The sequence below is a fragment of the Perca fluviatilis genome, chromosome 7 (assembly GCF_010015445.1).
Source record: "Perca fluviatilis chromosome 7, GENO_Pfluv_1.0, whole genome shotgun sequence".
Taxonomy (NCBI): Eukaryota; Metazoa; Chordata; class Actinopteri; order Perciformes; family Percidae; genus Perca; species Perca fluviatilis.
Window position 1 is genome coordinate 4,061,771 of NC_053118.1, and position 71,677 is coordinate 4,133,447.

The following is a 71,677-nucleotide window of genomic DNA, read 5'->3' on the forward strand; positions in this document are numbered from 1 at the left end:
GTCTCATTCACTGGTAATCAGACACCTAATATTATCATACCGAATGTTTAAAACAAACATGACTACTGTTAGCAATGCGGCGACGACACGCATTGAGCTCAGGCTCATACACAGGAGGGGTAGAGTACGTGCAGCGGGGCAAGAAGGATCTTTGTCACTCCTTTTTCATAGCTCATAAGTTATTTATCGCTGTTTGGGTGTAAAGACCATTTCAAACAATATATGTGTATTGGAAATAGTTACCAACTCTGCCTTTAAGGTTTATGCTTTCAAGTTAAAAAAATTAGTCAAAAGTAGGAGTTGTGTTTCTGTCTGTGCTTCACAGATAGTAATTACAACCATCCATCCTCCTTTAAATTTCCAAACATCACACAATAGACTCCACCACAACTGACTGTGTGAAGTCAGATTAGCTCAAATTTCCTCAGATGTTACACAACATCAGCAAAAACAAAGTCATCAAAATGGGGATTTACCGCCTCCTTCCAGTCAACAGCCCCCTTGAGAGCTTTCCTGAATGAATCCCAGACTGCTAGGTAGCTCAGCTATCTTGCTGACCTGTTGTGCCACTAGCTACTTCAACCTGGAGCCTACACACTCCCGCTATACAGCCACATCCTGCTAATAAATCACTGTGGAGTGTGAACTTCTCTGGAATGCTTGTCGAGTTTCCAAACGATTTTTTGTAAGTCCAAGCAAGGTCCAAACCTTATCAGTGTTCAACACATCTCAATGTTATCAGAGATGAAGCTGAGATAAAAGTGACTGCCTCAGAATAGATTCCTATAGGCAATATGTCCAGTGATAGAACACGAAAAGATGCAAGGGAGGTGTACTAAGCTGATGATTATGCAGCGTGTATACTGTAACCTGCGTTTCAGCTACAACAGCTTCAAGTGTGCACATTAAAGACATCAACAGAATACATTTTGTGCATTTAAATCAACACCAGGAAACACAGGAAGTGTGGTGTCCACAAGTGACATCAGCACTTGAAGAAATGCACACTTCTCAGAGCTAAATTTCTTTTTACCCCAGATTTGGGATGGAAATTGTGAAAAAATATTATTGCAGTCATTTCAGCCGAGGGCACTTGCTTGCTGCAATTAAGGCAAACGTTTTGATTTGCCAATCTTTCCGTGCCAATGAGATTTCTCACCCGTGTCCACATCTTACTTCACATCAACAGGCCAAATCTACATCATCGTAAAGAATATGAGACATTTAGAGAGTTTCAGTCCCACTTTGAGATGTATAGTCTGAATCATCGACTGTATTTTGACATGCAAATCTGGCCTTGAGCAAGTTTTCAGTTGACCCGATCGGAGACTTGGGTGGGCTCCCGAAATACCTCCCTTAATTTGAAATGACCTGATTTGGAGGATATCAATGTTATTACTCCTCTTGGACGTGTGGACTCACATGCAAGGCGTGAGGTTGAGGGAGGTCTTCCCGGAGCTGTTATGAGAGCTGATGTGAGACAACAGTGGACCCTGCCTGGAGCAAAAGAGAGGTAGAAGGTGGGGAAGAAAAAAACAGCTTTAGAAGAGAAAATGAGGTGAATAACATGAGTGACAGAAAGGAGTGAAAGGGGAAACAAAAAGTGATGTAGGGAATGCGGATCCAAGCTATAAAGGCCCAATGTGGAGCATAAGAGTTATCCAGAAGTGTCAGTTCAACATCCCGCTACATCTCCTCTCCTCTCTCTGTCTTACTCTGGCCCTCCCAAGCCATCTAACCACTGTTGTGTTGGAAGTCCTTGAGTTTTGACAGCTGTGCTTGGAGTGCTGTGACGGCAGTCCAGAGGGAAGGGTGTGTATGTCTGGCTGTGTGTTGTCTGATGGTTTGTAGTGAATGTGGACACTTTGGACTTTGGTGTGCTGCGTCTTGGTATGAAAATATTGATGTGTGTGTGTGTGTGTGTGTGTTTGTGTGTTTGTGTGTGTGTGCATGTGTGTGTGTGTGTGTGTGTGTGTGAATGAGTGACTCTAGATGTTCAACCTTTAGCGTGAGTATGTGTGTGACAATAAAACATAATACATTTCATTTATGCAGCACCTTGTGGACCTATAATGCAACTCAATGTACTTCATTAGCAGCAATTTGTCATGTAATGTGGCTACAAAGAAACAACACATGATAAGAAACAAGATCCCCCAAACATAAGAGTGGCCCTGGCTGTATGAGGACCGCAGTAGGGATTTCTGGCACAACTTCACTTACTTCCAAGGTAGTCTGAAGAGGTACAAGCTGGAGTTGACCTCTTCACACTGTATTAGGCACAGCGATGCTTTGAGCTAAATGCTAACATGAGCATGGTAACATGCTTATGTTTAGTAGTTACCATGTTAATTATCTTAGTTTAGCATGTTAGCATGCTAAAATTTGCTGATTAGCACTAAACACAAAGTACAGCTGATGCTGATGGGAATGTAAGTAAACAAGTATTTGCTAATAAGCATGGGAACCATGCATACAAATTAGAATAAGAGTAGAATGGACAATCCCATTCAAATCGACAGCAGGATAGTCAGAGCGGCGGCCAATTTTATGGAACGTTGCCATTGCAAAGAACTAACCCTAACTTCCTTATAAACTGACTTGCAGCACTAACAATTAACAACAATCACTATTTTCTCTTAAGCTAGTCAAATGACAATGGCAAACAGTTCATTGTCTGTTCTACTCTCATTCTATTTCCAAGGAACAATGAATGTATGTACAAAATGTGTGCCAACTCATCCAGTGGATGTTGCAGATATTTCACCAGATAAGTAAAAACTTTGACTGGCTGGTGGTGCTGAATAAAATGTCAGATGATAACTAAAGTCATTAGGGTTCATCATCTGGGGACTATAGAAATCCCTACCAAATTTAATGGCAATTCAATTCAATTTTATTTATAGTATCAAATCATAACAAGAGTTATCTCGAGACACTTTACAGATAGAGTAGGTCTAGACCACACTCTATAGTTTCCAGTAGTTGTTGAGACATTTCATCGAATAAACAGATGTTAACCTCATGGTGTCAAGGGATCACCAAAGTCAGTAGCATTCATCCTGAAAATTTCACAGCAATCCATTGGAAAGTTGTTAAAGTGCTCATGTTATGCTCATTTTCTGGTTCATAATTGTATTTAGAGGTTATATCAGACAGACACCATATTTTTGTTGAACTGCACATTGCTGCAGTTCCTCTTTTCACCCTGTGTGTTGAGCTCTCTGTTTTAGCTACAGAGTGAGACATCTCACTTCTGTTCCATCTTTGCTGGGAGTCGCACGTGCGCAGTACCTAGGTAAGGACTACTAGCCAGTCAGAAGCAGAGTATGAGGGCGTGCCCTGACAGTACCTAGGTAAGGACTACTAGCCAGTCAGAAGCAGAGTATGAGGGCGTGCCACGCTAGCAGCTAGGTGAGCATTATAACATGTGTTCCAAAGTGACCCACGTTTGTCTCTGAATGAGTATGAGGGCGTGCCCTGACAGTAGCTAGGTAAGGACTACTAGCCAGTCAGAAGCAGAGTATGAGGGCGTGCCACGCTAGCAGCTAGGCGAGCATTATAACATGTGTTCCAAAGTGACCCACGTTTGTCTCTGAAGTAAAGGCTGGACTACAACAGAGCTGTTTGGAGCAGTTTGCGAACAGTGTCTTCTGTTGGAGATGGTAAGTCCCTTTGGGGGGGACTTTGGGGTTTTTCACTTTGTAAACCAATAACATGCACAAAAAAGGTATATAACACAATAGAGGAAAGGGGAAAAGCCAAAAAGCATAATATGAGTACTTTAAATATATCAGGACCAAAGTGGTAGACAGACCAATACTGCTATCCATACACTGTGGCTACAAAATAAGTGTGAGTGCTTTACACCTCTGCAGAAGCTTACTGTACATGCTCAATAAATGTGTGTTTTTGCATGTCTGGATTCTATGTGCACGTCTATGGTTCATGTGCATGTTTATGTTTCTGTCTGCACATACAATCAATACCGTGCCTTGAAAAAATCCCATTCACTTAATGATGTTGCAGCTGGTATACATTTTGTCCTGACTGGTGTAGCTGAGGGAGGCGAGCTTGGGAATAAAGCAGGAATGTGTAGTGGGTGCTAGGCAGCTGGTGGCTGAGCCCCACTGGGTCGCAGGGAGCAAGGCTAGGCCAGCCACATGAGCCTCAGCTGATTCACAAACCCAATGCCATGCACACACACAACCCAACCTGCTCGCCCTACTGTACGATCAGAGGGCCAAAACAGTGGTGCTGGATGATAACCATTACAAAGCACAGCGCTCCAACAGGAGTGTCTATAATAGCTTGATGCTTATTAAAATAGACATGTTGTTAATCATCCTTAAGCCTGATAGCTTGTTTGCCTGGTAAGTGAGTTGCACACTCCTCTGAAAAAGTATCCATAATCACAAGGGTCAACAGAGTTCTCCCTGTTTCCTCCCAAAAGCAACTGTAGACCACAAGTTAATGTAGCTGGCTCTCAACTTAAAACTAATAAGGCAATTGCAGAGCAGAGTTCTTTCCAGCAAAGCAAGACGTTATTATTTCTTACTGTAACTGACTCAACACTAATTAGCATCAAAATGACCAGCTGTATAACAGTAAATGACATGGCAATCACTCAAGTTTAGACTTATCAGTCTGCCCATAGCTGTGTCACACCATAAAATACTTACACGTCCAAGGGCCACAGAGCATTTATAGCAGGTACTTTTCCTCCTGTTTGCTCTCCAAACATGGAACCTTATCAGCTGATGAGGGGAATGCAGGAATATTTCACATCCGCGCCTCCACTTCTTCCTCATCACTTCTTGTTAAATACGGGGGTTACATAACTACCATGCTGGATTCAGATGAGTGTAAATGTGTACCTAAAGGAGCTAAACTTCATGCATGTCATGCAACTTAGAGCCTATAGCGACATCCTCGGGACCAGGCTGACCTGCAGTGACCCTCGCAGATGAAAGGCAGGGTAAAGTCTGTGTTTTAGGGCCCTGGCATTGTAGTTTTTTTGGGGTCATTCCCTGTTGTTTCTGGGACAGAGAGAACATGTGGTGAGTTGATCTCACATGCTTGAATCAGGAAACATTTTTCTCCCCCCTGCCCAAGCTTGTCTAAGAAGCTCATAAAAGCACAGGACTTCCTGTGGTCATTTAATGACATGGCATGCATTGTCATCAGCTGAGTCACATAAACACTCCCTGACATGCCAGCTAAAGTCTGTATGCTTGTTTTATCATTAGTATTTAATTCCTTATGAATAAAATGTTTTTATGCACCTCAAAATAGAAAATAGAAATCATATGTACGGGCAGCGAGGAAAATCAGAGTCTGGATTATTCAAAGGACATAAAACATATAGTTAAAGCTACATTTTTCGCAAACATATTTACAATGGGAAATTTGCAAAATGGTACAAGCAGTCAGCGGTTTGAATGACCTAGTGTATATATTCCCCTCTGTCATCTGTTCTGTGACGCCCTCAACTGGTTACAAGCAGAACCTCCTGCTCTGCAAACCACAACTTCCTGCAGCTTTTACTGGCATTCATGCTGAAATAGAAACACAACAAATAAATCATTCTTTGTGTTCATTATAATTTAAACAAAGACAAAATATACAATTTGTTTTGCATAAGGCACGGGAGGTAGTGCAAGAAACATTTTAACAAGAGCAAGAAATTAGACCAGAACATGTGAGTCACAAATTACAAATGACTGGGGATTTAACCAGCTGAAAGAAATTTCCCTATAAAAGCAGAAAGGTCACCATGTTGTTTTCTGATAGTCTGCTTCTCGTTGAGGAATGTTTACAGTAATTGCTGGTTTATAATTGGTGGAATGATTATGTTATGTTACTTAAAGCAATAAAATAATCCATTAAAATGCCATACTTGGGTATTATGAGCTGGCGTATTAAGAGTTAGCATGTACATGGATGCAATTAAAATAAGGAAACATTAAAGTGCAGCATTAGAGAGACTTAGAGACACCTCGGCTGTGTTCACACCACCATGTATTGGGTTATTAATAGTTGCTATGATACCCACATCCTCTCTCCCTCTCACTTCTTTGTCAGAGCCTCCTGTGATTTAGGGCACTATATAAACCCTACTGGGCCAGCCCTCTGTCCTTTTCTGGTTGCTGTTATTGTTGCGGAGCACAGGCCACGGTGTTTGGCTGCTCCAGCTGAGAAGAGAGCACCTACTGGGCTTTTCCCATGATGATGAGAGCCGCTCTGCTTGGCCCAGTCAGCAGGCAGTGGATAAGGGCCCCGAGCTGCTCCCACCTCCACTCTCTCCCCTTCGATGAGGCCCCCCGAGCCTCCCCGCTTCCTCCCTCCCTCCCTCCCTCCCTCCTCCTCCTTTAAGTTCCCTTAAGTCATGATCCGGCCCGTAAATTAGTACTGGGAGAAAAATAGGTTCTGTAAGATGAAACTGGGTTTCTGTGTGTATCAGCACACGACTCAGGGGAGACAAGAGAGAAGAAGCAGACAGTAAATCCATTGGAGTCCACTGATAGCGCCTGTTTGCACAGCCACTGCCGCTTCCTTTGATCAAATGGCTGGGGGAGCGGGGGGTCGTGTGGCGCTGCCGAAGGTCAGCTATATATTACACTCCTAAAAGTGATTACTGAAATTCTTAAGTGAAACCATTCTGCTGCCAGGGTGTGCTCTAATCCCCTGCAGCGTTGTCTGAGCTGGGTCTGGGGCCGGGGCCTCTCTGTGGATCTGTGCGCCCAGCACTCCTTTTCCCCTTCCCCACTTGTGTTTTCTATCATCAGAGCAGGCCTAAAAAGAGCCCCTACATGGAAACATGGCCTATCCAGTTGCAATATCAACTGCTGGGGCTCTGAGGAAAGATAGATAGAGAGAGAGAGAGAGAGAGAGGAAAGGTAGTGTCAGGAAACAGAAATGTGCACACACTTCAAAGGCTGGGACAGCAAATTAAGGGTTAGGCATTGGACACGACAGTAAGTGGCCTTTACATCAGAAACAGAGTAAACAATGTCTGGATTGTGTTTCACTTCTTTCCTCTGTGTTGTTGTATAGAGACCCCCCGGCTCCCCATCTGCACGTTGGCTGTGCTGTAGGTAGAGCACTAAAACAGCTCAATGATGTTTTTTTTTAACATCGAGCAAATGATTTTCATCAATTGAGCCACGATTATATGTTTCATATCTGTGCCACCGATGTGTGTAAATGAGCGGAAAATCTGACACAATTTTGTGAGTATGTAATATAAAAAAGCCTAAAATTCCACAATTTAGCTTTAAAGGTAGCTAATCCTTGCCACAATGCTACACTGTATTAAATCAATTACAAGCACTTACAAAACAGAAGTGCAGCTTTTAATCGTGATACAAACAAGCTTCAGGAGAGAAAACTGTGTGTGTGTGTGTGTGAATGCAGGGTTTCTACAGCAGCGGCATCACAGTTGACATTGAGCCAGCCAACATGATCTAAACAAGAATTATGTGAAGTCATGCTCTATGAAACTTTATACACATTTGCTGATCATTACCTAAGATTGCTTTGTGTTAACATTGGCAGGCCCGCTCCTGGCTCTCGGATTGAAAAAGGGATGATGTATTTCCTGTTATTTATTATTTGCGCTGGGCTACTGAGAGGGAAAGGGAGGGAAAAAAAGAGTGTGAGTGGTATGCCTGCGACTGGTGCAGCGATGCCAGGAATAACAGAGTGAAACTTGCTCCTCAGTCTCATTAGTGTGTAGGAAACAGTTCCCAGGAGACACAACAGAGTGTAAGTACATTTAAATCTCTTTACACTGCAGGATGCTACATGCCAACTTCTCCCTATTTCTAATATATATATATTTTTTTTCTCCTTAAAATGAGAATGTAAACGGCATTGAGTGCTGCAAGTGTGTAGGCTTCAAAAGAGTTGCAACCCCATGTTGCACGTCTCATAAATTCTAGTGAGGGAATTCAAAGAGAAATTTATCGAGCATGGCATTCACACATGTTGACAGTAAAGAGGGCCAACTGCACACCGGGTCTTGGGAATTTGTAGCAGCACATGGCCCCTACTTTTGCTTTGAAACACCCTCTTTGACCCTTTGTCTGCTTATGCAAGGTCTTTGCCCTTTCCATTATGAAAGAAAAATAAAATTTATAGGAGACACAAAAGCCCATAGCAGTGTTCTATACATTAGAAATGTCAGATATACTGTTGTAAACATGGAGGGCTTGAGATGCAGTATTTCATGGACACTTCTTAAACAATTACCCCATGAAGCAGGTGCACTGTTATCCCAAATAAGGCAGTGTGCTATAAAATCATCATTGCCCAACATTTGTTTACAATATGAACACGCCCCTGCCATCTGTTTCCACCCAGGGCTGCCTTTTCTTCAGTTGTTTGTACAGTAAGAGAGGTGTTTATGATCTTTGGATGTTGCCAATTTCACTAGAAAGAGGGCCGCAGAGCACCTATTGGACTCGGCATACAGGACCACACTTTTGGCTCCTTTGCCTGTTGACACAGCTGCTATCATGCTGAAATGATCCGATTCCAGGGGTGGTGAATATGTCTACGCACACTTACCTACTCGCACAGAAAAATCACATGGAGACACACATCAAATTTCCTTTTAAATGTCATTGAGCACTGCTCAGACACAGCTTGATATTGGCTTGGTGGAATAAGGGTGCTCTTGCCCTTTGTTGTTGCTTGATTTATGGTAGTTATGGTGGCTTCCTCGCTATCAGCTGCTGCTGGGATCCCCAGAACAGGTCTTATTTAAATCTCTGTCGGCCACATCCAAGATGTACAACCCTGTGCCAATGAATAGGAGCATGGGATTTTTTAAATCATGTTTTCCTTTTATTTGGACAACTCTACTTTTCTAGTTTTTTTTTATTTTTTTATGATGTGCAGTCATCTGGTTACTGTACAGCTCTTTGGCAGGGCTGTGTAGGTCCTGAGTGATGGAGAAAAGCTGAGAACAGAGAGTGAGAAAGTAAATAAAAATCTGTATGATAATAAATTGCATCACTGGAAATTCTATCCAGTGCCGCTCTACAGTGTGCAAAACCCCCTTTATATGCTTCAGCCCAGGGAGATTTGCTGATAACATGGGGACTGATGTAGGCCATTAAAGGAGTGTGTGTGCTGGGCTGGAGAGGTGCGTTACATTTGGCCCCCACAACAGCACTGTACATCAGCATGTTGTCACCTGGGCTGATGTCACAGCAGGTCCTTTGGCTAAGAAAACACTCTGTCTTGGGTGGGTGACCAGTGCAGACTCACTCACTACCCACTAATGTGCTACTCGTGCCGAGCGGTGTGTTGTTTTGGGTTCATGGCCTTTCCGAATGCAATCCATAACCAATTAGGCATTGTGCGTGTGTAACTAGAGACCTTTCAACTAAACAAAATGATGCGATTCAGCATGTGGACGGAAAAGAATTGTACAAATGCGGCTTCAGGACCAAACATTCCTGCAATAGTCCTGTTTTTATTGACTTGACGGGGAGGTTATTAAGTTGCACGACAACATCAAACAAAAAAAACACGAAAAAAAGTTTTATTTAGACAATCAGGACATTGTGGCCTGGCTTTTTCTACCTCATCATGGCGTGAGTTTGAGTAACGTGTGTTTTTTTGCACTCAGCCTAGTGACTCTCACTGGAACTCTTTGATTGCAGTTGATCATTTCATACACCACGCACCAAGGACCTTGAAACAATCAGACAACCAGTTTCAGTAAAGGCAATTTGTCGCCTGGTGCATCTCTTCCTGTGAACAGGGTCACTCCTGTTTATCTTTTCATGATCTCTTTCTTGGCACCGCCCTCTCCCCCCTCTGTTGGAAACATTGTGTTATTCTGGGGAAGTGATTACAGGATAATGGTTCTCTGGATTTAAGTCCATTTTGTCAAAGGACAATGTTAATTTACAGCACCAGCTGGGTGTCATTTATGGGGAATATGGTAAATAAGTTTTTTCTTCTACATCTAATTCCATCTTTGAAGTACCAGGTGAAAGGCTACATGCAGTGTTGATACCTGGGAAAACACACTGTACATACAACTGGTTCCTCATTTAGATGCAGTGCAATGGAAAAGGACTTGGCCCATTTAATAGTATGCCCTGAGAAGATTGTATACTCAATTGCATTACAGTCTGCGATGTAGCTGAAGAGAGACTATCATATGGAACAAAAGGTTATAATTCAGTGTAAATTAAACTACACTGACTGTTTTATACCCCATATGAATACTTTTTGTGGTGAGAATAACCTATATTTGCATTTGAAATGACTTTCATATAATGTCTTATATTACTTTTTTGTGATGTTTGAGCAAATGGAGATAACATGGTCTCTGACATTATAATGAACACTTAAATAATTTGTGGTATTAATATTTGTAAGCATTTTTTTCCGTGGGTTGCATAATCATGGTACAAAACACAGTAAGCAACTATGTATCCACCCAATACCACCTTAACAATGCAATAAAATGCCCAAACACAAACGGCTACAAATGTTTTAATTAATAGAATGACTTAAAAAGTCAGTAAAAAGCTCCAATTCAAATACATTGTTATTATTATTATTCCATTGTTATATATTGATTTTTTATCATTAATGACTATTACTATGACTGTTTTATTATTGTTGAAGTGACTTTTGACAAAACAAAAAACTTTATTATACAGCATATCTCTTATACAAAGGAAAACTAAATGTGCAAGGCAAGTGCATTAACAAATACGTGGTACATCACAGAATTAGTAAAGCCACACAACCAAATAGCAAAGTGTGTGTCAGTATGTCTCTGAAAACTCAAGATAACAAAAAAATCTTCATGATTCAAGTCCAAAAACAATTATGAAAAATATCTACACTCACCTAAAGGATTATTAGGAACACCTGTTAAATTTCTCTTTAATGCGATTATCTAATCAACCAATCACATGGCAGCTGCTTCAATGCATTTAGGGGTGTGGTCCTGGTCAAGACAATATCCTGAACTCCAAACTGAATGTCAGAATGGGAAAGAAAGGTGATCTAAGCAACTTTGAGCGTGGCATGGTTGTTGGTGCCAGACGGGCCGGTCTGAGTATTTCACAATCTGCCCAGTTACTGGGATTCTCACGCACAACCATTTCTAGAGATTACAAAGGATGGGCTGAAAAAGGAAAAACATCCAGTATGCTGCAGTCCTGGGGGGCGAAAATGCCTTGTTGATGCTAGAGGTCAGAGGAGAATGGGCCGACTGATTCCAGCTGATAGAAGATCAACTTTGACTCAAATAACCCCTCGTTACAACCGAGGTATGCAGCAAAGCATTTGTGAAGCTACAAGACGCACAACCTTGAGGCGGATGTGCTACACCAGCAGAAGACCCCACTGGGTACCACTCATCTCCACTAAAAATAGGAAAATGAGGCTACAATTTGCACGAGCTCACCAAAATTGGACAGTTGAAGACTGGAAAAATGTTGCCTGGTCTGATGAGTCTCGATTTCTGTTGAGACATTCAGATGGTAGAGTCAGAATTTGGTGTAAACAGAATGAGAACATGGATCCGTCATGCCTTGTTACCACTGTGCAGGCTGGTGGGGGTGGTGGGGGTGTAGTGGTGTGGGGGATCCCTTTTGCCTTCAGAACTGCCTTCATTCTTTGTGTCATTGATTCAAAAAGGCGCTGGAAGCATTCTGTAGAAATGTTGGCCCATATTGATAGGATAGGGTCAAACACGGTATTAGTATGGTGTTCCTAATAATCCTTTAGGTGAGTGTATATCACAGGCAAGTGGTCTAAGGAAATGTTAAAAATCTAAATTATGTGGCATGCTGAGCTAAGAAGGCTCTTATTCTGTGGAGAAGCTCTTTCTTGACACTGTCTGGCACCAAGGCTGCAAAAGAGAGAGAGATATCCATGACTATGACTTAACATTTTTAATACAGACAAAATGGTTTAGCAAAACTTGTGTTAATGCTCACACCCACTTCCATTACTGGAAAGGGGAAACATAACATCCCGTGACTGCACCGCCTACTGAGGCTACTGTCGTTTAAGTAACTGGCATCTCAGCGTCCTCTATGATGGGTTCAAAATGGTTGCGGTCTTTGAGGGAGTGACTCTACAGCAGGGGTTACTACTGGTAGCTCACGAACAAATAGTTTGTTAATAGGTTGACAAACTGAGACACAAAACTACCACAATATTAAAAGTGAGGTAGCTATCTTTGTGGGCCATAGATGTGTAAAGTGGGAATATTTTCAGTGATGTAGCTATAACTATGTGGGCTAAAGAAGTGTAAAATAGTCATGAATCTTGATGTGAAGTTACAAGTTTTCATAAGCATTGGGTATTGCAATTTCAGCAAACAGTAGCTTCATTCAGCTTATGTGTGTTATGTAAATAAATGTAAGCGATGTGGTGCAAGTAGCTCATGGCCATTTTTGTTATTTTAAAGTAACCCTCAGATGAAGAAAGGTTGGAGACCCCTGCTCTAAAGCCTAAGTGTTTTGTTTGACTCAACTGTACACTAAACAAAATGCAATGGAAGTATAATACTAAGATGCATTTTAAAGTGTTGTCTTTTAAGGTTGATTTGTAGAAAGCAGTGTGGCTAGCAGGATGAATTAGAAGAGCCCAGCCATAAAAGCTGCACAAATCTTTTTGACACCGTGTATGTTACACCATCAATTCCAATAGTCAAGTTAAGATACCTCTTCCTTTAGGAGTGATCTCTACCACCAGGTCCTCCACAGTGACATGCTCCAAGCCTTTTTCTTTGATTACTTCTGCAAAAATAAATACAGATATTTTAACAAAAATTGCTCGAAGCAGCCTGTGCAGCATAATACGAGTTCCATAGCGAAACCCTTGCACTTTAGTTCCAACTGTCAAATATGTATGTACTTTATCATGACCTAAACTGTGTCCATTCTTAAAGCGTGTGGACAGTTTATTGCTATTTGGAGGATGTGTTTTGCCCACTGCAGGTGTAGAGCTGATTAATGCCTTTATAGCAGAACAAAGTAAAGAATATACACATCAGTTATGGGATTAATTTAAATTTACATTTTGGACACAACGCACAACAAGCCCTTTTCACATGAAAGATTTTGATATGTTTACTGTAGGAAAAGCACAGGTGTAAATAATCAAATGAATGATGGCTGAATTCCATTTAGCTGCTTCAGTTTCAGGCTCCTTGTGTTGTGCATGCTGGCTCACACTGTCATGGCTTATTGGGACACTTGAATACAACAGAGCCATTGTTAATGTTATTAGTAACACCTGTGTTTTTCCTACTATGACGAGTCTAAATATCTGATGTGAAAAAGGTCCATTGTACTTACATTTTTTTTAAAGTATCATTATAGTACACTGTTATCCCGAATTAGTTGACTTTACTAGAAATTTGTGTGGAAACCCGTTGCCTTAAACCGTTTAAGTTTTTACACAAGGTGAAATTTAACAGGTCAAGTTGTATTAACACAGAGCAGTAGACAAATCAAGTTTACATTAGTAATCATTACTAAAATGTATTAGTAAACAAATATAAAACATTAGGCTACTTATCAATATTAGAGAAATAATTTGTTTAAATAAATATGTTTTTTTTCCTTTATGTCAGTATGATTTTAAGAATATACTTCAATACATTTATTCTAAAGAAACAGAAAGGAAATCTGATCTACTGATTTCCAATCTGTGTATATGCCACTGACCACTTTCTCACTGGCCAGACCCTATCAGTCCCCCCCCCCCCCACCTCTCGGGTCTCGGTCATGGTGCAACAATAAATGTACATAAACACTAAATAATCCATACAAAACTAAAACCCAGACAACATAAATGCACACCCAAAACATTAACAGAACATTATTAAAACACACTTTAACTAGGACAGACACCGTTCAGAACATATCATTTTTTCCCCATGAGCCTTTGCACCGCAGAACAGTTCAAACAAGAAACTAAACATCCTTAGTTATCTCTGCTTAATAAGATGTGTACTGTGCACTGCATACTTAAGCTGATTATTACAAACAACTAATGTAATTTAGTAATGAATATGTTTTTTAACAAAACATGAAAGAATAAGTAGTGACCACTAAAAAGTTTAATTACAACTAAATCTGGGTTTACAGTGTATAAGGAATGTAAACAAAACTATAGCCTGGCATTTTGATTGATCAATATATTTGTTAACTACGTTAAGCCAGTAATAAGTTCTGATGCTGTTAACGGTTTGTGTACATTATGGTTTGTAAATAGAGGCGTTTTGTTGTGGTAAAGCATACATCTACAGGCTATAATTTAAGCTCTCTAAATGTCTAATATAACTCACAGTTAGGTAACCAATGAAACTGGGCCTTTATAATGTATAAGTGTGCATATAAGATTCACAAGAGAGTACGCAGATGTTGGCATCTTTCAGTTCTTTGGCACTCAATCAATGACTATCAATGCTATGTTTTAACAACAGCGTTGTCATTTCTACCTTTGCAGTGAGCTTTCATTTGGTCCTTCCATCCACACTCAGTGAGTTTAGCCCTCAGCAACTCCTTCAGTCTGTCAATAAGATGCAAGCACATGTTAATGTATAGCAGGCACGATTCTGCCTTATGCTAATTAAGTTATTAATAACAGCTGGCAACTTCCTCATCTTGATTACAACATTGGTTATTTTGGCCCTGATGTGCCATTATCTCTGTTGTGTTGACATTATTACTATGTATTATTCATATTACACAGACTGATGCTTCTCTGTTTGCCAGAAAAAATGAATATGTGGTGGAGCTGCCATCTTCTTCGAAGCTTGAGGAACCAGTCTAGTTCAGTATTCATGGCATATGTTAGTTCCATGCCTGTTGAACATATTACAGGCATGTTTCTGCCTTATAACAGCTGCTGACAACCTGGGTCTTAACTCATATTTTAAAAATATCAAGCCATACATGTACATTATTGAGATGTTGACAAGTGAGAGCAGAATTTAAGACAGCTCCTAGTTTAGAGCAGCTATGCTCTATTCATGCAATATGCCATTAGTTATGTCTTCGCTTAACAAAAATGACAGTAACAAATAAAGTAATTGTTAGTAACCCTGAACACACAATACTACAGAGGTGTGTGATTGTTAAATAGCACGTTTAGCCAACATTTGGTGAAGCACAGAGTCAAATAGAGTAAGTTATGCTACGATAGACACACCCAATATGAAGTTACAGAAAACGCATAGCTAAAAAAACAACAACCGATGTCTTTACTTTCAGTGCAAATAGCCACAACGTTGACACTGACTGACGCGGGATGTAAGGGGGGTAAACATACTTTATAATAACCGTAACAGCTATTTAACCAACGCTGTTAAATAATATAAATACAGTTTGTAATATTTGATCTCACCTCTCTCGTTCCCCCATCTCTGTTAGCTTCTGGTTTACTGTTGCCCTCATTCTGGACTCTTTACTCATAGTCTTTCACCTACAGGGGTAAAAGAAATAACACAGCATACAGTATTCTATTCCTGTATTAATGCATCGATGTAAATTCAAGCTGGTGCCGCAAAGTGTAACGTTAACACCGCGTAACGTTTGCGTAACATTTGCTACGTTACGTTAAACTTGCTAAACCACTCTAAACAATGTTTACCATTCTGAGCAGCTAACGTTAACTCAACAAGCTAGCTAGCTAGCTCCACAGGCTCCGTTGGTAGAGGATGTTATCAATGTGTAGAGAAGGACAAATACAAGGTTTCACCATTCAGTTGTACCACAACCTTGCCAGACTATGTTGCGTAACATTATATGAAAAAAGTTCAGATTAAATAGCTAGCTAGCGTTAACTGGCGATGAAAACAGCAGACATATTAAAAAACAAACATCTCACAATCAGACAGCCCCTATGCGCTAAACTATGAAGTTTTATTTGATATGTCGCTAAGGAAAATAGAGTCTTACCATCAGATATTACACTCCGAGCAGAAACACTTATCTCTACAATGGTTCCTACGCCTTTATTAAATGCAATACTCTGTTACACCACACAGCGGCAATGTTGACTAATACATTTTAGTATCCTTTATTTAGAGAGTGTGGCCAACTAGGGAATCGAATGTTCTGAGCATACCGTTCTGCGATTGGTTCCGAGGTGGTCACGTGTTTCGTGGACTCCATGTTTGATACCAACATTCATCTGATTCCCATTGATATAGTGCAGGGAATAGTGGAAAAATATAATAAATTATTTTAACCCTTGTGTTGTCCTTCGGGTCCCAGTGACCCGAAGGACAACACAAGGATTATGTACTTCCGTTTACTTTGTTGAGAATTGCTCTCTAAACCCTGTTTCTTGTAAAGTAAGTAAGTAAAGTTTATTTCTAGAACACATTTAAACACAGTTTAAGCTGACCAAAATGCTGTACAAACCCTTGTTTAGAGAGCAATTCTCAACAAAGTAAACGGAAGTACATAATCCTTGTGTTGTCCTTCGGGTCACTGGGACCCGAAGGACAACACAAGGGTTAAAAATGACATTAATCACTGAAAAAATGCCCAACTGTTGTGCGTTTGGCTGCAATGAAAGACAGGGAAGCAGCATCAGATTTCACAAGTCCCCCTGTGAAGCAAAAAGGCAAAAAGTATGGGAGCTGTTCATTATTGTGTGAGGTAAATGTCAACTTCTCTCTTCGATATGATAACCAGTGTTGTAATGTAACGGAGTACAAATACTTCGTTACTGTACTTAAGTAGAAATTTCACGTATCTGTACTTTACTTCGCTATTTAAATTTATGTCAACTTTCACTTTTACTCCACTACATTTCCTAGATAAAATGTATACTTTTACTCCGTTATATTTCCACTAAGCATCTTCGTTACTCGTTACTAAAAAATAAAATTATAAGAAATGTGTGCGACTGCAATAAGGGAGGTTTGGCGAATCACTGCTCCTAGATTGCATTACGCACGCCGCGCGCTCTATTTCAGCGCTTGTTTGTTGCAAACCGCCATGGAAGCATGAGCACCTACTGGAGGACCTACTGGAGGACCTCCCGTTATCGTAGACCACCAGGCTCGACATAAGCAATTTTTAGGGGTTTGCTTACTAATGTAAAAAATATAGCATTAATTTAGTAAGAAAGTGAAAATATCAAGATGACAAGATGATGCGTATTAGGTATAATTTTATTTTCTTTATTTGAATGTAGTTGATGACCCCTGGTCTAGCTTTGCTGCTAATGGCACAACATCCAGTGGCAGTGGCTAGCTTTTTTCCTGCTTTTTTGTCCTTTTCCAATATCACCTATGATATTTCTTTCAGGGCCAGTAAAAATGTAGAAGGGGCCAGCAAAACTCTGATCTACTGGCCCCTGGGGCCAGTGGGGATTTTTTTTTATGTTGAGCCCTGCGACCACCCCAATAGTGGTGAACTCGGTGAACAGGGTAGTGGTGAAGATAACGTCATACACCCGTGTTGCAAGAAATGTTTCTGTACATTGATGTCAGCTCTAAACATATGCTGTTTGTTCTTTGAACTTAAGAGAATTGTGCCTGAAAAGTCCCTGAATATGCTTTATGCTTTACTATAAGAAAGCCACAATAAAAGTTCTAACCGCTTGCTTTTAAAAAAAACAACTTTTACTTTTGATACTTAAGTACATTAAATATCAGAAAATTACTTTTGATACTTAAGTACAGTATATATCAGATACTTTAAGACTTTTACTTAAGTAATATTCTAAAAGGTAACTTTCACTTCTACCGAAGTCTTTTTCTAGTACGATACTTGTACTTTTACTCAAGTATTACTTACTAGTACTTTATACAACACTGATGATAACAAATTACATAGGACAAATATAGTAATTCCATCGTTAATGTGTACATTGCTAAAAAAAAGTTCTAACACTGCTTTAGAAATGAATGAAGTTTGAAGTTAGCCTTATGCTAGCGTTAGCTTTTTCGCTAGCACTCCATGTACCTAAATGCTTGTGATCCGGCCACAGTCATATGGCTTTTGGTCTCGACCGAGTCCAGGTGTCTTTATTGTCTTCATAATTAGTGGTGTCAACCAGTGGTTAAATTGGCTTTTGTAGGGAGGGGGAGCCCTTATTTACGGGGAATGGTCGTCATTCAAAATCGCGCCATAAAATGACTTAATGTGTTTTTACACCAAAGGGGCTCTTTTTCCAGTATTAATGTGTAAGGTAGGGTTGATTAGTTCAAACAAAGAGAAATACTGTACAATTCACTTACTTTATTATTATTTCTTACCTTTTATAGGCTAATGTTAACAGGCAGGCAACGGATTTCACCCTTGGAAAATGTATGAAATTGAACACGTTTGAAAATATTGGTTGGCAAATATGTAAACATCTTTTTAAACAAGAAAATTATGTTGATTTAAGAGAATCAGAAACCACTATTATAGCCTTTTTAACAGTGATTGGCTTGCCCAGCTTGTTAATAGCCAGTGTATGTTAATTTTAGCTTCCAGTTTGTTAGATGGCACCAACATTTGGTCTAATCATAACTGGCCTGGCAACCCAAAGGCCAAGGTTTTGCTTCCAGATTTGTGTGCTGACTTATGATGTAGGGGTTTGGGGGTCCTTTTTTAGCATTAAACACTATTTCCTGCATTTTGGTGAATTTGTATGCACCTACTTCTACCTTTTTCTGAATAAATATGCCTGAAATATCTTTATGTAAAGGGAAACATTACAATCCAAATATAAAAACATAATGGAAAATATTGCAGTAAGGCTGTCAGGCATTCTGTATTGCATTCATCTATTTATTCTCCTTTAGATTGACTTTTCTAATTATATCTGAGTCAGCACACATGTAGCTTAGGCCTAATTTATTCTTCCCTCTTTTGCATCTTTTGTTGGGGAATTAACCTCTGTAAATGTGCATATGACAATTATTCACCTAAGTGATACATTATTAATTTAATAAATCCCTGGACTGTAATATTTCAGATGTTTGAGCAAGATTTCTGCTCATGTCCAAAACTTTGTGCACATTCAAAATATAACTCATCCCACCTGTGCTCTCTGAGATTTGGAGGAGTTGTGATATTTTGTGAAAAATAAAGTTATATAGGCTATTAGCCTACAAGAAGTCACTATATTTCAGAAAATAATCTACCTGCACCGTAGTCTGCTGCGCATTACGTGATTGGTCTGCTGATACGGTAGATCTCAGACCGTCTGACAGACACAGAGCGCCGTTTGAGACGTTTAGGGAAGTGGCTGTACGCTGCTCTACATCGGAGGTGGAAACCCGAAACTTATGGCAGAAATGCACGGAGCACAAACGCGACACATTTGCCGCAGCATGTCGCCAGCAGAGCGCATCCATAAACCTGAAGCTGCCCAGCTTTTTACAGCGAGAATGGGCACAAAGCGACGTCCAGTTTCATATTTGTCAGTCAACTTTTCAAAATACATTTGGGGCTGAAGGAGACGGAGCTGAGCTCCGGCAGGGTGTGTAGTGGACCTGAGGAGGCGGAGCTGCGCTCTGGTGCGCTCCGGCCCAATTTAACCTCTGGTGTCAACAATAATCGATTCGGCGATGCATTGCAATGCGGGGTATGCACGATTCAGCATCAATGCGGCAAAGTGCCATAATCAATTATGTCACTGTTTATTTTCTGGCCTTGAGTGGACAATAAAGTTGTAAAGTTTCAATTACTTCTGTATCAAAGATACAGGAGAGTGATAATACACACATAGCAGCCAATAAAATCTGTTGTTCAATATCCTCTCAAGGATCACTGTCCCGTTGATGGGACACTGCGTTGCTGTAACCTCGATAAAACTTCCACTCATGAGCGTTTTTATAACTTTAAAGCATTAAATCTTCCAAATATACACACCAATTGAAAGCTTAGCCTCTAAAACAATTCAGCCATAATCTGCGCAGCTGTCGAGAGTGCATCCATACCTGTTTTCGTTGTCCTTTCAGCAACAAAGTGGTATGTTGCCCAAAACTTGATATTCATAAATCCCCAAGAGTCCAAGGAAATGTAATATCCAAGCTTTATATTCCAAAACGATCTGTTCGCCTCACAATGTTGAAGTTTCTGGCCGAATCACAAGGGAAAAACGCGAAACAATTTTCCATTTCCGCACTTGTTATCGCCGCTTGCTTCTCTGCCCAGCTTGCTACATGCTCAAAGTGGGCGTCATCGAATTCCCTAGCTTCTAAGCTTTTGATAGACATCTCATATGAGCCAATCCGTTCAGGTTTGCCTCTGATATGGCCAATGAAAGCGGACAAGCCAATGACAGCAAAAAGGACAGACATTTCTGTAGAAAAATCAATTTTTGAGTCTTTTGGCATCTCGATTTTTTCTATAATAACCTGAGACATGTTGCTATGGCCTGGGTGTATCTGTATATCACCAGATGTGTTTACAGTATTTTATTTTGATCATTTTACAGATGTATGACTTGGACGGAAATAAAAAACCTCCATTCTAGCCTCTGTAACTCTGTGTCAGTAAGGCCTAGAATCCCCCTGACACTTGTAACAAAAAAATTGAGAGTGTTTCCTTTCCAATGATGTCAGGCACACCCCAGAGTGTCAAAGTATGTGGGAGCTGTACCACTTTTAATTTGGGTATGTTGTTTAGACCAAAAAGCATGAAATTTCAGCCGAATCTTAAGGATAGGATATTATATTATATATATTAGGTATATATAATAGGATATATATTAGGATATCTGACTGATTGCCTCATGACTGATGAAAAATTTGCCTTGTTGTGTGCAGTAGAATTTTGATGCATCGCAATGCATCGTAGAATCGAATTGAATCGAATCGTTACCTGGTGAATCGTAATCGAATTGAATTGTGAGGGCAGTGCCAATGCACACCCCTATTCATAATAATACTGGAGGGAAAGTGAAACACAGCTTAGACGGGGATGCTGTTCGGCTTTTCACAAGTTTAGACAGCTACGCCAACGTTTGCTAACGTTAGCGCAACAGCGTTAGCCTAGCCTGCTAGGTAGCTAAATATTACGACTGCCTTCGGAGTTTCCTATATCTGCGTCCACGTTGTCAACATAAGACCTGTGGCGTTAGTGCTCCTTTTGTACCATCATTTTATTGAATTAAATATTAAGCTTCGCTCCTCTGAGATGGGTGGGTTTTTGTTACGTTACACACAAAGCTAGCTATAGTTAGCCTGTATAAGAGACTTATAGGGCTTGGGTGTCGTGACGTCATTACTTGGCGTGGCCGCCATGTTGATAGCCTCTTTTACCGCTAACTGCTACTCGATCTACTGCGCACTGTTTATATAGACGTAACGTCCGTCTCAGTCGTGTGTCTTATACTATTTCAACCATGGTAAACCGTAGCTGTATTGTGGGGTGTAACAGCGCAACACATAATTGCCATGGGAAAAAGGTCGAAAATGGTTTAACTTTCCACCGTTTTCCTGCTTGGGACCAAGTTTCCGAGATAACAAGGAGTCGTCGGCTCGCTTGGATCGCGGCTGTAAGACGACCAAACATAAGCTTCCACAGTATCCCGATGTCGATGAGAGTCTGTTCCCTACATTTTCATTCCAGTAAGTTAAAGATGGTGTACGATTTTCTTTTTATACATTGTTTCTTTCCTTCAACCGCGACACCACAAAGCTACATTGTAACATACGTTACACATGAATGCGCGCGCACACAAACACAACACAAACATAACAACATTATGGTTCTATATGTTTTCAACACTTCTGCTATGGGATGATAATTTTGATTGTGTTACCAGGAAAACCAGCAAATGAAATGTACAACTCGCATCCAGATTGGGCACCATCACTAAACCTGGGCCACACTGAGATGAAGGCCACAAAGACTGCACGCTATGACAGACAGGAAATGAGAAAACGGCAAAGGACTGACAGTACACCTGCGATGGATGAGACAGTTATTGATGACCTTGTTCCACCAGGTAAGCCTTATAGAGCCAGCAGATACAAGACCTTATATTGTTTTTGTTGCAGCTGGATGTGGCAGATTTATCTAAAAAAAATTCCTTATCTGATCCACAGTGGAGGCACCAGTAGAGGATGGAGCTGACCAGAGACTGCTGACAGAATGTGACTTCTTTCAGCGTCGGCGCGATGAAATCGACCGGCTGCTGGAAGAGAACAGGGCCCTGAAATGTGAGCTTGGCCAGAGAAAAATGGATGAACATTTCCTGAAGGATGACAACGTCAAAGTGAAGTACTACACTGGACTTCCACACCTTGAAGTTGTCATGGGTGTTCTAGCCTGTGTTGGACCGTACATGACACAGAGTAGTAAAGTACTGTCACCTTTTCAGATGCTTTTCCTGACTCTCATGCGCCTTAGACTAAATTTACCAATACAACACATTGCCCCCACTTTTGGGTAGACAGAAAAACTGTTTCCAAAACCTTTAGTACACATCATAAATGTTTTGCTCGTGCACCAGCGCCCTTTGATCAAGCGGGCTAGCGCGAGTGATGCGTTGCAATGACACACATCAGTTTGTGGAGGCCTTTGGGAAGCGTGTTGCCGTTATTCTGGACTGTTTCGAAATATTCATACAGAGACCATCAAATCTTAAAGCTCAAGCTCAGTCATATTCCCACTACAAACAAAACACAACTATGAAGTGCCTTATTGGTATTACACCACAGGGCTCAATTTCGTTCATTTCCAAGGGATGAGTCAGTTTTTTTTTGAAATTTACTGGGGATTTGGTGTTGATCGCGGCTTTGACAAACAGGACAGTGTGGGACTTATGTGTGCTGAGGTAAAGATACCTGCTTTCACAAAAGGACGCTGTCAGCTGGATGCAAGAGATGTGGAGAGCACAAGAAAAATCGCCCACCTCCGAATTCATGTGGAAAGGGTGATTGGAACCGTCCGCAACAAGTACACTATTTTGTCATACATACATACAAATATACATGGGGTAAAGAAAATACAGCATGACATGAGGAGAGACGAGGAGAAAAAGGCAACTCCCAGACTATGCCCCCACTAGGAGCACAGTTTGGGAACAGGAAAAAAACACCTCAGCAACATATAAGCACATAACCAATACAAGGGCACACAAGACAAGCAGTGGGGGAGGGGAGTTTTGTGGTGCATGGGGTAGGGGGGTGTTGGGGTGCAGGTAGTCCAGCACAGGCAAGCAGACATCTGGTCCTGCAGCCAAACAAAGGCGCTGGTCACAGACCCGCCCGCCTGACTGGGGGTAGAAGCGGAGAAGGCAAGGCAAGGCAAGGCAGCTTTATTTGTATAGCACATTTCAGCAACAGGGCAATTCAAAGTGCTTTACATAAAACATTAAAGAGCAGTTAAAAACAATTGAAAACAATTTAAAAACATTAATAAACAAATTAAAAACATTAAAAGACAAGAATAAAATTGATAGTGCAGTATAAGAATAAAAGTTACAGTGCAGTATAAGAAATTAAAGTTAATAGATTATTTAAAGAAAAGCAACATCAAAAGATAGGTCTTTAGCTTAGATTTAAAAGAACTGAGAGTTGCAGCGCGACCTGCAGGTTTCTGGGAAGTTTGTTCCAGATATGTGGAGCATAAAAACTGAACGCTGCTTCCCCCTGTTTAGTTCTGACTCTGGGTACAACAAGTAGACCTGTCCCAGACGACCTGAGAGGTCTGGGTGGGTCATAATGTAGTAGCAGATCAGAAATGTATTTTGGCCCTAAACCGTTTAGTGATTTATAAACCAGTAAAAGTATTTTGAAATCAATTCTTTGAGGCACTGGAAGCCAGTGTAGAGACTTCAGTACTGGAGTGATGTGATCCACTTTCTTGGTCTTAGTGAGGACTCGAGCAGCAGCGTTCTGAATCAGCTGCAGCTGTCTGATTGAGTTTTTGGGAAGACCTGTAAAGACTCCGTTACAGTAGTCAAGTCTACTGAAGATAAAAGCATGGACAAGTTTTTCCAGATCCTGCTGAGACATAAGTCCTTTAACCCTTGATATTATTTTTAAGGTGATAATAGGCAGATTTTTTTATTATGTTAATGTGGCTTTTTAAAATTCAGGTCTGAGTCCATGACTACACCAAGATTTCTGGCTTTGTCTGTTGTTGTTTTAACATTGTCGTTTGAAGCTGAGCTGACTTTCAATCGTTCCTCTTTTGCTCCAAAAAACACCACCTCCGTTTTTTCTTCATTTAATTTAAGAAAGTTCTGGCACATCCAGTCATTAATCTGTTCAATGCACATATTTAATTGTTGTATTGGGCTATAGTTCCCTGGTGATAAGGTTATGTAAATTTGGGTGTCATCCGCGCAACTATGGTAACTTATTTTGTTGTTTTCCATAATCTGAGCCAGTGGAAGCATGTAGATGTTGAACAGAAGAGGCCCCAGAACTGAGCCTGCGGGGAACTCCGCACGTCATATTTGTATGCTCAGATGTATAATTACCTACAGACACAAAGTAGTCCCTATTCTTTAAATAGGATTCAAACCACTTTAGTACTGAGCCAGAAAGAACCCCAACCCAGTTTTCCAATCGGTCAAGCAATATGTCATGGTCTACCGTATCAAATGCAGCACTGAGATCAAGTAATACTAAGACTGAAATTTTGCCACTATCTGTGTTTAAGTGGATGTCATTAAAGACTTTAACAAGAGCCGTCTCAGTGCTGTGGTGTGGCGAAAACCTGACTGGAAGGCATCAAAACTGTTGTTTAACGATAAGAAAAGGTTGAGTTGTTGACAAACCACTTTTTCTATGATTTTACTTAAAAATGGAAGGTTTGATATTGGCCTATAGTTGCTCATTAGTGTCGTGTCTAGATTGTTCTTTTTAGGAGTGGCTTGATGACTGCAGTTTTCAGGGCCTGTGGGAAGATACCTGAGAGCAGAGATGTGTTTACAATCTGTAGAAGATCTGAAGCCAAACAATTCAAAACATTTTTGGAAAACACCCGTTGGTAGAATATCAAGGCAACAGGAGGGGGTTTTCAGATGTTGTATAATTTCCTCCAGGTTTTTAAGGTTGATTGTATGAAATTGTGTCATGTTGGAATTTGTTTTGCATGCACACTGTGACAACACATATCCTGTACTTGATATGGAAGCACTTACTGTTTGTCTAATTTTCTGAATTGTGTCTGTGAAGAAGGAGGCAAAGTCATTGCAAGCCTTGGTAGACAACAGTTCCGATGCTACTGGTACTGGAGGGTTAGTTAATCTATCAACAGTAGCAAACAAAGCACGTGAATTATTATTGTTTCTGGCAATAATGTCAGAGAAGAAGGACCGCCTTGCATTTCTTAGTTCCAGATTATAAATGCGAAGTCTCTCTTTATAAGTGTTATAATGGACCCGGAGATCAGATTTTCCGCAACTGCGTTCAGCTTTTCGACACTCTCTTTTTCTCGTTCTCACAACTATAAAATTTCTCCATGGAGATCTTTTCTTACCAGAGACAGCTTTGATCTTAGTGGTAGCAATAGCATCAATAACATTCGTAATTTTACAGTTGAAATTATCTACAAGCTCAGTGACTGAGGCCCCAGTGAGGGCGGGTGTAGAGGAGAAAAGCTGAATGAATTTTTCACTGGTGTTTTCAGTGATATACCGTTTTCTGATTAACTTTGTTTGAACACTTTGTGCCCACAGAGATAGTGCCGTTAAAGAAAACACAGGAATGATCAGAGAGCGAGCATCAGTCAGTACCCCAACCTTGGGAATGTTCAGACCCTTTGTGATAATCAAGTCCAGAGTGTGCCTATTGCGTGGGCTGTGTCACATGCTGAGTCAGTCCATAGCTCTCAAAAACACAACACAGTTCTTTGGTCCCTCTGTCCTGGGGTTGTCAACATGAATGTTAAAATCACCAGCAATAATTACACGGTCAAAGTTAATACAAATTATAGACAGCAGTTCGTAAAGTCGTCAAAGAAGGATGCACAGTATTTAGGTGGCCTGTAGATATTTAGAAGTAGAGCTTGAGGGGAGGATCTTAGCTGAAGAGCCACATATTCAAAAGAAGCAAAATTTCCGGCAAGATAATTGCGCATTACATTGAAATGAGTCATTAAACAAAATGGCGACTCCACCTCCTTTCTTATTCACTCTATTCTCACTCATAAAACTAAAGTTAAGGGGCTGACTCAATGAGAACAGCAGCACTGTTATTATGGTCCAACCAGGTTTCAGTTAAAAACATAAAATCAAGATTGTGCTTGATAATAAAATCATTGATTAAAAATGATTTACCCGCCAAAGACCTAACGTTTAGTAGGGCTAGTGTTAGTGCGTTTTCATTTTTTGGGACAGACTGTGGCTGACGAGGAATGGATGTTAAATTTGCAAAGTTTGCAGTTACGTGCTTATTTCGCCATTCTTTTTCTATTACCTATCACAACATAAATTGTGGAAGAACCCTATCACGTGGGGCCCAGGCTTGTCTTGGAAAGAGTCATGAGTGCTACTAGGCATGCAGCCCCCGGGACCCATATCAGTACGCTTGGCGCTGCATTTTGCACACAAGCATCCTTATCAGTTTGGGGAGAAGGAGTTAGCTGCCGTCCTTGAGGGGGCAGAGGTGCCTGGCGTTTTACGATGGGAGAAGGAAGGGGGCATACTTGGTTCCAGCATTCACCAGCTGCTTCATCTGGTCAGTGAACTCCAACATGGGGATGGGGGAAGAGAGGGGAGAGCGACGTATCCTTAAAGAGGTCCTCAAAGCTGTCGTGGTTGTCCAAAGGGTTTGAGGAGTGTTGGACGGGTGAGAAGGGGTGTTGAGATTTCTCATCTCCGCTCTTTGGTCTCCCATGGTTAAATCTTTGCTCAGGTTGGGGCTGTGGTGGCTCACTGCCGCACTTTGTTGTGTCTTCCTCTTGTTTTGGTTCATCTTGTCTCGGTGTCCTTGGCCAAGGGAGCAGATGTGTGCGCAGAAAATTAAAAGGCTAGAGGTGAACAGCTTTACTCCTGACTTGTTAAGGAATAGTCCATCTGCTTTAAAAAGATGTCTGCAGAAAATGTTAAAATTGTCAATGAACTGCAGAGAATGGTTGTTGGTACATGCAGTTGAAAGCCATCTGTTCAGTGCCAACAGTCTGCCGAATCTCTCAGCTCCTCCTCTGACTGGTGGTTATAGGGCCACTGATAAACACCTTTGCATTTAGGGAGCTGACTGCGTTCAGCAGATTCATAAAGTCACGATTCAGCACTTCAGACTCTTGCTTTACAACATCATTTGACCCTATATGCAGTATAATGTTCTTCACAGTTGGGTGTGCTGCTATGATATCCTGGATTCTTTGGGCCAAGTCAGACACCATGTCTTTGGGAAAACAGAGTATTTTGGTGTTTTTGCTGTTTATATCTTTCACAGCAGAGTCACCCACAATCAGAGTTTGGGGCCCAGTTGTTAGCTTTCCCTGTAGCTTTTACTTTTAGAATTGCTCTCAGTCCTTACCCTGCTGTGTAACGATGAGGACGTAATCCAGGTCATGTCCAGGGTCCTGCAGCAGAGGAGCAAATCTGTTCTTCACCTGCACACTCAGTTGTTGGGGAGGCATTTTGTTGATTATTTTCCTTTTGCAGCTGTCCACGACTGTGTCCTGCTAAGTACAGGGGTTGAAGAGGCGCTCTGCCTGGGTGGTAATGCAGGCCAGGCGGTCATATCACAAATCTCAGGGCGCTGCTGCTCTGCCCGTTAGTCGTCCTCCCATTTCCCAGGAAAATGATTTACTCTTAGGCTTTGCACCAAAAGGTCAGGGAGTCGGGAGGAGTGCCACTTGTTGATTTATTATCCGTTCCACAGCCCTCTTGTTTCTTTGTGGTCTTGCTGGTGCTAGTTAGCCGTGTGTTAGCATGCTTTTGTCCATTGTTTTGGGTCACTGGTAAAGTGGTGTCATTTCCACATGATCTGTTCACTTCCACGTTTACTTCTAACCGGTAAATTTTGGTTTCCAGAACTGCAATCTTCTGAAGGAGTTTGTAGTAGTCCTCTATGGAGAAGGGTGGCATCTTGCTGCTAATTAGCTTTAGCTACAGTACAGGAGAAGGCGCTGGATGGGGGGTGGGGGGTGATTGCATATCTGTATATATGTAAGAGTTTGTGTGTGTGTAGGCCTGAGTAGTCAAGCTACGTCTGGCCCCCGTAATCAGGGTTTCTCAGTCCGCACGATTGTCATTGCGATACACAGCCGGTTGCCATGGAGTCAGCCTTGAAACAGGACCCAGTCCGAGTCAACAATCAACAGGTGTCTGTGGGAATCGGGTAAGGAACGCAAGAGTGTGCCCCGCTGCAGTGCTCCAGGGGAAGTGTTGGTGAACACCGGCCTCCGCCAAGGCTGGTTCAGGGCGCGAAAAAGATAAGATTGGAATTTGTTTTGTCTCAGGGCCAGGAGCCGCAGTTAGTCACTCTCGACTGCTCTGAATATCCCCTCTGGTCTCCGTAGCCGATCACATTTCCTTGCCAAAACCGTGAGTTTCCCCAAGATGTTGTCCAGCCTATCCAGAGCTGACAGTCTCTCCAAGATGGTATCCAATTTTTGGCCCATGGTGTTCATAGTATCCAATTTGTGGCTCATGTTGGTCACAGTCACAATTTGAGTTCCGACAGCTCTGCCCACAGCTTCAACCATGACGGCCAGCCTGGTATTTTGCTCGGTTGCCGTCTTCTTCTTAATTTCTCGATAACCAGGGCAATGCCTGAGCCAATCAGCAAAAAACCTGTTATCATGGTTCCGAATAGAAAAATATCTTCAATGTCCTCCACGGAAAGAACCGCCAGACACACGATCCGCCACCTCTCCCACGTGTCCATCGTGTAGCCAGCTGCGAACGTTCCGGCAGGGCAGTCAGGTTCCCCCGAACCCGAGCTTCTCGTCGAGAAGATGGTGTCAATTGCGCTGAGAGACCAGTTGATCAAATCCATAATTCGTAGTTTAGGAGCAGTGCCGAGAGAGAGACTCTCAAAGTACACAGAGACAAAGACTAGACGAGAGAGCAAAGCAGGGTAGGCAACGGGAGGAGAGGGAGAAAATGCGACCGCCTACACAGAGAGCCAAACGAAATAGGTATCTATAAAATAACAATGTACAAAGAAAATGGAGGTAGTGCAAATTATAAATATAGTAAACAATAACAATGCAATAACAGATACAAATAAAAATGGAGGTAGTGCAATTTCTTATGTAGTAATAAATATACATTTCTTATAAATTCTTTCAATACTATAAATAAATAGGTATCTATAAAATAACAACAATGGATACATAGAAAATGGAGGTACTGCAAATTATAAATTTAGTAAACAATAACAATGCAATAACGGATACAAATAAAAATCTATACACTATATGTATATATAATATACAATATATGTCTTTGGACAGCTGTGTGACTACAGACATGCATCACAAAACCAGGAGTCACCTGCTGCAGTGGTTCCATCAAGTCCAACACAGGAAAGGTGGAACCACTGTGTTGTACAGTTCTTGTTGTCACATGCAACCATGTCATCCAGTTCCTCAGGCCCTTGACACACGCACCACATATTCTCCTTATTTTCTGTGGTCCTCTTCCTCGCTCTCTTTTGACCTCTTACTTGTGGGACTGTTACAGTGTTACAAGATTTTACAGCCATAACTCTTGAGGGCTGCGGTGTGGAGGCATCTTGTGTGTAGTGGTGGCAAATGAGCTCAGGGAGGGAAACCTTCAGGAAAAATTCCTGTGCCTTCTGCAGACATGACTCCCAGAACCTGACATCTGGCATGACTCGGACAACAACGAGATCTTTCTGTGTCCACACCACAAAGTCACAGTATTTGGACTCAGTCACAAAGATCTGTGTCTGCACCTGTTTGTAGTATCTGTGGCCTCGTTTAAGTTGAAATGTGTTGTCCACAAGTTGGAGACAGAAGTCCCTGTCACCATCACAAGCCTCCTGGACAGTGGTATTCTTGTGCTTTGCTGGACACTTTATTTCCAGGCAGCCTTTCCCACAGCAGATACAGTGAAGTAATCCATCGGGTGAAGCGCCTACTTGTGGAAACCCAGGGTTGATGCAGAATCCAGACAGCTCAATTTTCAGGTCAGTGTGGTGTGGTGCTTGTTTGGCACTCCTTGCAGTCTCCTCATGCTCAATTCCCCATCTTGTGTCTTGTGTAGTTAACAGTGCTGTTGGGTAGCACAATTTTTTCACCGTGGACACAGCCGGCTTCTCAATGTTGCAAACAACAACTGCATGCATAGCTGAGGCAGTTACTCTCCCTGCCCGTACTCCATACCAGGCAGATGACTTATGCTGCTGCTTTGTGTGTGTGCTGATGATGTCCGCTTGTTCCTTTGTCACAGCTGCAATGTCTTTCACTTTCTCACAGTGCTGGAGAAGGACAGATAGTGGAGCATGATCAAACTGTGGGTCACGCAGATGGTCTTGCAGGGGTTTTGGCATCACAGCTGGCTGGACAGGGTCAGCATAGTCGTGATAGTAGGTGTCCATTGTCGACATACAAACTGCCCTATGTTTATGGAGAACAGGAAGCAGTGACGACAAGTCGTCCAATGTGGCTTGGGGCGTGTGTTTGCTGGCTCGCGTCCGTAGGCCAGGCATGGGACTGTTATCATCGATGACTCTGTCCAGAGCAATCCTCTGAGCTTTAGCAGAAGTAAAGTCCATCTAGTGGGCGACCTCTCCGTGGACTTTGTTAATTCCAGATGGTATTTTCCAGTAAGCAGGCAGATCTGTCACGGTCTTTTTTCCGTGGATGCGGACTGCTGCCTCCATCTTAAATAGTAGAGCCCCAACATGTGTACATGACTCTGCAATGCCAGCCATGCATGTACAGTGTGCACAGCAAACCTGGCCATTGTTGGCAATGATGACCCATGGCTTCAGAGGAGTCTCATTGATGCATTGAGAGTGCAAGACCTGAGGAGACATAAATGAACATACATTACACATTTGTTCATTTGTCTTAAAACTGGAAAAAACAGCAGTAATAATAAAGTAACACTTTACATTAAGAATGACAGATAAGGACAACACTTCATTATGTTTCATTATATGCAGGAATCCAAACATTAACCTCAACGCCTCAGTAATGTGTATACATGACATATAAATTACATTTATATATACGACAGCAAAGTATAACATCTGAATATTAATTTATGTAGCTTAAGTGAACATTGAAAATAAAGGACATTTCCCGGGTTACTCACCCAAAATACGGGACAATTTAAACATTCATCTTTCTGTTGCTATCCCTCTGCTGACAGCAAAAATTCGTACTACAAAACTGCTGCATTAAATAAGCGAGTTGTGTGAAGTTAGATCTAAAGTGACTTTGCTTACAGACTGGCGTGAAATCGTGCTCTCACAACAACCACGCTGTTATCTTAAAAAGGCCAACATCACACTAAGGTTGCTTTCAATTAAGCAAAACGATACTAGGAAAACATCTGTTTCGCTGGAAGGGCAAGGGGTAGCAACAGGACAACAGTACAGAGACTGACAGGTCCGATGGAAGGGCTAAAGTTAATGTCATGAGAGTTTTCAAATACTGTATATTTTACAGGAAAATACTAAAACGGGAAGACAGCAGGAAAAGAGCTCAAATACGTGAGAAACCCGGAAAACGGGAGGGTTGACAGCTACTAACTACACCTTTGAAACACAGTTTTGAAACACATAGTTAAAAGTATTACATGTGTTGTTAGCACTAACGGTTACTAAACTAGCAGCTAGCTAGGTGGAGTGCAGCTTACCTTTGTCCGGATTACGGTATTCTCACTGTTTGCCGGCTTTATGATCTGAAGCTCCTGAACCCATCCATTTGTGAACTGTACATGTGACTCCAATGATTTGTAGCTTCGGAACTGTTCCGAAGTGTAGGCGCTCACACCACAAACAAGGTAGGCGAAGATGTCGTTTATGCAAAACTGCGACAATAAGTCTTTGTCGGTGCTCCAATCTTTGTTGGGGAGTTCATAAGGATCCAAACCTTCAATAGTGCCGATTTTGTCCACATACTGGTCCCTGGCTTCCCTATTTAATGTATCCCGGTAAATTCCACATCCTTTTCTGGATTTTAAAATTCTTATTTCTTTCTCCCAACTCTGCTTCTTCTCCTCGTTCGAATTGCTGTATTACATTGTTTGTTTACATTCGCGAGGCCATCAACATGGCCGCCACGTCCCAGAATGCAACGCGGCGCCCAAGCCCTATTAGGCGACTGGTCACTCACTACATGGGCATTTTTTAGAGTCCCATTTACGATATATAAGGCAGGGACGGACTGGAGCTAAAAAAACTGCCCTGGACTTTCTCCCAAATATAGGCCCATCATCCGGCCATTCGCCCGTAGCCGTGTGCGACAGACACTAGCCAGGATGTCCTGATACTATGCCACAGTACTGTAGCCTATCAGACAAGGTATTCACAGAAAGTAACATCTCAAAACCAATGAGAATTAGGGTTGTGTTTATTAATGAAGCTTCAACTTTCAAATAAAAACTAAAAATGTACAATGCCATTACATCTGCAGTGAAAATAAAATACAAATAATAAAATGTCACTGGCTACAGAAACCCCAAATTACACAAACTTGTAATTATAAAACAGTACAGAGAATTACAGACAACACTTTCAGAGCAGCCCAGTCTCACTGAAAAGCGTACAAATACCACGGGTTTCCACCTGTGAAATACGTGCAATGTGTACGCGAAATTGAAATTGTGCGTACAGCAGATACGCGGAGCGCTCCAATTACAGTAATGGAAACCACTGAGTTTATAGTATGAAGGGACGTGTGGCCGCATAAGGAGGTTGGATGGGGTGGTGGAAGGGTAAAACACAGGACTTTCACCCAGGAGACCGGGGTTCGCGTCCCGTGTTTGGCGATTTTAGGCCGTTTATTAGCGTGTTTATGTGGCGCGTTTTTGCGACTTTGTAGTGTTTTTTTGTTAAGCCTTTCCCAATGTTTCTTCCCTAAACCCAACCGTTTATTAGTGTGTTTGTGATTTTCTTGTGTTATTAAAGCCTTTCCCTGCATTCTTTCTCTAAACCCAACCATATCTATGTTTTTGTGTGTGATGCTGTTCTCGCGATAACACACGTGGTAACGCGAGCTGCGTGCATATAAAACGCACCGGTCCCCATGACTTCAATTGGAGCGCTCCGCGTATGTAATGCACGTAGAATTTCACTTTCTCGTACACATTGCACGGTAGAAACCCGTGTTATTTGTACGCTTTTGAGTGAGATCGGGTTGTTCAGAGATGAAGTAGGCTACTTGCTGTACCTGAACATGGGGATTACATATAGTGTAGGCCTATACCAAAACTACACTGAGAGTGTTAGTTACTATATACTATAACTATTCAAATATAAATGTATATAACGTGTTACTTTGTGTTAAAGAATTAGCACTGAATAACCTATTTAAGGCGAGACATGGCAGGCAAAAAACAAACTATTTTCACTGGTCAATTTTGAGATTTTCAGACATTTGTCTTCAATAACATGTCTTCTTTCAGATTTGTGGTGAATTGTCAGAGACCAAGCAGTTAGACAATTAGGATAACAGGAGTTTGTTGTAAAAAAGTGGGGTTTTATTTACCCAAAAAATTCACAAAACAATATAAGACAAAGAACTTAATATATAAACCTCTAAAATAGGTAAACGCAATATAACTTAACCCAAAAATAACTAACAAAAAATACATGTGCACATCAAACCTGCCCACCCAAAATGAGACAACAGGGAACTAATTGAAACTAATACAAATAAATGCCAACCTAAACCCCCCTCCAGCATGGCATCTGATGGTACGGCCCAATTGGCAGGCCATAGTATATAACAGTCCTTCACCCTTGGCCACGCCTTTTCTGCATCAGGAAGGACCTCTCCACCAGCATGGTAACAAAGACAACAAAATAATGATTAATATAACAAAACCTTGCAATGTAGAAAAGTGTATTCCATTTAAACCATATAAAGCTACAGGAAATAAATGTGGATTATTAATTAATTAAACAATGTAATGGGTTTGTTTTAATGTTGAAATTATTTGTGTGACTGAATGAATTAATGTGTACCAAAAAGCATGGGGTGAAATGGTGTACTATATTACCATTGCTGGCTGTTTAACCTGTGTGGCTTAGGCCATCACACACGCCCCCCCTTCAGGACTCTCACTGGAACTGCGAGAGAGGTAGTCAGCTGTGAGGTTGTTCTTGCCTGGGATGTGCTGGATGTTAAAGCGGAAAGGTTGGAGTGCCAGGTACCACCTGGTTATTCTGCCATTGCTATCCTTCATCCTTTCCATCCACTGAAGAGCTTTGTGGTCCGTCTCAAGGGTGAATTCCCTGCCTAGGAGGTAGTACCTTAAGGAGTCGAGAGCCCACTTGATAGCCAGGTCCTCCTTTTCCACTGTCGAATACCGAACCTCTCTTGGGAACATCTTCCTGCTGATGCAGGCAACTGGATGGCGGTCACCAGGTGGTCCCTGGAGAAACACTGCCCCCAGACCCCTGTCAGAAGCATCTTTTTGCAGAATAAACTGTTCATCAAAGTTTAGACTGTACAAAACTGGTTCCTTACTTAGGGATTGCCGGATGTCATAGAAAGCTGCCATTGAGTCCTCTGTCCACAGGATCCGATTGGGCCACCGGGATCCAGTCAGGTCTGTGAGAAGAGCTGCCCTGGTGGAGAACTGCAGTATGAAGCGGTGGTAAAAGCCTGCCATGCCCAGAAAAGATTGAAGTTGTTTTTGTCTGTGGCAAAGGACAGGACTCTATGGCCTGGATCTTGTTGACCTGTTGCCGTATCACCCCATTTCCGATGATATGGCCCAGGTATGCCGTCTTTGCAGCCGCAAAGACACACTTTGATGGGTTTATGGTCAACCCGGCAGAGTGGAGACAGTCCAAGACAGCCTGCAGATGTTCCAAATGCTCCTTCCAGGTGGTACTGTAAATGACAATATCATCCAGATATGCAGCCGCAAAACCAGTGAAATCACATAGTACCTGGTCCATGAGCCTCTGGAAGGTGGCAGGAGCTCCGTGCAACCCAAATGGCAGGACTGTAACTGGAAGAGACCCAATGGAGTCCTGAAGGCTGTCAGCTCTCTGGATCGCTCAGAGAGGGGAACCTACCAATAACCCTTGCTCAGATCTAATGTGGTCAAGTATTTTGCTTTGCCCAGTCGTTCAAGCAGTTCATCAATTCTTGGTGTAGGATAGGAATCAAACTGAGAAACTGAATTTAGGTACCTGAAGTCAATACAGAACCGTATGCTGCCATCCTTCTTTGGCACCAGCACCACTTGGTGACACCACTCACTTCTTGAAGTCTCGATGATCCCCAGGGACAACATCAGTTGAATCTCCTTTTCCAGTGAAGCCAGTAAGCGTTCAGGGATCCTGTAACTAAGTTGTCTCACTGAAGCCCCTTCTTTAACAACAATGTTATGTTCAACAATATTTGTCCTACCAGGATTCTCCTGGAATACTTCTGAATTACAGATGTCTCTCACCTGGAGCTGCTTCTCTTCAGAAAGGTGGTCGAGGTCATGGTCCACTGGAGCCCCAGCTGAAGGTAAGTATTGTTCATCCACTTCCTCTTGCACACCTCTGATGAGCATCACTTCTTTTCTTTCTGGACGCTGCACCCACTCCTTCAGGAGATTTATATGTAGTATCCTACTTGACCGTGGTTTCCCTGGGGTTGACACCTGGTACGTAGTGGGCCCTAGTTTCTTAAGAATCTCAAATGGTCCTTGCCACTTTGCCAGAAGCTTTTTGTCATCACTGGGGAGGAGCACTAGCACTTTCTGTCCAGGGTTAAAGGACCTCTGTCGGGCCGACCGATCGTACCAGGACTTCTGCTGTTGTTGGGCCATGTGCGCTTGGGCAAGCTCACTCATTTTCTCCAATCGTTCCCTCATCTGGACAACATAGGATATGACATTAACGGATTCCCCCTCTCCTTTCCTCCCTCCCAAATCTCTCTCATCAGTGAGAGAGGACCTCGCACTTCATGCCCGTACAGAAGTTCAAACGGAGAGAAGCCAGTAGAAGCTTGGGGTACTTCCCTGTATGCGAAGAGGAGATATGGCAGCCACTGATCCCAGTCTGTACCGCTGTTGTTGACAAATTTCCGGAGCATCTGCTTCAAGGTCTGATTAAAGCGCTCTGTCAGTCCATCTGTTTGGGGGGTGATACGGTGTAGTCCTCAGGCTTCTGATTCCTAGTAGCTGGTACACCTGTTTCAGCAGCAAAGACATGAAGTTAGTTCCTTGATCAGTCAGGATTTCCTGAGGGAAACCAACTCTGGCAAAGAACTGCACCAGACAGAAAGCAACTGCTTTGGCTTTTATAGATTTAAGTGGAAAGACTTCAGGGTACTTTGTAGCATAATCTGTTATGACCAGCATGTAACGATTCCCTGCTTTGCTCCTTTCAATGGGGCCCACAATGTCCATTCCCAGCCGCTCAAATGGGGTGCCAATGATGGGTAGAGGTTGGAGAGGAGCTCTAGACGGAGTTTTAGCAGATGTTATTTGGCACTGAGGGCAATTTCTACAGAATTCAGCTACATCTCTGCACAGACCTGGCCAGTGGAAATGGAGTTTGACACATGCTGTGGTTTTGTGCTTACCCAGGTGGCCCGCCCAGGGAACCGAGTGCCCCAAGGTAAGGATGTTCGGTCTCACTGCTTGGGGAACCACTAGCTGCAACACTGACCCCTGTTGATGATAGAGCATGCCATTTTGCAGAATATACTCATCTCCGTTGAAGTCCAGCTCAGCTTCTAGCCCCTTCTCCTTTGCTTTCTGAAAGAGAGACACTAAAGATGGATCAGCTTTCTGCGCCTCAATTATGTTCACTGGCATTTGAAATCCTAAGGGTAACTCTGGTTCAGGATTGGTTAGTGGTTTCACAACAGTGTGTTGGAACTTCTCCTGCCGTTTTACGAGACTTTCCAGGTGCTGTCTCCAACTCGTCATTGTAGAAGGGCAGTACACAGAGAGTCTCAACATGGTCATTTGACTTATTTGCCTGTGCTCTGGTAACAGCCGCATTACATTTCCAGCCTTTGTTGAACTCCAACAAATCAAAAAGCACTGGAAGATCTCGCCCTAGTACAGCAGAAAAAGGTAAGCAATCAACAACGCCAACATTCAACAGGTAAGTTTGCCCATCTACTTTTATGTACATGTCAGCTGTTGAATATCTTTTCTCATCTCCATGTACACAACAGATAGGTATGGTGTCTTGGGTGCTGATTATGTGGTGGGGTACAAACCTCCTGTGCACAAGAGTCTGATCACTTCCAGAATCAAGCAGGGCCTTAAGAGTTGTTCCATTCACTTAAATATTTGTCATTTTAATAGATTGGTCCTTTTTGAGCTCAGGTTCCTCCTGAGGGCGTGGTACAAAGCACATTTGTGTCATTTTAGCTGAGTTTTTAGGGCACATGGGTTTTGTATGGCCTTCTATGCCACATAGATAACAGATTGGCTTTCTTCCTGAGAATTGTAATGCTCTGCTGGCTGGCTGGCTTTCCCCCATGGGACGCTTACCCACACCGGTCACTGGTTGGTAAGCTGGTTTCCAGTTGTCATTTGTTCTCCATAGGTTGTAGCTCCATGGTTGTCCCTTCTGCCGTGCAGCCACAAAAACGTCAGCCAGCCTTGCAGCCTCCATTGCTGAATCTGTGTCATGTTCTCGGATCCAAACCTGAAGCTCTGGGGACACCATTCTCAAATACTGCTCAAATATAATAATTTCACCAATTTCTTGGATGGTTTTACCTTTTGGCTGGATCCACTTTGCATAAAGCTCCTTGAGCCTTGCATACAGCTCCTTGGGGCTCTCATCAGGGTTGACCTCTAGGGAGCGAAATCTCTGCCTGTATGTCTCAGGATTAAGGTCATATTTAGCAAGAACTGCAGATTTCACCTGGCCATAATCAAGGGAATCATCAATGTCCATATGCACATATGCACCTCTAGCTTTGCCTGTCAGTAATGGAATTAAATGAAAAACCCAGTCTGTTCTGGGCCACCTGCATGCTACAGCAATGCAATCAAATGTAATGAGAAAATGTTCTACATCATCAGTATCAGTTAATTTTTCCAACCTGGGCTGATTATGTGAGCAAGCCGCACCTGCAGAAGCCACCGTTTGATTGGTAATCATAGGCTCAGTTTGGGCTGGCAGAGGGTGTAGAGTGGATGTTTGAACCCCCTGCTCTGGAGGATCGGACTCGGCTGACAGAGGATCTGAAGACGTTCGGGTCTCCACTTCACACTGCAGAAGTTGAAACTGATGTTGCATCGCTCTAAACCGGTGTTCTTGTCGTGCAGTTACCTCATTCTGCCTTGCCTCTCGGGCCTCCTGCTGCCCCATGTGAGCATGAAGAATGGCCATCACATCTGACAAAGTTGGCTCCATACCCTCTGCGTTATCCACCCCTCCAGAAGCTCCATTTTCTCCTTCATTGGCTTGCCCTTCCTGAGCAACTGTTAAGCCTGCCGGTGCCCCTTGGTTCCTTCCACCTTTTTCTCGAGGCATTTTCCTCTTCTTGGGTTGGAGAGAAAAAAAAATAAAAATAAAAAAAACACTCCTGTTTCCTCAACTGGATGATCCCACCACTGCCACCAATTGTCAGAGACCAAGCAGTTAGACAATTAGGATAACAGGAGTTTGTTGTAAAAAAGTGGGGTTTTAGTTACCCAAAAAAAAAAAAAAAAAAATCACAAAAAACAATATATAAGACAAAGAAACTTAATATATAAACTCAAAATAGGTAAACTCAATATAACTTAACTCCAAAAATAACTAACAAAAAATACATGTGCACATCAAACCCGCCCAAATTCCAAAATGAGACAACAGGGAACATATATACCTAACTGGGCCAAACCAAATAACCACCCAGGGAAACTAAAATAAATATAACTGAAACCAATACAAATAAACTAACCTAAACTCTAAACCCTCCAGCATGGCATCTGATGGTACTGTGGCCCAACTTGGCAGGCCATAGGTATATAACAGTCCCTTCACCCTTGGCCACGCCTCTGCACTCCTGTGGGAAGGATTCCTCCCACCAGCATGGTAACAAAGACAAACAAAATAATGATTAATATAACAAACCTGCAATGTAGAAAGTGTATTCCTTTTAAACCATATAGCCAAGCAGGAAATAAATGTGGATTATTAATTAATTAAATAAATGTAATGGGTTTGTATAAGTCTCAATCTCTATGGCGCTGCTTTCCATGGCTATAGTAGCAAGGGACAAAAACATATGCAGCACCTACAAACCATGCACAGCCAGGCAGCCCATCCAAAACTGGGCCCAATTCTGCGCTTTCTAGCCTGTTTTATTTTTGGAATTTTTTTGAAATGGTAAAAAATCAGGCCGGGTTAGCTCAGGTGGTTAGAGCGCGTGCTAATAACGCGCCAAGGTCATGGGTTCAATCCCCATACTGGCCAGAAGTGTTGATTTAGAACATTAATGTGTTTGCACTTTCACCGTATGTTTCAAACATAGAGATAATAGAAGGGCATTCTGCTCAGCAAATATTAAGGACAATGTAGAACTTAGTTCCACTAACTCACATGGTAGCAGTGTGTCTACCATTTAAGCTGTTTTCTTCCACAAAAGTTAACTGGCCAGCAAAACAGTCTGCCTTTTTGGCAAATTTTATCTCTTGCTACTTTGCAGCTAAACCATGGCACTTCAGATTTGTAAAAAACATTTTTATAAACAACCGCGGGCCTAATGGACAAGGCGCCTGACTTCAATCAGAAGATTGAGGGTTCGAGTCCCTTCGTGGTTAAAAGATTCTCCCTAACTCAAAGAACTATGTGGTAGCTTGTTAGACTTTGATTCGGACAAGTCACCTACTGCTACAATGGCTTTTGAGATAGTTTAAAAGTTGGCTTCTGCTGAAAAAAAAAAAAATATTTCTTCCAATAACTTTTAAACGTGAAGTCTACAGTGTACCTTTTAAGCTAATTTCTTCCACAAACGCCAAGCTGCTAGGTGGTCACACCTGTTTGACCATCCAAATCATGTCCAATAATTTTCTGTCGTGGTTTACTGGAACAAATCTTGTTTTAAAAAAGTCATCAAAAGCAGGCCAGTTAACTCAGATGGTTTGAATGTGGTGCTAATAATGCTAAGCAGCGCCAGACACTTTAGGGGTACTATAAACCGCCAAAACCCTAAAACCCAAGATAATCTCTATCCTCCCTTTGTTTGCAACTAATGGGCCATTAACGCAACATATGTCTCAATCTCTATGGCGCTGCTTTCCATGGCTATAGTAGCAAGGACAAAAACATATGCAGCACCTACAAACCAATGCACAGCCAGGCGGCCCATCCAAAACTGGCCCAATTCTGCGCTTTAGCCTGTTTTATTTTTGGAATTTTTTTGAAAATGGTAAAAAATCAGGCCGGTTAGCTCAGATGGTTAGAGCGGGTGCTAATAACGCCAAGGTCATGGGTTCAATCCCCATACTGGCCAGAAGTGTTGATTTAGAACATTAATGTGTTTGCACTTTCACTGTACTGTTTCAAACATAGAGATAATAGAAGGGCGATTCTGCTCAGCAAATGATTAAGGACAATGTAGAACTTAGTTCCACTAACTCACATGGTAGCAGTGTGTCTACCATTTAAGCTATTTTCTTCCACAAAAGTTAACTGGCCAGCAAAACAGTCTGCCTTTTTGGCAAATTTTATCTCTGCTACTTTGCAGCTAAACCATGGCACTTCAGATTTGTAAAAAAGTTTTTTACAAACCGCGTGGCCTAATGGACAAGGCGCCTGACTTCGAATCAAAAGATTGAGGGTTCGAGTCCCTTCGTGGTTAAAAGATTCTCCTCTAACTCAAAGAACTATGTGGTAGCTTGTTAGACTTTTGATTCGGACAAGTCACCTACTGCTACAATGGCTTTTGAGATAGTTTAAAGTGTTTCGCTTCTGCTGAAAAAAAAAATATTTCTTCCAATAACTTTTAAACGTGAAGTCTACAGTGTACCTTTTAAGCTAATTTCTTCCACAAACGCCAAGCTGCTAGGTGGTCACACCTGTTTGACCATCCAAATCATGTCCAATAATTTTCTGTCGTGGTTTACTGGAACAAATCTTGTTTTAAAAAGTCATCAAAAGCAGGCCAGTTAACTCAGATGGTTTGAATGTGGTGCTAATAATGCTAAGCAGCGCCAGACACTTTAGGGGTACTATAACCGCAAAACCCTAAACCCAAGATAATCTCTATCCTCCCTTTGTTTGCACTAATGGGCCATTAACGCAACATAAGTCTCAATCTCTATGGCGCTGCTTTCCATGGCTATAGTAGCAAGGACAAAAACATATGCAGCACCTACAAACCATGCACAGCCAGGCAGCCCATCCAAAACTGGCCCAATTCTGCGCTTTCTAGCCTGTTTTTATTTTTGGGAATTTTTTTTGAAATGGTAAAAAATCAGGCCCGGTTAGCTCAGGTGGTTAGAGCGTGGTGCTAATAACGCGCAAGGTCATGGGTTCGGAATCCCCATACTGGCCAGAAGTGTTGATTTAGAACATTAATGTGTTTGCACTTTCACTGTACATTTCAAACATAGAGATAATAGAAGGGCATTCTGCTCAGCAAATATTAAGGACAATGTAGAACTTAGTTCCACTAACTCACATGGTAGCAGTGTGTCTACCATTTAAGCTATTTTCTTCCACAAAAGTTAACTGGCCAGCAAAACAGTCTGCCTTTTTGGCAAATTTTATCTCTCTGCTACTTTGCAGCTAAACCATGGCACTTCAGATTTGTAAAAAAAACAGTTTTTTACAACCGCGTGGCCTAATGGACAAGGCGTCTGACTTCGAATCAGAAGATTGAGGGTTCGAGTCCCTTCGTGGTTAAAAGATTCTCCCTAACTCAAAGAACTATGTGGTAGCTTGTTAGACTTTGATTCGGACAAGTCACCTACTGCTACAATGGCTTTTGAGATAGTTTAAAGTGTTTCGCTCTGCTGAAAAAAAAATATTTCTTCCAATAACTTTTAAACGTGAAGTCTACAGTGTACCTTTTAAGCTAATTTCTTCCACAAACGCCAAGCTGCTAGGTGGTCACACCTGTTTGACCATCCAAATCATGTCCAATAATTTTCTGTCGTGGTTTACTGGAACAAATCTTGTTTTAAAAAGTCATCAAAAGCAGGCCAGTTAACTCAGATGGTTTGAATGTGGTGCTAATAATGCGCAGCCAGACACCTTTAGGGGTACTATAAACCGCAAAACCCTAAACCCAAGATAATCTCTATCCTCCCTTTGTTTGCACTAATGGGCCATTAACGCAACATAAGTCTCAATCTCTATGGCGCTTGCTTTCCATGGCTATAGTAGCAAGACACAAAACATATGCAGCACCTACAAACCATGCACAGCCAGGCAGCCCATCCAAAACTGGCCCAATTCTGCGCTTTCTAGCCTGTTTTATTTTTGGAATTTTTTTTTTGAAATGGTAAAAAATCAGGCCGGTTAGCTCAGGTGGTTAGAGCGTGGTGCTAATAACGCCAAGGTCATGGGTTCAATCCCCATACTGGCCAGAAGTGTTGATTTAGAACATTAATGTGTTTGCACTTTCACTGTATGTTTCAAACATAGAGATAATAGAAGGGCATTCTGCTCAGCAAATATTAAGGACAATGTAGAACTTAGTTCCACTAACTCACATGGTAGCAGTGTGTCTACCATTTAAGCTATTTTCTTCCACAAAAGTTAACTGGCCAGCAAAACAGTCTGCCTTTTTGGCAAATTTTATCTCTCTGCTACTTTGCAGCTAAACCATGGCACTTCAGATTTGTAAAAAAAACAGTTTTTTTACAACCGCGTGGCCTAATGGACAAGGCGTCTGACTTCGAATCAGAAGATTGAGGGTTCGAGTCCCTTCGTGGTTAAAAGATTCTCCCTAACTCAAAGAACTATGTGGTAGCTTGTTAGACTTTGATTCGGACAAGTCACCTACTGCTACAATGGCTTTTGAGATAGTTTAAAGTGTTTCGCTCTGCTGAAAAAAAAATATTTCTTCCAATAACTTTTAAACGTGAAGTCTACAGTGTACCTTTTAAGCTAATTTCTTCCACAAACGCCAAGCTGCTAGGTGGTCACACCTGTTTGACCATCCAAATCATGTCCAATAATTTTCTGTCGTGGTTTACTGGAACAAATCTTGTTTTAAAAAGTCATCAAAAGCAGGCCAGTTAACTCAGATGGTTTGAATGTGGTGCTAATAATGCTAAGCAGCGCCAGACACTTTAGGGGTACTATAACCGCAAAACCCTAAACCCAAGATAATCTCTATCCTCCCTTTGTTTGCACTAATGGGCCATTAACGCAACATAAGTCTCAATCTCTATGGCGCTGCTTTCCATGGCTATAGTAGCAAGGACAAAAACATATGCAGCACCTACAAAACCATGCACAGCCAGGCAGCCCATCCAAAAGCCCGCACCAATTCTGCGCTTCTAGCCTTTTTTTATTTTTGGAATTTTTTTTTTGAAATGGTAAAAAATCAGGCCGGTTAGCTCAGGTGGTTAGAGCGTGGTGCTAATAACGCCAAGGTCATGGGTTCAATCCCCATACTGGCCAGAAGTGTTGATTTAGAACATTAATGTGTTTGCACTTTCACTGTATGTTTCAAACATAGAGATAATAGAAGGGCATTCTGCTCAGCAAATATTAAGGACAATGTAGAACTTAGTTCCACTAACTCACATGGTAGCAGTGTGTCTACCATTTAAGCTATTTTCTTCCACAAAAGTTAACTGGCCAGCAAAACAGTCTGCCTTTTTGGCAAATTTTATCTCTCTGCTACTTTGCAGCTAAACCATGGCACTTCAGATTTGTAAAAAACAGTTTTTTACAACCGCGGCGGCTCAATGGACAAGGCGTCTGACTTCGAATCAGAAGATTGAGGGTTCGAGTCCCTTCGTGGTTAAAAAGATTCTCCCTAACTCAAAGAACTATGTGGTAGCTTGTTAGACTTTTGATTCGGACAAGTCACCTACTGCTACAATGGCTTTTGAGATAGTTTAAAGTGTTTCGCCTGCTGAAAAAAAAAATATTTCTTCCAATAACTTTTAAACGTGAAGTCTACAGTGTACCTTTTAAAGCTAATTTCTTCCACAAACGCCAAGCTGCTAGGTGGTCACACCTGTTTGACCATCCAAATCATGTCCAATAATTTTCTGTCGTGGTTTACTGGAACAAATCTTGTTTTTAAAAAGTCATCAAAAGCAGGCGCAGTTAACTGATGTGTTTTGAATGTGGTGCTAATAATGCTAAGCGGCCAGACACTTTAGGGGTACTATAACCGCAAAACCCTAAACCCAAGATAATCTCTATCCTCCCTTTGTTTGCACTAATGGGCCATTAACGCAACATAAGTCTCAATCTCTATGGCGCTGCTTTCCATGGCTATAGTAGCAAGGACAAAAACATATGCAGCACCTACAAAACCATGCACAGCCGGGCAGCCCATCCAAAACTGGCCCAATTCGCGCTTTCTAGCCTGTTTTATTTTTGGGAATTGTTATTTTTGGAAATGGTAAACAATCGGTGCCGGTTAGCTCCGGATGATTAGAGCGCGGTGTGCTAATAACGCCAAGGTCATGGGTTCGATCCCCATACTGGCCAGAAGTGTTGATTTAAAACATTAATGTGTTTGCACTTTCACTGTACGTTTCAAACATAGAGATAATTGAAGGGCATTTTGCTCAGCAAATATTAAGGACAATGTAGAACTTAGTTCCACTAACTCACATGGAAGCAGTGTGTCTACCATTTAAGCTATTTTCTTCCACAAAAGTTAACTGGCCAGCAAAACAGTCTGCCTTTTTGGGCAAAATTTTATCTCTCTGCTACTTTGGAGCTAAACCATGGCACTTCAGATTTGTAAAAAAAGTTTTTTTTTACAACCGCCGCGGCAGCCTAAATGGACAAGGCGTCTGACTTCGAATCAGAAGATTGAGGGTTCGAGTCCCTTTGTGGTTAAAAGATCCTCCCTAACTCAAAGAACTATGTGGTGTATAATAGTTTAAAGTTTTTCTAAAAAATATTTCTTCCAATAACTTTTAAACGTGAAGTCTACAGTGTACCTTTTAAGCTAATTTCTTCCACAAACGCCAAGCTGCTAGGTGGTCACACCTGTTTGACCATCCAAATCATGTCCAATACTGTTGTGGTAGCTTGTTAGACTTTGATTCGGACAAGTCACCTACTGCTACAATGGCTTTTGAGATAGTTTAAAGTGTTTCGCTCTGCTGAAAAAAAAATATTTCTTCCAATAACTTTTAAACGTGAAGTCTACAGTGTACCTTTTAAGCTAATTTCTTCCACAAACGCCAAGCTGCTAGGTGGTCACACCTGTTTGACCATCCAAATCATGTCCAATACTGTTCTGTCGTGGTTTACTGGAACAAATCTTGTTTTAAAAAGTCATCAAAAGCAGGCCAGTTAGCTCAGATGGTTTGAATGTGGTGCTAATAATGCTAAGCAGCGCCAGACACTTTAGGGGTACTATAACCGCAAAACCCTAAACCCAAGATAATCTCTATCCTCCTTTTGTTTGCACTAATGGGCCATTAACGCAACATAAGTCTCAATCTCTATGGCGCTGCTTTCCATGGCTATAGTAGCAAGGACAAAAACATATGCAGCACCTACAAACCATGCACAGCCATGCAGCCCATCCAAAACTGGCCCAATTCTGCGCTTTCTAGCCTGTTTTATTTTTGGAATTTTTTTTTTGAAATGGTAACAAATCAGGCCGGTTAGCTCAGATGGTTAGAGCGTGGTGCTAATAACGCCAAGGTCATGGGTTTGATCCCCATACTGGCCAGAAGTGTTGATTTAGAACATTAATGTGTTTGCACTTTCACTGTACATTTCAAACATAGAGATAATTGAAGGGCATTCTGCTCAGCAAATGCAAATATTAAGGACAATGTAGAACTTAGTTCCACTAACTCACATGGTAGCAGTGTGTCTACCATTTAAGCTATTTTCTTCCACAAAAGTTAACTGGCCAGCAAAACAGTCTGCCTTTTTGGCAAATTTTATCTCTCTGCTACTTTGCAGCTAAACCATGGCACTTCAGATTTGTAAAAAAAAGAGTTTTTTTTACAACCGCGTGGCCTAATGGACAAGGCGTCTGACTTCGAATCAGAAGATTGAGGGTTCGAGTCCCTTCGTGGTTAAAAGATCCTCCCTAACTCAAAGAACTATGTGGTAGCTTGTTAGACTTTGATTCGGACAAGTCACCTACTGCTACAATGGCTTTTGAGATAGTTTAAAGTGTTTCGCTCTGCTGAAAAAAAAATATTTCTTCCAATAACTTTTAAACGTGAAGTCTACAGTGTACCTTTTAAGCTATTTTCTTCCACAAACGCCAAGCTGCTAGGTGGTCACACCTGTTTGACCATCCAAAACATGTCCAATACTGTTCTGTCGTGGTTTACTGGAACAAATCTTGTTTTAAAAAGTCATCAAAAGCAGGCTAGTTAGCTCAGATGGTTTGAATGTGGTGCTAATAATGCTAAGCAGCGCCAGACACTTTAGGGGTACTATAACCGCAAAACCCTAAACCCAAGATAATCTCTATCCTCCTTTTGTTTGCACTAATGGGCCATTAACGCAACATAAGTCTCAATCTCTATGGCGCTGCTTTCCATGGCTATAGTAGCAAGGACAAAAACATATGCAGCACCTACAAACCATGCACAGCCAGGCAGCCCATCCAAAACTGGCCCAATTCTGTGCTTTCTAGCCTGTTTTATTTTTGGAATTGTTATTTTTGGAAATAGTAACAAATCAGGCCGGTTAGCTCCGATGATTAGAGCGTGGTGCTAATAACACCAAGGTCATGGGTTAGATCCCCATACTGGCCAGAAGTGTTGATTTAGCACATTAATGTGTTTGCAATCGCACTGTACATTTCAAACATAGAGATAGTTGAAGGGCATTCTGCTCAGCAAATCCAGATATTAAGGACAATGTAGAACTTAATTCCAATAACTCACAATGTAGCAGTGTGTCTACCATTTAAGCTATTTTCTTCCACAAAAGTTAACTGGCCAGCGAAACAGACTGCCTTTTTGGCAAATTTTAGCTCTCTGCTACTTTGCAGCTAAACCATGGCACTTCAGATTTGTAAAAAAAACAGTTTTTTTACAACTGCGTCTGGACAAGGCGTCTGACTTCGGATCAGAAGATTGAGGGTTCGAGTCCCTTCGTGTTTAAATGCTCCACCATAACTCAAAAACATATGTGGTAGATTGTTTGACGTTGATTTGGACAAGTCACCTACTGCTAAAATGGTGTTTGAGATTTAATTGAAATTTTGAGATAGTTTGAAGTGTTTTGCTCTGCTGAAAAAAAAATATTTCTTCCAATAACTTTTACATGTGAAGTCTACAGTGTACCTTTTAAGCTAATTTCTTCCACAAACGCCAAGCTGCTAGGTGGTCACACCTGATTGACCATCCAAAACATGTCCAATACTGTTCTGTCGTGGTTTTCTGTAAGAAATCTTGTTTTAAAAAGTCATCAAAAGCAGGCCAGTTAGCTCAGATGGTTTGAATGTGGTGCTAATAATGCTAAGCAGCGCCAGACACTTTAGGGGTACTATGACCGCAAAACCCTAAACCCAAGATAATCTCTATCCTCCTTTTGTTTGCACTAATGGGCCAATAACGCAACATAACTCTCAATCTCTATGGCGCTGCTTTCCATGGCTATAGTAGCAAGGACAAAAACAAATGCAGCACCTACAAACCATGCACAGCTAGGCAGCCCATCCAAAACTGGCCCAATTCTGCGCTTTCTAGCCTGTTTTATTTTTGGAATTGTTATTTTTGGAAATAGCAACAAATCAGGCAGGTTAGCTCCGATGATTAGAGTGTGGTGCTAAAAACTCCAAGGTCATGGGTTCGATCCCCATACTGGCCAGAAGTGTTGATTTAGAACATTCATGTGTTTGCACTTTCACTGTACATTTCAGACATAGAGATAATTGAAGGGCATTTTGCTCAGCAAATGCAAATATTAAGGACAATGTAGAACTTAGTTCCACTAACTCACATGGTAGCAGTGTGTCTACCATTTAAGCTATTTTCTTCCACAAAAGTTAACTGGCCAGCGAAACAGTCTGCCTTTTGGCAAATTTTAGCTCTCTGCTACTTTGCAGCTAAACCATGGCACTTCAGATTTGTAAAAAAAACAGTTTTTTTACAACCGCGTGGCCTAATGGACAAGGCGTCTGACTTTGAATCAGAAGATTGAGGGTTTGAGTCGTTTCGTGGTTAAAAGATCCTCCCTAACTCAAAGAACTATGTGGTAGCTTGTTAGACTTTGATTCGGACAAGTCACCTACTGCTACAATGGCGTTTGAGATAGTTTAAAGGGTTTTGCTCTGCTGAAAAAAAAATATTTCTTCCAATAACTTTTACACGTGAAGTGTACAGTGTACCTTTTAAGCTAATTTCTTCCACAAACGCCAAGCTGCTAGGTGGTCACACCTGATTGACCATCCAAAACATGTCCAATACTGTTCTGTCGTGGTTTTCTGTAAGAAATCTTGTTTTAAAAAGTCATCAAAAGCAGGCCAGTTAGCTCAGATGGTTTGAATGTGGTGCTAATAATGCTAAGCAGCGCCAGACACTTTAGGGGTACTATGACCGCAAAACCCTAAACCCAAGATAATCTCTATCCTCCTTTTGTTTGCACTAATGGGCCAATAACGCAACATAAGTCTCAATCTCTATGGCGCTGCTTTCCATGGCTATAGTAGCAAGGACAAAAACATATGCAGCACCTACAAACCATGCACAGCCAGGCAGCCCATCCAAAACTGGCCCAATTCTGTGCTTTCTAGCCTGTTTTATTTTTGGAATTGTTATTTTTGGAAATAGCAACAAATCAGGCAGGTTAGCTCCGATGATTAGAGTGTGGTGCTAATAACACCAAGGTCATGGGTTCGATCCCCATACTGGCCAGAAGTGTTGATTTAGAACATTAATGTGTTTGCACTTTCACTGTACATTTCAAACATAGAGATAATTGAAGGGCATTCTGCTCAGCAAATGCAAATATTAAGGACAATGTAGAACTTAGTTCCACTAACTCACATGGTAGCAGTGTGTCTACCATTTAAGCTATTTTCTTCCACAAAAGTTAACTGGCCAGCGAAACAGTCTGCCTTTTTGGCAAATTTTATCTCTCTGCTACTTTGCAGCTAAACCATGGCACTTCAGATTTGTAAAAAAAAAACAGTTTTTTTACAACCGCGTGGCCTAATGGACAAGGCGTCTGACTTTGAATCAGAAGATTGAGGGTTAGAGTCGTTTCGTGGTTAAAAGATCCTCCCTAACTCAAAGAACTATGTGGTAGCTTGTTAGACTTCGATTCGGACAAGTCACCTACTGCTACAATGGCGTTTGAGATAGTTTAAAGGGTTTTGCTCTGCTGAAAAAAAAATATTTCTTCCAATAACTTTTAAACGTGAAGTCTACAGTGTACCTTTTAAGCTAATTTCTTCCACAAACGCCAAGCTGCTAGGTTGGCAGCTTGGCATGATCCAAATCATGTCCAATACTGTTCTGTCGTGGTTTACTGGAACAAATCTTGTTTTAAAAGGTCATCAAAAGCAGGCCAGTTAGCTCAGATGGTTTGAATGTGGTGCTAATAATGCTAAGAAGCGCCAGACACTTTAGGGTTACTATAACCGCAAAACCCTAAACCCAAGATAATCTCTATCCTCCTTTTGTTTGCACTAATGGGCCATTAACGCAACATAAGTCTCAATCTCTATGGCGCTGCTTTCCATGGCTATAGTAGCAAGGACAAAAACATATGCAGCACCTACAAACCATGCACAGCCAGGCAGCCCATCCAAAACTGGCCCAATTCTGCTTTCTAGCCTGTTTTATTTTTGGAATTTTTTTTTTGAAATGGTAACAAATCAGGCCGGTTAGCTCAGATGGTTAGAGCGTGGTGCTAATAACGCCAAGGTCATGGGTTAGATCCCCATACTGGCCAGAAGTATTGATTTAGAACATTAATGTGTTTGCACTTTCACTGTACATTTCAAACATAGAGATAATTAAAGGGGCATTCTGCTCAGCAAATGCAAATATTAAGGACAATGTAGAACTTAGTTCCACTAACTCACATGGTAGCAGTGTGTCTACCATTTAAGCTATTTTCTTCCACAAAAGTTAACTGGCCAGCGAAACAGTCTGCCTTTTTGGCAAATTTTAGCTCTCTGCTACTTTGCAGCTAAACCATGGCACTTCAGATTTGTAAAAAAAACAGTTTTTTTACAACCGCGTGGCCTAATGGACAAGGCGTCTGACTTCGAATCAGAAGATTGAGGGTTCGAGTCCCTTCGTGGTTAAAAGATCCTCCCTAACTCAAAGAACTATGTGGTAGCTTGTTAGACGTTGATTTGGACAAGTCACCTACTGCTAAAATGGTGTTTGAGATAGTTTGAAGTGTTTTGCTCTGCTGAAAAAAAAATATTTCTTCCAATAACTTTTACATGTGAAGTCTACAGTGTACCTTTTAAGCTAATTTCTTCCACAAACGCCAAGCTGCTAGGTGGTCACACCTGATTGACCATCCAAAACATGTACAGTACTGTTCTGTCGTGGTTTACTGGAACAACTCTTGTTTTAAAAAGTCATCAAAAGCAGGCCAGTTAGCTCAAATGGTTTGAATGTGGTGCTAATAATGCTAAGCAGCGCCAGACACTTTAGGGGTACTATAACCGCAAAACCCTAAACCCAAGATAATCTCTATCCTCCTTTTGTTTGCACTAATGGGCCATTAACGCAAAATAAGTCTCAATCTCTATGGCGCTGCTTTCCATGGCTATAGTAGCAAGGACAAAAACATATGCAGCACCTACAAACCATGCACAGCCAGGCAGCCCATCCAAAACTGGCCCAATTCTGCGATTTCTAGCGTGTTTTATTTTTGGAATTATTTTTTGGGAAAAAGCAACATATCTGGTTGGTTAGCTCAGATGGTTAGAGCGTGGTGCTAATAAGGCCAAGGTCATGGGTTCGATCCCCATACTGGCCAAAAGTGTTGATTTAGCACATTAATGTGTTTGCAATCGCACTTTACATTTGAAACATACAGATAGTTGAAGGGCATTCTGCTCAGCAAATCCAGATATTAAGAACAATGTAGAACTTAATTCCAATAATTCTCATGGTAGCGGTGTGTCTACCATTTAAGCTATTTTCTTCAACAAAAGTTAACTGGCCAACATAACAGTCTGCCTTTTTGGCAAATTTTAGCTCTCTGCTACTTTGCAGCTAAACCATGGCACTTCAGATTTGTAAAAGAAACAGTTGGTTTACAACTGCGTGGCCTAATGGACAAGGCGTCTGACTTCGAATCAGAAGATTGAGGGTTCGAGTCCCTTCGTGGTTAAAAGCTTTTCCCTAACTCAAAGCACTATGTGGTAGCTTGTCTGACTTTGATTTGGACAAGTCACCTACTGCTACAATGGCGTTTGAGATAGTTTGAAGTGTTTCCTCTGCTGAAAAAAATATTTCTTCCAATAACTTTTAAACGTGAAGTCTACAGTGTACCTTTTAAGCTAATTTCTTCCAGAAACGCCAAGCTGCTAGGTGGTCACACCTGATTGACCATCCATAACATGTCCAATACTGTTCTGTCGTGGTTTACTGGAACAAATCTTGTTTTAAAAAGTCATCAAAAGCAGGCCAGTTAGCTCAGATGGTTTGAATGTGGTGCTAATAATGCTAAGCAGCGCCAGACACTTTAGGGGTACTATAACCGCAAAACCCTAAACCCAAGATAATCTCTATCCTCCTGTTGTTTGCAATAATGGGCCATTAACGCAACATAAGTCTCAATCCCTATGGCGCTGCTTTCCATGGCTATAGTAGCAAGGACAAAAACATATGCAGCACCTACAAACCATGCACAGCAAGGCAGCCCATCCAAAACTGGCCCAATTCTGCGCTTTCTAGCCTGTTTTATTTTTGGAAAAGTTTTTTTTGAAATAGAAACATATCAGGCAAGTTAGCTCAGATGGTTAGAGTGTGGTGCTAATAAAGCCAAGGTCGATCCCCATACTGGCCAGAAGTGTTGATTTAGAACATTTTCTCACAACATAAGTCTCAATCTCTATGGTAGTTCTTTCGATGTCTATAACAGCTAGGACGCACATATCCATCCCCCACAAACCATACCATACCTGCTCACATGGTAGCGGTGTGTCTACCACTGAAGATATTTTCTTCTACAAAAAATAATTTGTTTAATTGTTTTTCGACAATTGTGTGGCCTAATGGACAAGGCGTTTGACTTCAGATCAGGGTTCGAGTACTTTCCTGGTTAAATGCTCCATCCTAATTCAAAAAAAATATTGTATTTGTATGTATGTAACATTTTTTCTCTGCAAAAAAAATTGTTATTCTAATAACTTTCATGTGTGTAGTGTATCTCTATCATCCTATGTTTGCCCTAATGGGTCATTAAAGTGATGGTTCGGAATAATTTCACCCTAGGGTCCTTTGCACCATGACCTCGAGCCAAACACCCCCTCAGAAGCTTTTTTCAGCTTTGTCGAACATTGGGAGAGTTAGCGTAGAGTAGCGTTATCAGCTGAATAGCTTAGCGCAGGGGCTAATGGATCCAAAGTGTCTCTTAACATTACCCCACTAATAATGCCCGAAATGATACCAAATGTACGGTGGCCGGGAAGTGCAATGCAACATTACAAAGAATGAAACACTTTTACATTTTGGAAAACAAATTTACATTTTGGAAAACAAAATAACATTTTAGAAAACAAATTTACATTTTGGAAAACAAAATAACATTTTAGAAAACAAATTTACATTTTGGAAAACAAAATAACATTTTAGAAAACAAATTTACATTTTGGAAAACAAAATAACATTTTCGAAAACAAATTTACATTTTAGAAAACAAATTTACATTTTGGAAAACAAAATAACATTTTAGAAAACAAATTTACATTTTAGAAAACAAATTTACATTTTGGAAAACAAAATAACATTTTAGAAAACAAATTTACATTTTCGAAAACAAATTTACATTTTAGAAAACAAATTAACAAGATGCAAAACACTTTTACCAGTCCCGAAACAAATTTACAAATGACAGATTCTTCACGGAAAGGGAATGTACCACATACCGGAAGTGATGAGGTGTTGTATACATGTCGCCTTGACTACGGCAGTTATGGATCGAATGCGTCAATAGAGCCGCCATCTTGGAACAGGGGAGGCACTCCCTTATATACTGTCTATGGGCCGTCCTTAATGCATCAGCGTCAATGTAGGCAAAGGTCTAACGGAAATAAAATCACTATAAATCGTCAAAATCTCATGCGATGTTCTAGTTTTTTTAAACAAAAAGACAAAGAGACTAATTAATGTGTTAATACAAAGAATATTTATTATAATCAGTTCACAGATGAGTACAAACGGAAACTTCACCCTTCTGAACTAAGAGGTTCTGCTTCAAAGTGAAGTTTAAACACTAATGATTCATTTATTTCTGCATGTATTTATTTATTTAACGAGACTTTAAGTCGTGTTTCGTCGTCCACAGTCCGAGTCCCGCCAGACTCCCTTTAGGAAACCTGTGATTTAAACTTCAGCAGGCTGTGACAGTCCGCTCCGTTCAGTCCTGGATCTGATTCTCCGGGCTTCCCTTCCCTCCAGCGGGCCCAGCAATACGGCCTGGGTCTCCAGCTGCGTGGTGTCGGTTTTGGCTCCCAGGAATGGGCAGTGAGCTCCAGGTCCTGCAGCTGCAGACGGACTCAGCTGCCCCCTGCTGTAGCTTCGATCCGGCCGCGGCTGTCGATACGTTCCCTGTTTTTCCAATGTTTCCCGTCAGGTCCGGTGCATATAAAAACTCCAAACACCGACCACACGTAAAGTCACCCATAAACTTCATTCACGCCATATACTCACTCACAACAACACAAATTGACTGCGCGCCACCAACAACACCTCATCACTTCCGGTATGTGGTACATTCCCTTTCGCTAAGAATCTGTCATTTGTAAATTTGTTTCGGGACTGGTAAAAGTGTTTTGCATCTTGTTAATTTGTTTTCTAAAATGTAAATTTGGTTTCGAAAATGTAAATTTGTTTTCTAAAATGTTATTTTGTTTTCCAAAATGTAAATTTGTTTCTTTAAAATGTAAATTTGTTTTTTTTTTTTTATTTTTTTAAATAAATTTTTCAAATATGTAAATTTGTTTTCCAAAATGTAAATTTGTTTTCCAAAATGTAAATTTGTCTCGAGCTTTGTAAAAGTGTTTCATTCTTTGTAATGTTGCATTGCACTTCCCGGCCACCGTACAAACGTCTACAGTAGTACAAATAGTTTATGCACTCATAAAACGATGGATTGTAAAGTTTGTAAGTACACCAGAAGTGTATGTAAATAACACTTGCCTGCTGGCTTCTGCTCTCTGCTGCTGCTGTTACTACCAGGCAGTAAGAGGGCTTAGGGCCGTCTACAAATTACAACCCGAAAGAGATGCAACAAAAATATTTATTAATTTAATGATTAAATAAGGTAATGTCTCCAAACTTACCTCAATTATAACTTGTCTCCTGCTAGTTAAAAATAAGTTAAATTAAAAACATTTTTGTTGCATCTCTTTGCGAAGTTGTAATTGTAGACGACCCTAAGCACTCTTACAGCAGCAGCAGCAGCAGAGAGCAGAGCCAGCAGGCAAGTGTTATTTACATAAACTTTGTGTACTTCTTACAATCAATCGCTTTATAAGTATAATATATTTGTACATTAGACGTTATTGGTTTTTGGTTTTTTGGGTAATGTTAAGAGACACTTCGATCCATTAGCCCCTCGCGTACGCTATTCAGCTGATAACGCTACTCCGACTAATCTCCCAATGTTCGACCCAGGTGAAAAAAGCTTCTGGGGGTTTAGGTTAAAGCGCAACACCCAGGATTGGTGCTGCGAGGGACCGCGGCACAGGGGACCACTGGTGTGAATAAAAACACTTTAAAAACTCCTTAAAAACCAGGTTCGGTTAAATAAAAATGACGGGGCTGTTAAAGGGGGGAGGGGGGACCACTGGAAAGGAAGGACAGCGGGAATTAAAACTTTGAATAAAAGGTCAACTCCACAACAACTCCGTTGTCTCTCCCAGAAGATTATAAAAATTTTAATTACAAATATTTTAAATAAATATATAATAAAAAACACAGTCGTGTGATAAATAAAATTATAAAAAGCCTGGTGTCCCCATATAAAATATAAACTATTATAATCTTAAAACCATGTTATTTAAATTGAAAAATTAAATACTGTCTGCCGTTACTTGCTCTTGAGGTTAAAAATATCCATACACATACCATTCAGGGTCAATAATAAGTGCTATGTTAAAAGTGCTTTAAGAAGTAAAAAAATAAGTAAATAAAATAATTAAATAAAAAAGTGCCACACAATAAATAACATAATTTAAAATACATCATATAAATAAAACCAAACTGTTAGTAAAATGCATAAAACCAATGGCATGTGTATAGTTATGCTAAAATCTTGAGGCAAGTAATTCAATTCGTAAAAAAATAATAAATAATAATAATAATAATAATAAATATAGATTATATATTAGAGACAGACAAAAAATCCAATAAAATTCTTAAAATGTAAGTAAGACAGAATAAAAGTTATAAAAGGACAACCAAGGCATCTTCAAAATATTTATTAAAATAAATAAAACCAAGGTATTGGGTAGGACCTCCTCTGTAGGAATAGATTAAAACCCCCGAAAGGGAAGAATAGTAAAAATGGAAAAAAAACCTGCCATAAAGGAATTAAATATATTAAAAAAATTATTAAAAATAAAGCAAATTAAAAAATAAATTGTTTTACAATAAATAGTTATTAACCATAAACAATAAAAAGTCATTTAAAATAGAAAAAGATAGAAAAAGCAGGAAAGGAAAAGAAAGGTCGGGTATAATGCGCTACAGAGGAGGTCCAGATAAAACCTGGGGAGAGAGAGGAGAGAGACCAGAGCAGTGGGAGGAAATATTTCTAAAAATACCCTGTAAAACTTGGGTTAAAAAGAGAAGTGGATCAATTTTAATATTTTTCATTTAGACCCGTAGGGTCTATGGTTTTTAAAAGATGGATCCACTTCCTCTCCGCTGCCCGACGCTGAGCCGTGGTCCAGGCCTTGTTACTCTCCAGGCCCATGCTTTGAACATTTTCAGAACCATGGAGTTTAAAATGTGCATATAAAACAGTTGTGCCATCGCCCTTATTTAAAACATACTGGTGTTTCTTGTCTCCCCCACATACAGTTTGTGGCAGGCCCTGCACCTAATTGCATAAACCACATTGATGGTTGTGTGCTGCAGGGCCTGCCCCGGGTTAAAACCAACTCTGCTGTAAGGGTTAAAAATGTGGGGAAGACTCATAAAACCAACATCCGAGCCTCGAAGCGCTTCCCTAGGGTCACTATTCTTGTTTAGGTTTGTGTGAATTAAAATGTCTTTCAGATTTTTATTCCTCCTGTAGGCGGAGATCATACGGCAGTTCCTCAGGACGTCACAACCAACCCCCGCCCCCTGGAAATTCGCTCTGATAGTTGGTAAAAAATTCCTAAGATTTTCTGAGTATGTAATGACCAGGGGTACGAGGGCGGAATTGGGCGCCTGGATGGTGGTTTTGGTTTTCTTTGTAAACTTGCCGATGACCTCCGCGCTTTCACCTCTAAGGAAGCGCCTCGAGTAACCCCTCAACCTCATCGCACCAAAAGTGTACTAGTGGCCTCCTCCACATGCTCCGGGAAGGTGCAAATCCTGTGGAAGTGTATCAGCTGGGACTTAATGAGGCCTCTGTACGTGTGTTTGGGGTGATAGCTGGTCTTATGGAGAAGTGCATGGCGGTCGGTGTCCTTGAAATAAACTTTGGTGGCTAGTGTTTTGGTCCGGTCGTCGGAGGCGCGGAAGAAGACCTGTGTGTCCAGGAACTCCACTGTAACGGGTTGTAGGTTATGTTTGAGTTTTATTTTAGGGTGATGCGAGTTGAGGATGTCCAGAAAAGTCAAAAAGGTCTGTTCGGTGTTGTCCCAAAGGCCGAAGATGTCGTCAAGTACCGGAAGTAAAGCAGAGGTTTGATGATGAGTTTGTGGAAAGCTGTTTCCTCCCAATGGGCCAGGTAGATGTCTGCGTATGATGGAGAATACTTCCGGCCCATAGCACACCCACAAAGCTGGAGATAGTGTTTATTGTTAAAGGTGAAGTCATTCCTGGTAAGTGTGAGATTGAGTAACTGTAAAATTTGGCTGTCAGGTCTGGATGGGTCTGGGTGTTTATCAAAAATGTGTTTTATTGCAGCGAGGCCAAGTGGTGTTTCTATGTTAGTGTATAATGAGTCTATGTCTATTGAAAAAAGGGTGCGTGACCGGGTACCTAGAGGTTTTTTTTCTAGGTTTTTTATTTTTACAAATTGGTATGTATTAATGGGGTTGGTGTGGTTATGGTTTAGTATGATTCATGATTCGCAGTCACTTACTATTGGTCTGCCGACCCGGAACAACAAAGGTCGAACAAGGGGACCGTCCCAAGTCACAGGAGGCTTGTGGATTTTAGGGAGGAGGTAAAAGAGGCGAGGCCTGGGCTCATCTGGACCGTCCAGGTATTTCTTCTGTTTAAAGTTAATGTATTTGTTTTGATAAAGGTTGTCTGTAATGTCCTTGATAAGTGTTTGTGTTTCTAACTGTAATGGGTGAGTGAGTGGTTTGTAATATGTGTTGTTATTTAATTGTCTGTTGGCTTCTAAAATGTAGTTGTTTTTTTTTCCTGTATGACTATTTGGCCCCCTTTGTCTGCAGGTTTTATGACTATGTATTTGTTATTACCCAATGTTTTAATAATGTCTTTGTGTTCCTGACTAATGTTGGGTGTTTTGTGTGGTAAGGGGCGCCAATGTGTGAGTGCTTGGTTGTTTTTATTGATTAATTGTGCAATTTGTGGTGTTAATGTGTCTATGTGTGGTTCCCAGTAGGACGGCCCGGTAAAGAGCACAGGCCCCCGCCTCTGCGTTCCCTGAAAATGGTCCAGAAGTTTCAGCCTCCTGTGAAAGGTGTGTAGGTCCCCCCTGAGCTCCGGCCGGGTGGGGGGTTTTGGTGTTGGAATAAAGGTGAGTCCCTTTTGAGGTCATGGTGCAAAGGACCCTAGGGTGAAATTACTCCGAACCATCACTTTAACGCATCATCTGTTTCAATCTCTATAGCGCTGCTTTCCATATCTGTAGCAGCAAGGACACACACATATCCAGCCCCCACAAACCATACCATACCATAGCCAGGTAGCCTATCTTAAAGTGGTCCAATTTTGTACGATCTGTTCTGATTTAATTCTGGAACAAATTTTGTTAAATAATGGCTAAGATTTTAGCTAGTTCTGTTTTGACCTTACCTCTGACCTCCCGCTGCTGTGGAGCATCAGGGAACTGTCCTGTGAGGTTCAGTACAATATCTCATTTTTATGAACAGGGTCAGATACCCTAGTATAGCCCGCTGATACCCATAACATCTGTATGCACTGTAATTAATGCTAAATATGTTCTACAGTTACTCCTCACTGTTAACCTCTGAACTCAGCTGCCGTTATAGTGACTGGCTGAAACCTGTAATAATGAGAACTGCAATTAACACGGGCCAATCAATGGGGTAATTGCAGAGTTAGACTGATGGACTGTGAGGAAAAAGGAGGGGTTTGCTGCCGGCACCATATTGATTTCTCTCAAACCAATTAGTTGGTTTCCACCACTTTAGAGTCCCCAGCCATCTGCTTCTGTACCACAGTGAGGAGAAAACATACTGTTGTATAGATTGTATGCTGCACAGATCCACTTCCTATCGGTGTGTGGCTGCTGAAAGAATCTATATTAGTAATTACTTTGTCCTTAAACACAGTCTCATATATTTTGTAAAAAGCACATACTTTATCCTTCACACACCATGTTTTTGATGAATGTGACTAGGTCTGGCCAATATAGCGATATTATTTCAATATTCTGATATGAGACTAGATATTGTCTTAGATTTCTTCTTAGATTTTGAATATCATAATATTGTTTTATGGTAAGGGTTGTCTTTTACTGGTTTCAAAGGCTGCAATACAGTAAAGTGATGTCATTTTCTGAACTTACCAGACTGTTCTAGCTGTTCAATTATTTGCCTTTAACCACTTAGTCACACATAATTCATAATTATTTAACTAAAATCTGAGAGTGAAAATATTTTGTTAAAGCATCAATTCACAATATCGACATCAAGGTATTTGGTCAATGCTGCAACAGTACAACAGGGTGGGACATGCTATTTTCACCTATTTTACATGAAATGGAAAACTAGAGTTACGTGGTAGGTGGTTGGCTAACTGGCTAAAGTCAAAATGAACCCTTCATTAGTGTATCAGCTAAATGTAAATGGACTGTTTTTATATAGCGCTTTTCTAGTCTTAACGACTTCTCAAAGCGCTTTAACATAGTACAGGAACCATTCACCATTCACACACATTCATACACTGGTGGCCGTACAAGGTGCCACCTGCTCATCGGATAAACACTGACACACATTTATACTCCGATGGCGCAGCATCGGGGGCAACTCGGGGTTCAGTGTCTTGCCCAAGGACACTTCGGCATGGAACTGCAGGGCCAGGGATCGAACCACCAACCTTCTGATTGGCAGGCGACCTCTCTTATTTTATTTGTTCTTTACGGCTCCGGGACATTTGTGGGTTATTTCAGTGTGTGTAGAAAACAGCTATGTGTGTATTACAACGTTAAAAGGGTAAAATGTGAATGTACAGCGTAAGACCAGTTACGGCTGCGGCCTTGTTTAAGGGCGCAGGCTCCGGCATTGTTTAAGGGCGCACGTGTGTTAATATTACAATAATACAGATTCAGTTCATAGAGTTGAGTGCCAAGTTATGAGGCAGATGTGTATATTATTGAAGTTTGTGTTCTTAATACAGCTTAACTGCAAATGAGAATTATTCTGTTGTATAAAGTGAACACTTATAAAATGTACAGTTATTACAAAAATACTCTTTTGGTAAGAGAACAAATATGACAGATGTCTAAAGGAAGAAGTGCAGATATGATTGATGATAGACCAAAAATGTGATTTAAAGGGAAAATGTTTGTTTTTGGTTTCATACAAATTTTGATAAGTTAATGTTTGGAAAATATGTGAGGATACATTTATGTGAAAACAGACCTTTTGAAGGATATATGGCTTCATGTTGTCCAAATGTGGATATAACCTGTGCTTCAATGTAAAGCAGACAAAAATAACAGAAAATAATTCATGATTGCAGATACAAAGAAACAAAAAAAAATGAAGTTGAAAATAAATATAATCCGAGTGAATGGAGAATGAGCAACTGTTGTCCTGTGTCACTGATTTCTCTGTAATGTTTCTAATATTTCCAGAGCACTCCTATCAGAGGGTTATCTATATATCTGCCAGCGGAGACCTAGTCGGGACCCGCTACAAATATAATAAGAAAAGAATGGATCAGACTTGTTTCATTCTAACATAAACTTGTTTACATACCTAGGTGTATATTCAAACGGTAGGCTATATTTTAATTTTTACACTGACGTGTTCTGCAAATGTAACACTATCTCAGGTAACAGGGTTTGCTGGGGCTGCTGGAGTGTAAACTTCCATAAATCCAATAAAGTGCAGGACGGAGCTGCTAAGACAAAACTCTGCTGCTATCCAGGACTGGCCTCCACACAGTGGAGACATACCGTAGTACACAGCGGATTTAGTGGTCTTAGAAGGGATCACATAACCTAACAAGCTAACGCAGTTAGTGAGGTGCTTCATGGACTTGAATAAACGCTTGGTTACTGTTATGGGTAGTAAGCTAGTTAACCGGACGCACTAATGCAGACACTTTAAAATCCATTTTCGTAAATTATGCTCTTGTGTCTTAGGTTTTGGAAAGGTTAAAAAAAGACATCACCCATGGGTGCCATGCACACTGTTGAGGGTAGATGCAACAGAATGGTCGTGAGCAGATGTAGACACTCAGACGGAATCAAAAGTGGTGTCAAAAAGGATGGGATTTTATTATACTTGTCCCAAATTAAGGCCCATAGGCAAAATAATCAATTAACAAAACCAAAATTAAAAAAAAAAAAAAAAAAAAAGGGAAAAAATATACTTCCACAAAAAATTAAAATAAATTGACGTGAGAGTCAAAACTTATTAAACAATACAAAGTTACAGCTGTATACAAGTTTGACGTTTTTTTACTAGTCACCAGAGCCTTCACAGACTGACGTCCTTCCTTCTTAGCTCTCTCGAAGCAACTGACACTGACAGTCTATATAGGCCTGTAACGATCCCTGGAATTGGAAGATACCAACCCCAAATAAAATACAGGGTGGCTAAGGCGAACAGACAATAAAAGCTACAATCAGCCAAAATTAACAGATCTAGTAGACTAGAAATTTACCGAAGATTTATAACTGACTCACCAAAACATTCCACTAAGCCACCAAAGACTGACAGACAAAATAAATAATTACTCAAAATTACAATCATTTCCTGTTACCCCGGATGTAGTAACGTCATTTAAACTCGCCGATCGCGGCAAACTTTCCTTTAACAACAACAGAGCAGACGCCGGTAAGCCACCAAGACTACAAGTTATCCTGTTACCTTTTAAACTAAATAAACAGCAAATTAACATAGACGTAAGTGTTGTGTGATTATTATAAATGATGTTTGTGACAAACAATATGATTTTAAACAGAATATGATGTATTGATAAATATAGCTATAGCCTAGAAATCACCGCAGTATTAGCTGTAAATATGTGCACAAGAATGCTACGGGATTACTGTATGGAATCAAATGAATGTGGTTTAACAGATAATTTGAAACGGAGCATATAATACGTAACAGAGCATATTGACATGCTAACAAAACATACACAGGCAACATTTAAACTCAGCCTTTGTGAGCTAAACTCGGTAGCGCATCGCTACCGTGACGGCAGCTATGCGCCCCGTCACACACCCCCCCCCTTAAGAGAGAGCGTCCAGGTCCATCTCAGGACGTGACAGAAAGTCAGCAATGACATTGTCCTTCCCAGCCCTATACCTCACCGTAAACTTGTACGGCTGCAAGGACAGGTGCCAGCGGGTGATCCTGGAATTAAAGTCACGCATGCGATGTAGCCACTGCAAGGGCCTATGGTCTGTCTCCAAGACAAACTCTTTGCCGACAAGGTAATATTTCAAAGTATCAAGAGCCCACTTGATGGCAAGACACTCCTTTTCAATGGTGGAGTATCGTGTCTCGCGAGGGAACAGTTTTGCACCCCACAAACTGTATGGGTCTTTTGTCGCCCCCTCACCCTGCAACAACAACGCCCCCAGGCCAATGCCTGAAGCGTCGGTTTGCACAGTGAAGGGCAAGGAGAAGTCGGGACCCGCAATACCGGTCCCGGCACATGCTCTCCTTGAGATCGTGGAGCGCGCCTTCACACTCAGCAGTCCAGACCACCTTGTTAGGACTGGTCTTGCGAGTGAGGTCAGACAGGGGAACAGCACGGCTCGAAAAGTTAGGGATAAAACGCCTGTACCAGCCGAACAACCCCCAGGAAAGACCGCGCACCCCTTCTTGGTTGAAGGTGGCTTGGCACCTACGGATGGCGTCCACCTTTCCAACCTGCGGACGTATGGTGCCACCACCCAGGACATATCCCAGGTAGCTCACCTCCGAACGGGCAAGCTGGCATTTACTGGCGTTCACCACCAACCCGGCCTGACGAATCCTCTGGAAGACATCACTCAGGTGTCGAAGATGTTCGGTCCCACGACAAACTGTGGATAATGACATCATCAATATAAGCTGCGGCGGTAGTCCTCGGCTCCCCTCTAGCACCTCGGTCCATGAGACGCTTGAAAGTCGCGGCTGCGCCATGCAGGCCAAAGGGCATAACCCTGAACTGGAACAGACCAGATGGAGCTTTGTTGACGCGCGTCAGCTCGTGCGCCTGGGGTGAAAGCGGCACCTGCCAGTACCCTTTACACAAATCCAAGGTACTGAGGAACTCAGCCTTCCCCAGACGCTTCCACCAGTTCATCCACACGGGGCATGGGATATGGGTCAAAAGCTGAGATGGCATTCAGCTTCGACAAGTCAACACAGAAACGGAGCCCCCCGTCCTTCTTCGGCACCAGGACCACGGGACTACACCCTCACTGCGTGATCTCTCGATCACCCCCAATCTCCAGCATCGCCAATACCTCCTGCTTCAGCGCGGGATCAGTCGCTGGAACCCTGGTGGCGGCTCACGGACGGGGCCTGGAGAAGTCAGTTTGATGTCGTGGGTGATGACGTCCGTTCGGCCTCTGGCCGATCCTGAAATAGGCCCCTTGGGACGATAGTCAACAGGTCCTCCTGCTGTTCAGCAGTCAAGTGGGTGACGGAGGGGTAGGTCGACTTGCCGCCCGCAGTAGGAAAGTACTGCTCCAACGGTTCCTCTTCCTCCTCCACAGTCCGTGCCCACAGCTGATCTTGAATAGAAGATTGTCGATCAATCCATCGCTTTAAGAGGTTCACGTGGTAGATCTGCTTGAGCGCCCCGCGCCTCTGGCATCGCGATTACATAGGTGACCGCCCACAAGCCCGCGCGGTACCGTGGAAAGGGCCTTGCCACTGCGCCAGCAGACTGCTTTCCCGACGATGGCAACAACAGTAGAACCTTCTGTCCGGACACAAAGGAGCGACCCGTGCGTGTCCGGTTCATACCACCGCCTTCTGCCTCGTCTGAGCCCGGCCAGGTGTTGGTGGGCCATGGAGCTCAGCTGGTCCAGTTTCTCCCTCATCTTCAGGACATAGCTCGCGATGTTAGTTGGTTGGCGAGGAGCGGCCCCTCCCAACTCCCCGGAGGATGTCCAGCGGGCCTCTCACCTCCCGTCCGAACAAGAGTTCAAGGGAGAGAATCCGTAGATGCCTGCGGTACTTCTCTGTACGCGAACAACAGGTAAGGAAGCCACTGGTCCCAGTCAGCTCCTGACTCTGACACGAACTTCCGCAGCATCGACTTCAGGGTCTGATTGAATCTCTCAACCATGCCGGCCGGTTCGCGGGTGGTACGGTGTGTGGTTTTAATGCCCCGAACCCCTAACAGGGAGTACACCTGCCTCAATGTCTTACTGGTGAAGTTAGTACCCTGATCGGGTTAAGATTTCCTTGGGGACACCCATACGGGAGAAAAGTTGAAGCAAACTATTGGCCACCTGCCTTGCCTTAGTGTTTCTGAGGGGGAATGCCTCTGGGTAACGTGTTGCGTGATCGCGAAATCACCAAGATGTAGCGGTAACCTGCCCTACTCCTCTCCAAGGGACCAACTACATCCATGGCAATGCGACTGAAAGGTGTGTCAATAATGGGAAGACTGATGAGGGGAGCTTTTAAGCCTCTCTTGGAGCGAAGCAGACAACTGGCACTCTGGACACGCACCTACAGTATTCTGCTATGTCATTACTGAAACCTGGCCAATAGAATCTTTGCAGGATTCTCTTCTCTGTCTTTTTCCTGCCCAGATGTCCTGACCATGGAACACTGTGTCCCAAGTGCAACACTTTGGTCCTAAGACCGCCTCCGGAACAACCAACTGCTCTGTGTCTGTACTCACTGATACAGTTTCTCATTATTGACAACAAAACATGTGTCACCTTCCCTCATGGCTTCCCTAGCCTCATCTGGGTTTTTTGCAGACCGAAAAGCACGAGCTAAGAGTGGCGCCGCCGGCTGAAGCATCTGGAAGTCCTCACAAAAGGCTTCAGTACCCTCTAACGGTGGGGAGGACAGACCTTCCTGCATCACTGTACCTGACACTTTCGGCCTGCCTCTGCCTTGGACTTTCTAGGCTTGCCACCAGGACAACTCTCAAATGGTAACTCTGACCAAACATCAGTGTCTGGTCCATCTCTTGCCTGGGCTCTAGTTGTAACATAAGCATCAACTGTGTCAACACTTTGTAATAGCTCTGTAAGAATTGGTACATCCTGGCCTAGAATCACAGGATACGGGCACTTATCCAAAATCCCCACAGTTAACAAGTACGTCTGGCCATTAATCTCAATGAGAACCTCACCTGTTTGGTGCTCAGACTCATCCCCATGGATGCAGCGGACCTCACTGTGCCCACAGGCTGGAAATCAGACTTCAAACAGGACTTACGAATAAACGATACACTACTTCCTGTATCAACTAAAGCCTGAACTGTCTTTCCACCTATCTTCACAGGGACTGTTACATCGGAAGAAGTACCAGATAAGTGCTTGCTATGGCCAGGTATGTAACATATTCTGAATCAGACATTCTTTGCACTGTGCAATTGGGCCTAATGTGACCCGGCTGGCCACAACCATGGCATACAAGTACCCTAGGTGCTCTAGCCGGAATGGTGCTAACACCGGGCTATTGGAGGGTTTAAACACACGCACTACCCACCCACAGACTTACCAGAGAATGTCTTGTCTGGCTCCCGCTGGGCTGCTTGGTAGGGTCTTCTCCAGTCCTGCTGTTGTGGGCCTCTTCTGGATTGCCTGGCGGCCATGAAGGTCTCCACCAGGTCTGCGTAGCTTGCGCTGACGCAGGCAGGGTGCGCCTTCTCACCCATACCTGAAGCTCAGGGTGCAGCATGTCCAGGAACTGCTCCAACACGATTCGGTCACACACTTCCTCATTGGTCAGCAACTCTGGAACTAGCCATTTCCCCATCAGGTCCTTCAGCCGGGCTTGAAGTTCTTCGCCGCCCTCACCCCGCCACAACGGTCTTGGACCGGAAACGTTGGCGGTAAGTCTCGGCGCTGATGTTGAACTTGTCGAGAACAGCCTGCTTCACTTTCATGTAGTCAGCGCTATCTGCCAAACTCATGGCTACGCGAGGGCAGATCTAGCCTTACCCCTTTAACAATGGCACCAGGTACAATGCCCAAGTCTCAGGGGGCCACTGACTTGCTGCTGCCAATCTTTCAAAGGTGGTCAAATAGTTCTCAATATCTTCGGCCTCTTCATAGGGGACATCCTAGGGGGTGTCCACCCCGCTGAAGGTGTGGTGATGTGGCAAGGCCAAAAGCTGTGGAGTCAAGGGAGCTCTGCATCCTGGGTGCTGTGTGCTGACCTGTCTGTGGCTGAGGAGTTGGCACATCCAGAAATGGCATGTTGTAGAGCTGATCGGAGGCTGCCGAAGGGCGGGAGTCGGGCGGGTCCCTCTGCTGCCGTCCAGCAAGTGTCTGTCCCGTCTCCTGCGTTGTTACCGACTCGTCTCTCACCAGTTGCTGCAGTTGCCTGAACTGGTGCTCCACCCTCTCCATCTCCTGTCTTGGACGCGCCTCTGCCTCCATCTGGTGCTGCTGACCCCTGAGACTCCACCATCGCTTCTACCACTTTCTCCAAGCGCAGTCCTGTCTTCCCTCCGAGAGGGAGGCCGTCGACGCCGTGGATTTGGGCCTGGCTCCCATCGCCAAACCATCGCTAGGGTTGCCGTACCCGCTCCTTCTTCACTCATCTCAACCCATAGAGTGCTGCTCGGACACTGCTAACCCGGAAACCACTGCCACCAAACGTTGAGGGTAGATGCAACAGAATGGTCGTGAGCAGATGTAGACACTCAGACGGAATCAAAAGTGGTGTCAAAAAGGATGGGATTTTATTATACTTGTCCCAAATTAAGGCCCATAGGCAAAATAATCAATTAACAAAACCAAAATTTAAAAAAAAAAAAAAAAAAAAAAAAAAAAAAAAAAAAAAAAAAAAATATACTTCCACAAAAAATTAAATAAATTGACGTGAGAGTCAAAACTTATTAAACAATACAAAGTTACAGCTGTATACAAGTTTGACGTTTTTGTACTAGTCACCAGAGCCTTCACAGACTGACGTCCTTCCTTCTCTAGCTCTCTCGAGCAACTGACACTGACAGTCTATATAGGCCTGTAGCGCATCCCTGGAATTGGAAGATACCAACCCCAAATAAAATACAGGGTGGCTAAGGCGAACAGACAATAAAAGCTACAATCAGCCAAAATTAACAGATCTAGTAGACTAGAAATTTACCGAAGATTTATAACTGACTCACCAAAACATTCCACTAAGCCACCAAAGACTGACAGACAAAATAAATAATTACTCAAAATTACAATCATTTCCTGTTACCCCGGATGTAGTAACGTCATTTAAACTCGCCGATCGCGGCAAACTTTCCTTTAACAACAACAGAGCAGACGCCGGTAAGCCACCAAGACTACAAGTTATCCTGTTACCTTTTAAACTAAATAAACAGCAAATTAACATAGACGTAAGTGTTGTGTGATTATTATAAATGATGTTTGTGACAAACAATATGATTTTAAACAGAATATGATGTATTGATAAATATAGCTATAGCCTAGAAATCACCGCAGTATTAGCTGTAAATATGTGCACAAGAATGCTACGGGATTACTGTATGGAATCAAATGAATGTGGTTTAACAGATAATTTGAAACGGAGCATATAATACGTAACAGAGCATATTGACATGCTAACAAAACATACACAGGCAACATTTAAACTCAGCCTTTGTGAGCTAAACTCGGTAGCGCATCGCTACCGTGACGGCAGCTATGCGCCCCGTCACACACACCACATGTGCAAGTTTGTCAGGCCTCTCGTGCCTCGGTACAGTCCATAAGAGATATGGATAGACAATTGCTGTTTGGGGGTGGGGGTTTAGCAAACAGTCAGTTAATGTTAAGAAAAGTAAAATGACCTTTACTTAGAAAGTAGATATTTCGGTTATGATCCAGGCCACCACAGTTACAAAGCTATATATATATATATATATATATATATATATATATATATCCACAGGTTCAGGTTTGTTACTATCTTAAATAAAAAATAAATAAAAACAATCTTAGCAATACTTAAACAGATTCCGCAGCTCTATAATCATTTTTCTTCAGATTACATATGAAGACTTATTTTGTTCGGGCGAGTAATAGTCCACAGTAACTTCCACTCCCGATGAAGTCCTCCTCTACTCATTATCCTCTCTTTGCTGAGGTGAACACACAGACACATACAGGCCTAGTATTGATTCAGAGAGCTATTTCAAAAGATGTCTTTTTTCATTCATGCGCTAGTAATGTGCAAAAGGCCAGTCTCTCCCCCAAGTGAAGCCATTAATGCATGCAACCTGTCCAAGCAACCATAATAATAGAGCCACTTGAGATCAGCACTACAGCCTTTTCTCCTTCTTCTTCCAGGGACCACGAACTTAAAAAAAATATTTTGTGCTTTTGACAGAAAAAATCTAAATGGATCTCTAATTATAATGACCTTCTGTGAAAAGGTTGGACCGTAATTGGAAAACAGCCCTAGAGTACAGGCCATCTTCTGCAGAAGTGGCTGCGATGGAAGTGAGAGAGAGGGAGAGGGAGAGCAGAAGGGAGGAGAGAGGCAGGAAGATGAGGGATTCATGAGGCCAATCAATTCTGGCAGCAAAATGGCAAAATGATTGAAAATATAAGAACCTTTTCCTTCCCTCTGTGTCTGTTTCTCGTGTCCCTCTTTCAGGGTAAAAAACAAGTTATTTATTAAAATTCACAGACGTAATCTGGCACAGTGCTGCTGGCATATAAAGGCTGGAAATGATGATGATGATGCTGATGATAAATGATTGATTCACTGAGATTTAGAGATATAGCTTGTGTGCTGCTATACTTTTCAAAAATTCAAAAGCCTATTACTCACCTTTGAGATACAAAAAAGAAGACAATTTGGAGAACTCTGCCCACATAGCTGAGGTTGTGTATTGTCTGATGAGTCTGCTGTCTTTTCAGATGAATCTAATTTAAAGTATGTCTCCCAAAGCATTTCCTATACAGCAAGTGAGAGAAACTTGAATGATCTCTAAGGGAGGAGATAGAAAAGGGGAAAGGATGGTAATTGCTGCAGAAAATTAAAAAGTTGAGTTGGGCAGTATTTTTCTTCAGCTTGCTTTCCCTCCAATAACATATTTATATATTTTATTTCTGCAGCCAAATTAACATAGGGTGAGTGTTTCCTTGCTTTTCATTACCAAACGAATAGATTTTAATCTATTGTTCTGTGCACTCATTGTCCTCTGACTCACCAGAACGTGACACGCACGCACACACACACACACACACGCACACACGCACACACACACACACACACACACACACACACACACACACACACACACACACACACACACACACACACACACACACACACAAACACAAACTCAAACTATGCTTTCTATCTGCAGCGGGTGCTACCCATCCTTCTCTCTTTTTCTGCCTCTTTCAGAAACCATCACAATAGAGCTGCTAGCAAGAAGAGAAAACTGCTTCCTCAAGCACACTCTCTCCTTTCCTTTATTGTCTTCAACAAAGCCAGTTTATTAATCCAAAGGGGAAACATAAGGGAACAGAGAGAAAAGGTAGAGAAAAGAAGGGAGAGGGGGAGTTGGGTGAACAGAAAGGCAAGTCAAAGCAGTTTTGAGTTTCATCTCATTTTTCTTTGAGAACTGAGGGGTGGAAGAAAAAAAAAATCAATTATGGAGCACACCTGAATATTATTTCGAGCACCCAGCCACCCACTCGCTGGCCGTCCCCTAGAAAACCAAATTACTCAGCAAACTTATCGCTTGCTGTAGCAGGTCTGGTATTAAAGAAAACAATCAAGCAGGCCTGGATTAATCTCTGACAGGCGCCTTATCTTTAACTTGCACCTTTGTTATTTTCTGATGAGCTGCTCTTTTTTCCCCCGCCACATTGTACCATACCTCACTGCCCCCTTTCATTTTCTCTATGGGCCACGGCAGAGGACCTTTCAGTTTATTAAAAAACCCTTTATTTGTGAAGAACAAAGAGGAGGCGAAGGCAAACAATAAGGTCAGGCAATCTCCTTTCTGCCAGCAGTCGCTCACCTGTTATTTGGAGTGTTATCAGTGCTGGGGAGGGATTCGCTGTAGGTGAGAGAGACGGACAGGACGGCAGACGCTCCTCCTGCTTCTGCTGCTGCGTGAAGGGTGAAAAAAAAGCTGATTGACATATATCAGCCTCCAGCCAAAGACCTTTTGGCTGCTCTTCATATCAAAGAAAAGAGGCCTCTGGCCACTGCACACCTCTGCTGGATTGTTATACAGGAAGTAGAGATACAGGGGGGCAATGCTCCAGAGAACGCACAACCATGCACACTCACACACACACACACACACCTACATACACACACACACACACACACACACACACACAAACACACAAATGCATTTTAAACACACATCTACAGTGTCATTTGACGTACTTGATCAGCTCTGGTTGCCAGAGTTACTGTAGCCTCTTTTAGCCTGCGGCTGATGGAACTGAATAGAGCAGAGATGCCTTACAGATTGCTCTTCATTATTTACCACTGACACTCCCATCTCCCACCATTTGTCCTTGACAGCCCAAGCACAGAACCACCTGCTATAAGTCGACACAGCCACACATCGGAAACACTGTGCTGTGTCAGAATGATGGACAGGTATTGATTGCAGGCATGCATAATGATGATGTATGTATTAAAAAAGATGCAATGAAAAGGCAGTGACATGGCAAAAGAGGACTTTGCAGCTATAACAGAGGAGCTAAAACCTGTACAATAATGATGCCTTACGCTTAAAGCTATGGTGCGTAGCTTCTGTCGCCCCCATGAGGAATTCTAATTAATGACAACAACGCTGTCGGAGCATCCACTTGAAGCTTTTGGTGACCGCACGCCCACCCCTCCTCTGCACAGTTGCTAACACAGAGGATTAAAAAAGCATGACTGGACTCTTCAGAAGAGGTAATTATCTTGTTATTTTGATGTCCTCTTTGTCTCCAAAGCTGAATGCTACTGCTGTCGTTTCTCGGCCGTGCGTTAAACACATCACTCAAGCTGCTGCGTGCGAATGTTGACCGGACTACACCATCTTACAAACATAGCCAAACTGAGAAATACAGAGGAGAGTTTCGTGAATCTGATAGGCCTTATTAGCTTTGTATCAACTCATTTGGCAATGGCTTGAATGTAACGGATGATCATTAATACAAAATAGTTCCACACTATTGCTTTTAAAGACATTTCAGGTTGAGAATAGAATGTTTTCTGTTCCCTCCTTTTTGTTACAATAGCATAAAGACACATTTTTAAATAAATCTTCGAGCAATAATGCAGAACACTAGTTACTGAAATTAAATTAATTGACAAATGATGAAATATATTTTATTCTGTTTTGGTTGAAGTGCTGTGTTACATTCCAACCGGAAAGGCTTCTTTGCCCTCACCCCATCCCATTCCTGCCTTGATTCCATTAAATTCCACCATCCTAATCTGACGGGTTAAAGTTAGTGACAAGTGTTGCTGTTCACCTTCTACCTCTTATCTCCCGCCTTCCACAGAGCTTTCCTTCTTCTTCTGCTCTCTCACTCGTCTTTCTTTCTGGGTCTTCTTATCTCTCA

At 41.9% G+C, this 71,677-nt stretch overlaps 1 protein-coding gene and 13 non-coding genes across 17 annotated transcripts; 13 read left to right on the forward strand and 1 right to left on the reverse strand.

Moving 5' to 3' along the window:
- Positions 1 to 11,556: 11,556 nt before the first annotated feature.
- On the reverse strand, positions 11,557 to 16,041 carry eny2 (ENY2 transcription and export complex 2 subunit). 4 transcript variants are annotated; one of them, XM_039807354.1, is made up of 5 exons: positions 15,957 to 16,041; positions 15,403 to 15,480; positions 14,495 to 14,565; positions 12,711 to 12,785; positions 11,557 to 11,890 (listed from the first exon to the last, which is right to left on the reverse strand). In XM_039807354.1, exons 2-5 carry the CDS (start codon positions 15,468 to 15,470, stop codon positions 11,817 to 11,819), a joined length of 288 nt encoding a protein of 95 aa, XP_039663288.1. In that variant the 5' UTR covers positions 15,471 to 15,480; positions 15,957 to 16,041; the 3' UTR covers positions 11,557 to 11,816. The 4 variants fall into 4 exon arrangements, with proteins under 4 accessions (XP_039663288.1, XP_039663290.1, XP_039663289.1 ...); XM_039807356.1 differs by having other exon boundaries at positions 15,886 to 15,957; XM_039807355.1 differs by lacking the exon at positions 15,957 to 16,041 and adding an exon at positions 15,757 to 15,893.
- Positions 16,042 to 40,465: 24,424 nt separating this feature from the next.
- trnai-aau lies at positions 40,466 to 40,538 on the forward strand. The gene has a single exon. It is a non-coding gene; the product is annotated as a tRNA-Ile (tRNA).
- Positions 40,539 to 41,504: 966 nt separating this feature from the next.
- Positions 41,505 to 41,582, forward strand: trnai-aau. The gene has a single exon. It is a non-coding gene; the product is annotated as a tRNA-Ile (tRNA).
- A 277-nt stretch (positions 41,583 to 41,859) lies between these two features.
- Positions 41,860 to 41,932, forward strand: trnar-ucg. The gene has a single exon. It is a non-coding gene; the product is annotated as a tRNA-Arg (tRNA).
- A 612-nt stretch (positions 41,933 to 42,544) lies between these two features.
- Positions 42,545 to 42,618, forward strand: trnai-aau. The gene has a single exon. It is a non-coding gene; the product is annotated as a tRNA-Ile (tRNA).
- Positions 42,619 to 42,896: 278 nt separating this feature from the next.
- Positions 42,897 to 42,969, forward strand: trnar-ucg. Its single transcript has one exon. It is a non-coding gene; the product is annotated as a tRNA-Arg (tRNA).
- A 617-nt stretch (positions 42,970 to 43,586) lies between these two features.
- On the forward strand, positions 43,587 to 43,660 carry trnai-aau. Its single transcript has one exon. It is a non-coding gene; the product is annotated as a tRNA-Ile (tRNA).
- A 2,177-nt stretch (positions 43,661 to 45,837) lies between these two features.
- trnai-aau lies at positions 45,838 to 45,911 on the forward strand. Its single transcript has one exon. It is a non-coding gene; the product is annotated as a tRNA-Ile (tRNA).
- Positions 45,912 to 46,196: 285 nt separating this feature from the next.
- Positions 46,197 to 46,269, forward strand: trnar-ucg. Its single transcript has one exon. It is a non-coding gene; the product is annotated as a tRNA-Arg (tRNA).
- A 616-nt stretch (positions 46,270 to 46,885) lies between these two features.
- Positions 46,886 to 46,959, forward strand: trnai-aau. Its single transcript has one exon. It is a non-coding gene; the product is annotated as a tRNA-Ile (tRNA).
- Positions 46,960 to 50,033: 3,074 nt separating this feature from the next.
- On the forward strand, positions 50,034 to 50,107 carry trnai-aau. The gene has a single exon. It is a non-coding gene; the product is annotated as a tRNA-Ile (tRNA).
- A 285-nt stretch (positions 50,108 to 50,392) lies between these two features.
- trnar-ucg lies at positions 50,393 to 50,465 on the forward strand. Its single transcript has one exon. It is a non-coding gene; the product is annotated as a tRNA-Arg (tRNA).
- Positions 50,466 to 51,080: 615 nt separating this feature from the next.
- trnai-aau lies at positions 51,081 to 51,154 on the forward strand. The gene has a single exon. It is a non-coding gene; the product is annotated as a tRNA-Ile (tRNA).
- Positions 51,155 to 51,438: 284 nt separating this feature from the next.
- Positions 51,439 to 51,511, forward strand: trnar-ucg. Its single transcript has one exon. It is a non-coding gene; the product is annotated as a tRNA-Arg (tRNA).
- The last annotated feature ends 20,166 nt before the right edge of the window (positions 51,512 to 71,677 follow it).

Coding starts and splice junctions, on each gene's coding strand:
- eny2 (XM_039807354.1), bottom strand. CDS start 15,470: ATGAGTAAAGAGTCCAGAATGAGGGCAACAGTAAACCAGAAGCTAACA. Junction 14,566..15,402: donor GAGATGGGGGAACGAGAGAG/GTGAGATCAAAT, acceptor TCTTATTGACAG/ACTGAAGGAGTTGCTGAGGG. Junction 11,891..12,710: donor GATCACTCCTAAAGGAAGAG/GTATCTTAACTT, acceptor TCTCTTTTGCAG/CCTTGGTGCCAGACAGTGTC.